This window comes from Triticum urartu, chromosome 7 (assembly GCF_003073215.2).
Source record: "Triticum urartu cultivar G1812 chromosome 7, Tu2.1, whole genome shotgun sequence".
Lineage (NCBI taxonomy): Eukaryota > Viridiplantae > Streptophyta > Magnoliopsida > Poales > Poaceae > Triticum > Triticum urartu.
Window position 1 is genome coordinate 74,915,120 of NC_053028.1, and position 72,089 is coordinate 74,987,208.

Sequence of the window (72,089 nt, forward strand, 5' to 3'; positions counted from 1 at the left end):
ACTAAGGGGCACAGTAGTATCAGGCATAGAAGCAGTTTCATCATAAGTATCATGCATAGCAGAAGTGGCATCATCAATAACATCCGACATATCGGAACAAATAGCAGAAGCAGGTTTAGGTGTCGCTAGCTTACTCATAACAGAAGGTGAATCAAGTGCAGAGCTAGATGGCAGTTCCTTACCTCCCCTCGTAGTTGAGGGATAAATTGTTGTCTTAGCGTCTTTCAAGTTCTTCATAGTGTCCAGCAGATATAAATCCCAAGTGACTCAAAGAATAGAGCTATGCTCCCCGGCAACGGCGCCAGAAAAAGGTGTTGATAACCCACAAGTATAGAGGATCGCAACAGTTTTCGAGGGTAGAGTATTTAACCAAAATTTATTGATTCGACACAAGGGGGGCCAAAGAATATTCTCAAGTATTAGCAGCTGAGTTGTCAGTTCAACCACACCTGGAAACTTAGTATCTGCAGCAAAGTGTTTAGTAGCAAAGTAATATGATAGTGGTGGTAGCGGCAACAAAAGTAAAGACAATAAAAGTAATGTTTTTGGTATTTTGTAGTGATTGTAACAGTAGCAGCGGGAAAGTAAATAAGTGAGAACCAGTATATGGAAAACTCGTAGGCACCAGAACAGTGATGGATAATTATGCCGGATGCGGTTCATCATGTAACAGTCATAACATAGGGTGACACAGAACTAGCTCCAATTCATCAATGTAATGTAGGCATGTATTCCGTATATAGCCATACATGCTTATGGAAAAGAACTTGCATGACATCTTTTGTCCTACCCTCCCGTGGCAGCGGGGTCCTATTGGAAACTAAGGGATATTAAGGCCTCCTTTTAATAGAGAACCGGAATAAAGCATTAGCACATAGTGAATACATGAACTCCTCAGACTATGGTCATCACCGGGAGTGGTCCCGATTATTGTCACTTCGGGGTTGCCGGATCATAACACATGGTAGGTGACTATAGACTTGCAAGATAGGATCAAGAACACACATATATTCATGAAAACATAATAGGTTCAGATCTGAAATCATGGCACTCGGGCCCTCGTGACAAGCATTAAGCATAGCAAAGTCATAGCAACATCAATCTCAGAACATAATGGATACTAGGGATCAAACCCTAACAAAACTAACTCGATTGCATGATAAATCTCATCCAACCCATCACCGTCTAGCAAGCCTACGATGGAATTACTCACGCATGGCGGTGAGCATCATGAAATTGGCGATGGAGGATGGTTGATGATGACGACGGCGACGAATCCCTCTCTCCGGAACCCCGAACGGACTCCAGATCAGCCCTCCCGAGAGGTTTTAGGGCTTGGCGGCGGCTCCGTATCATAAAACGCGATGATTTCTTCTCTCTGATTTTTTTCTCTGTGAAAGCAAATATATAGAGTTGGAGTTGGCGTCGGAGGGTTTCCAGGGGGCCCACGAGGTAGGGGGCGCGCCCTAGAGGGGGGGCGCGCCCCCCACCCTCGTGGACAGGGTGTGGGCCCCCTGGTCTTCATCTTTGGCGAGGATTTTTTATTATTTTTTTAAGGTGTTCCATGGAGTTTCAGTTCATTCCGAGAATATTTGTTTTCTGCACATAAAACAACACCATGGCAATTCTGCTGAGAACAGCGTCAGTCCGGGCTAGTTCCATTCAAATCATACAAGTTAAAGTCCAAAACAAGGGCAAAAGTGTTTGGAAAAGTAGATACGACGGAGACGTATCACATGGGAGAGACGGATCGGTATGAAAATATGCACACATGTGAGAATGCAGGGAAGAAGGCCCGATAATTGAGCATGTGTTTTTGTCTTTAAGATAGTGGCGTGGGCTGGAGCATGCATCTATGGAGAGCAGAGGGAGTGAGGCGCAACGATTGTGCAAAAGAGACCAACCTATAAATGCATATGTATGGAGAGACATATATAGTGTGGGTGATAGGAAGCAAGACTCCGTGCGAGAAAGAAATGTTGACGGAGAAACTACAGATAGATACAGAGATGGAGATGCTAGCTAGAGGGACATCCGCTAGTTTGGGTGTTGGATATGACCGTCGGGTGGTTCAAAGGGTGAAGTTATATCTGTGTGTGAGAGGGCACATGACTGCATGTAGAGAGAAACATATGTAGTGTGCGTGATAGGAATCAAGAGTGAGGGCGAGAAAGAAGGTTGATGGAGAAACAGATAAATAGAAAGATAAAGATGCTAGCTAGTGTGCATTAGAGATAGGAGTCGAGTGGATCAGAAGGCTGGTTTATGTGTGTGGGTGTGAGAGAGATAGAGAGAGGGTGCATGTGAGTCACATACAAACAGATATCAGAGAGAAATGAGATCCAGAGAGACGGAGTTTTGTGTCTGCGAGAGAGAAAGATATTTCATGACGAGAGTGATACCTAGAGAGACATACGAGGGAACGCAAGATATCTCTAGGGACAGAGGGTGTGTGTGAGCGACATACAAGAGAACAATGGAGAAATATGAGACCTTGGGAGACAGAGTTTGTGTTTGTGTGTGAGAAAGAGATATTGAAGAGGAAGAGTCATAGGTTCTCATATCTAAGGAGCGAAAGACATCTATGTATGAGGGGTGTGCGAGTGGCACACATGGGAATAGTAGAGAGAAATGAGACCCCAGGAGACAAAGTTTTGTGTTTGTGTGAGAGAAAGAGATTCCACATGGAGAATCATAGTTAGAGACACATAGCAGGGAGCGATATATACTTAGAGAGAGATAGATTGATGAAGGTCGAGGGAGAGAGTACCGTCAGTGTGTTATGAAGATAAAAGATCATTGTCGACATACAGGTAGCATGAGAGATACCTGAGAGACGATGAACGCGTATAGGTCCAGAGAGATAGTCCTATATAAGCATGAGTGATAGCTATATGAGATGAATATATGGATTAAAGGGGATTCAATTATTTAAACTGGAGATCACGACATCGATAATATCATAACGCAAATTGGTGTATCAAACATGCATATTCATTTGAATTTGGGCACACGTGTAATCTTATATAGTTTATCAATATTGGTGATCCATAGATTCTTCAGTTACAAACAATGCATGGTTTATATGCAATTAATGTCTAAACGGGATTACACTATATGTTGCGTGTGTGAAACACATTATACATGTTTGAGAAGTAAAAAAACCCGCATGAAACACACATTAATTGGAGACAGTTAGCGAGGAATGCATACATTGGATTTCAACATAAAGTGGTTTCAAATATTTGAAAATCCAAATTGATGGATACAACCTTATGAATCTGAGATCATGCCATTTGTAAACCATATTTATGTATAAATGGTGTTGTGCTTTTGAAAGTATATATTAAAAAAATGATGTATATAGAATGTAATTCCAATTGAAAATGGATCCCACCCAAAAAAATAGAATACAAACGGGATTCGAATTGAGTTGGCACGGTAAACGTGCACTCTGCAAAATTTCAACGAAGCGGGCAAAGTCGCAGTAACCGCCCAAAACCAAAATCTGCGAGATGGAAATCACTACTGCCTATCTATGACACGCAAAGCCTCTCTGCTGGATGTCTATAGGTTTCGATAGGGGTAGGTTTGTAATTTCACCCAAACGTGACGTAACCACCTCTCACCCGGATTCATACACGGTGGGCGCCAAAACACAATGTGTCCTCGGCCGAAATTGACTCCCTCCCCGATTCATATTCATACACGGTGGACGCCAAAAACAAACTCTCATCGGCAAATATTCAGGGTATGCGAGATTACCGTCCTATCCCCAACCGACTAATGTTGCTGTAAATTTCCTCGCATTTGAGACAAGCGCACCCTGAATACATGGTTCCCCCTTCCTCTCTACCTCCCTTTTCCCCATTCGTACTCCGTGGGCGCCAAAACACCCTCTCCACCCCACCCTCCTCCGTCCGATGCCATCCTCCACCCCATCCACCGCCGTCCTCCTCCACCACGCCGGAGCTGGTACCCCGACGCCGCCGTCCATTACAAGAGATTGACCTCTCTCATCCACGGCTTCGGACCGGGATCCTTGCATCCCGTCCTCTCGCTTCATCCCCGCCGTCGTCCACCTTGCCGGCGCCGCTCCTATGACCGTCTCGTCCACCGCACCCCACCGCCACCGTCTACCCTCCTAGATCTGCTTCCACGCCGCCGACAGCCATCGCTACCGCAGCACTGTCAAATTCTCAGCAGATGCGTACACGGCGCCGCACCAGAGGCGGTACTCTTTCGTATCTGCTCAACTTATTTATCGCAACAAGAAAATAGATTGCCACTGCTTTACTCTGATTTCTTGTCTTGGTTGCGAAGTTGCCTTTGTCCGGTTTGCACCTTCAGATCCTCCATGGCACGCTCAACACTATACTCCCAATGCTTATGGTTTTCCCCTTTTATATTCCACACTAGTTAAATTACAGTAGACTAAATTGCAAAATTTGGTTAGTCGATTTTTCAAAGCTCGCCGAAGTTCGCCAGTGCAATCGAAGGGGCTCGGGTGGTTGTGGGGCCTCGCCGAACGAACAAAACTCGACGCGGGTGGGGGTTGGGGTGGGGGTGAGGGGTGGGGGTGGCGGAGGAACACAGGCGGTGGGGGCCGGTGGTCCGGCCGGCGGCCTGTGCGGTGTTCTGTATGGGAAGAATCAGAGACGAGGAAGAAGAAGGGTTAGGAGACGTAGGATCTTCATCCAACCGCCTGAAATGGTCGAGAGACAGCTGGGAGTTGCATTCTTAATGCGCTCTGGTTCATCATGTGTGGGCACTGCGCAACCAACATTTTATTATCCAAAATCTGCTTGCTCTTCTTTACCATGTTCCTCTTCCGTTCTTCTTTAATATGTACTCTCTCCGTTCCTAAATACAAGTCTTTGTATAGATTCCACCATGGACTACATATGGAGCAAAATGAGTGAATCTACACTCTAAAATGTATCTAGATACATCTGTATGTGATCCATAGTGGAAATATCTACTAAGACTTATATTTTGGAATGGAGGGAGTATGATAGTAGTACAGTATGTTCCTTGTACTGAAGATGAGCAGGGACATTTGCAGTGTAGAGGTCTATACGGTCGGTTGTGATGGACACTTTGAGCCTCTTTGATTCGTAGGATCTTGTAAACATGGGAATAGGATTTGTAGTGGCCTGCCCACTTGAATCCTATAAGAATAGCAAGGAAATGCGGGGAGCTATGTCGCCTTTGAGAGTTACACTGATATTAATAGTACCGCACCTTCACTTGAAGAGAGCTGGTATCCGAAGCCTTTCTAGCCGTACCAGCAATACTAGCACATATATTCCAACAAGTTCCACTTTGCTGATTTTACTCCGATGCTTAAGGTTTTCCCGTTATATCTACACTATGATCTGTGTAGCTGCTTTGTGTCACATTAGCAGCAGTCCACTCTTGAAGCTAAACACTGCAATGACTTACAAAATTGGCACCAAGGCATTGAGTGCCATTCTGGATGCAATGAAACTCATACGCTCCCCACCTGTTGATTCTTGTTCAGAATATGATCCTAATGACTATTCTAACCTCGAGGAGTCAAAGGTAGATGGCCTGTCCTGTTCACCCATCAAGGTGCCTGTTCTAATTTGGCAATGTTTTATTGATTGCGGGTATCTTGCATATGTTGTCTTGCATTTCTTCTACTTTGTTGCACCGCCATCTGCTTAGTTTACTCATCATATATGTCGAGATGCCATGCCCATCCATTATCAATACATATTCCATCTGTCATCATACCATGTTTTTCCACTCAAATGTTGTTCTTGTGCATCAGACATCAAAAAGGAAGAGGGTGATTGCCGAACCTGAAGGAGCACTAGCAAAGTCCTTGAAAAACGTGGTGGTGCCGGAGAAATCAGACAACACCCCACTTATATTGGTTGTACAACCAGTGACACAAAACGTAGGACCGACTCCAGCAGACTGTACCCATACTTCACTGGCCACACCACTAGCCCCACCACACAGGACCTGCATTCCAGCAAAAGGTATACCGATTTCATTTGCCATAGCACCAGCTGTACCACAGAAAAATCCCACTCCAGTAAAAAGTACAGCAAGTCCACCGGCCGAAGACCTATCCCAACTTCAGAGACGGCCAATTCCAGCAGATTGGAACCCCATTCCATTTATTCCCAGTTTAAAAGACAATGCTTTCAATGTTGTTAGGGACTACGTGCATATATTCCCATCATGGGAAGATTATTGTGAAGACAAACACCATTTTCACATCTTCCTGTCCAACTTACGTGTAAGTGCTATTTATTCATGGTTATTGTTTTCATTTTTTCTGCTGATTGAACACATCAATGATTTACATTACATTGTTGTAACTAGGCGAGGGTCAATCTGGATAGTCATGACGAGCAAAGCTTGCTTGTGCTTTTCAAGGGAGCATTGCAGCAGTATTGGTGTTATCTGAGGAAATCACACTTTGATGGCAAGTCTATAAACGAATTTCCGGTGAAGTCTCATGTGCTAAATTTAGAAGACATTGAATGGAAAACCTTGTTATGCACTGGTCTCATTCCCAGGATGAGGTACTGTCTATGAAATGACATAACAATTTGAACTTATACTTTTCCGCATGTGCCTTACGGATCTTTTTTGCAGGAAATCTGCTCGAAGAAGAATTCCGGTTTGACAGAACGACAGGATATCGCAAATATGCTGCCCGCTGCTTTGCTCTTGTTAGCACCTGTTGTCCTGTATCACTGTACTTGCATACATACCTGGTTCATTATGTGACAGCAGTATGCATGATAGCTTGCTTATCAATTGTTCGCTCCAAATTATCTGATCTGTATGAATGGTTACATTAGTGTAGAATATATCCAATGCCAATGTTTTTTAGCTCTGCATTGTTCTTGTAAGTACATGCTGTCCTTTATCAGTGTACTTATAATGACAGGTAGTTGTTCATGTACCATCACTCTGCAGCTTATTTTCCTTTGCCCTCCATTTTCTACACATCAGATCTATATTTACTCTTACCATAAGGTTGGTAATGAAGAAGTTTAGCTGTGCATTGCTCTTGGCTGTACCTTTTGCCTGTATCGCTGCACTTACATTTATAGCTACTTGGTTATGTAGCATCGCTCTTCATCTTATCTTAAATATTCTCCATTTTTTCGTATATTATCACATCTATATTTACTCTTAACAAAATGTAGAATAAAGGCAATGCTTTTGAAGAAGATTCTGTGGTAAACTTCTTGAATTGCCCCCCCCCCCCCGTCGGCATGGAAAAGGCCTTTATAGAGCCTATCTTCACTAATAATGTAAGTTTGTCCATCTCAAGCCTTCAAACTTTGTTGTATGTATTTGGTTAGGCATGACTGCAACAGCTGTTTATTTTTGGTGTTTGCATCAAATTGCTTGTTAAAAGTTTATTATGTAGTTCATCAACAAAAGTTTGTCCTTTCTCAATTTAAGTTTTTAGTTGTACAACCAAGTTCCTTCTTCATACCATGTAAATTAAACTATACAGAGCAAGTGATCTTCTTTTGCACTGCATGTATGCTTCTGTTCTTCATCCGTAATCCAGTGGTGTGGTGAACCTACCCACTACAGCACAATGTCATATTCTGCAATGTCTTAACTATGAACAATATCATATCATTCTACTATTATTTAAACCGTCTATTTATTTGCCAATCTGAAATGGTATAAATTGACAGCACACTAACCATTGATACTTATGAGTTCTTGATCTGTAATCCAGTGGTGTCGTGAAGCTGCCAACTCCTTCACAATGTCATTTCCTGCCATGTCTTGACCTGAACAATACCATATTGTGTTAATGTAATTTTAAACTGTGTCACTTTATTCGTCGGTAAGAAATGTGATGAATTGTCAGCACTGATACTTTTATGTGCAAAACCTGTCATCTGTCTGCTTGTTTATCTTTCAGAGTGAGGAAGATATAAGTGTTGAACAAGCGCAGTCTCATCATCTTGCTCAGCTGCTTGCGCTGCAGCTCCCCAGCAGGGCTAACCTTTCTTGAACTCTATTGAAGTGCTGTCGGTTTTGTATATTATTTTGTCGGCGTGTTTATTTGCACTGGTGGCGATCTTTGATGCCCAGTGTATGTAATCTGATGTGTGCTTGTGCTTCATTATCATAGTGGCGAACTTTGATGCCCAGTGGATGTAATATGCCGTAATTTCTTTATTGTATAGTCTAGGTTTTTTCTTATTCACGATGCTCCATTTATTTAACTGTATATATATCCTGTCTTCATAGTAAACCGGCCAAACCATAAAATTACGGTACATAATCGGGCCGTCATGCAATCACGATGTAGGTTGGGCCTGAAACGTGCCGAACAGCTCACGGGCCGACAGCAGCCCGAAGGAACCCCGTCCCATGATTGTGCGAATCAAATCACGGGCTTTTAACAGGCCAAAATTGTCTCGGTCCTTGTTGGCCCCAATCAGATATCGGCTGCGAGCAGGCCGGATGCAAACCGGGCCGTAGTTAGGCCCAACTATATGACGGGCTTTTAACAGTCCGAAATTAATATAGGGCCAAAATGTTAAACGGGCCCTTAACAGGCCAAAACTAATATCAGGTCGAATTACTAAGTGGGCCTTTAGCAAGTGGGCCCAAAAGCATAGTGTCCAGTTGACGGGCCGAATCTGATATGGGCCATAATTGAGCCCAAAGCCTCTTAAAGGGCTGGACCTGGTCTGGGCTATAATTTGGCCCAGAACGTGGTAGGCTTTTAACGGGCCGGATCTCATATGGGCCACTATTAGGCCCGGAGCATGGCAGGCCATTAATGGACCGGATCAAATATGGGCCGACATTTGGCCCAAAACATGGCAGCCAGTTAATGGGCCGACCTACTAGGGTCCTCAAAATCTTGTGGGCCTACAGCTGGGCCGACCCATTAATATCGGCGAAATCTCATGGGCCTTTAGCTGGGCCGGCCCATTATGATCCACAAGAATCTTGTGGGCCTTTACCTGGGCCGGCCCATTATGGCACACAAAAATCTTGTGGGCCTTTACTTGGGCCGGCCCATTATGGCCCGCAAAATCTTGTGGGCCTTTAACTGGGCCAGCCCATTATGGTCCGCCAAATCTCATGGGCCTTTAGCTGGGCCGGCCCATTATGGTCCGCAAAATCTTGTGGGCCTTCAGTTCGGCCGGCCCATTTAAACTTGATGGGCCGGTCCATGTGTCAACATATCATAGGCGCGTCTGGCCCATTGGATGAGTGACACATGTGCCAACGCGGACCTGACACGTGTCTCCTCCAGCCAATGATGATTTTACACGTGGAAAATCCCCATTGGTCGGGGCTGTTAACGGGTTATCGGATCCAAAACCTGACCCGATAGCTTAACGGCGTTCCGTTACGGTGGATGCCACGTGTCGGTCACCCTTGACGAAAGCACTTCTGTGACGCGTGATTTATTGTCATGGAAGTGGACACTTCCGTGATGATAATTTTGGTAATGTCATGGAACACTTCTACGACAACACAGGTATGACTATCTTGATTCTGTCATAAATTTATCATGGATGTACATGCATGACAAAAAACGCGACCTACTGTGACAAACACGTATCATCACGGAAGTGTATTTTTTTGTAGTGCTGGTTCCTATGGTGAAGGTGGCTCCTGAAGACCCGTCCTCGTCAACGGCACCTGCTTGGTCTCAGCCTTGTCTTGGGTAAACAACTGCTTCTTCTTGGCGGGCGCGGTCTCCTTGGCTTCGAGCGTACTGGCGCCTGCTGGTCGTGCTGCCGCCGCGGCCTTGAAGGCGAGCCTGAGCGTCGTCACTGCCTCCTTAGTGTCCCCCTCGACGGTGAGGACGCCCTTGCTCCCTGGCATCTTCATGAGGTTGTAGGCCGGGTGAGTCGCCGCCATGAACTGAGCATGAGCCGGGTACCCGAGTATGGCATTGTACGGGAGACCGATGCGGGCAATGTCGAAGTCCACCAGCTCTGTGCGGTAGTTGTCGTGTGTGCCGAAGGTGAAAGGGAGGCGGATCTTCCCTAGAGAATAGGCAGCTCCACCACCCACTCCCCAAAAAGGCTTGCTGAGGCTGAGCCGTTCGGCTGGCACGTGGAGGAGGCTGAAGGCTTCCACGAAGAGCAAGTTGAGGCCGGCACCGCCATCGATGAGGGTCTTGGTGACGGCCACATTGCAGATGGTAGGTGTGCAGAGCATTGGGAGTATGCCAGAGCCGGCAGTGCAGCCGGGGTGGTCTTCTGAGTCGAAGGTGAGGTCGGCCTTCGGCGAAGCCCAAGCCGGCGGAGCCCCCGGGCGCTTGGAGGCTGCTCCAATCTGACGGAAGAAAGGCTTGACGTGGCAATCTGAAGGCGGCGCTTGGGAGCCACCCAGCAGCACCGCGACTGTGTGATGCGCCGGCACCGTGTAGTGTGCAGTGAAGAGGTTGCGGAGTTCCTCCCAGGACGCCACCGTGGATCCTGGGAGGGTGAGCAACCAGACGCGTGTCTCGCCGGCGAGGGCCATGGGGAACCAGTTGGCCATGATCTTGTCGTCGCCTCCGGCTTCGAGGACGGCCTCCTCGTATGCCAGCAGGAACGATGCCGGATCTGCCGCACCGTCATAATGTGGCGGCATCTCTGGCTTGAACTTGGTTGGCCATCGCACCTGCCGTAGGGCGGGGGCCAGGGCCAGTGCCCAGTACCCAGACCCCCTGCTGCTGGTGACGGTCGCAGAAGCGGGTGGTGGCGCTCCTGCCATGGGAGCGATGTGCGGCGGCACCGCGCGCAGGTTGGTGGAGGGGGCTCCGGCGCACCCCTACCTGGCGCGCCAAATGTCGGATGTGGGGTTCCGGCAAACCCTTAAGGTTCGAACACCGGGGTGCGCGCGAAGTCTTTCCCTCCTATCGATCTACGCTCTAGCTCGCTAATATCTTGCGGACGAACTCGACAAACTCACAACACAGAAAGAGACATGGGGTTTATACTGGTTCAGGCCACCGTTGTGGTGTAATACCCTACTCCAGTGTGGTGGTGGTGGATTGCCTCTTGGGCTGATGATGAATAGTACAAGGGAAGAACAGCCTCCCGAGGTAGAGGTGTTCTTGTGTGTATTAACTTGTGGTGTGAGGGTTTGATCTCTTGGCGATCCGATGCCTCAGCTCAGGCTCATTTGCCTCCTACTGCAGTGGCTAGTCCTATTTATAGGGGCCCTGGTCCTCTTCCCAAATATCGAGCGGGAAGGGAGCCAACGATGGCGGGCAAATTTGAAGGGGGACAGCTAGTACAAGCTATCCTGACAAAAGCAGTCTTCGCTTGTGAAAAGCCTTGGGGTGACGCCGTCTTGGGCTCCATGATGACCTCCGCCTTGCTGTCCTCCTGGTCTTGGTCTTGTTCCACCAATATGGCAACCTTTGCCTGATGCCTTGGTACTCTTCGCATGCGCTTGCCTCCTTAGCACCAAAGAGGAAATAAGGACGCTGCACGCACCGGCGCCCGCCTGGCACCGTTCGTCATGGCTCACGTCACGAAAGCCTCATGAGGTTTGCCCTGCCTTGATATCTCCGCTCCTCGTGAGCCTGCCTGGCTAGGCCACTCCAGACGAGGTCTTGCATCGTCTGCCTCGCGAGGCTTGGACCCTCGCGAGGGTCTCGGGTGCCTTGTTGATAAAGATGGGCCGTACGGCCTGCTGCCTAGCCATGTTGTGGGCCGCAGGCAGGCAAGTCTGCGGACCCCTGTTCCCAGAACGCCGACAGCCACAACCCACCAGGGCGCGCCTAGGCCTCTTGGCGCGCCCTGGTGGGTTGTGCCCCCTTCAGGGCACCCCCAGTTGCAACCAGGGCCCATTGCCTTCCTTCTCGCCCATAAAAAATCATCATGGAGTTTCGTGGCATTTGGACATCATCTGATATTGATCTTCTATGATGTAAAAAACATGGAAAAACATCAACTGGCACTTGGCACTATGTCAATAGGTTAGTACCAAAAAATGATATAAAATGACTATGAAATGATTATAAAACATCCAAGATTGATAATAAAACAGCATGGAACAATCAAAAATTATAGATACGTTGGAGACGTATCAGCATCCCCAAGCTTAACTCCTATTCGTCCTCGAGTAGGTAAGTGATAAAAACAGAATTTTTGATGTGGAGTGTTGTTCATCATGCCATATCATATTATTTTCTTTATAGCATGGAAAATTGGACTTTTATGTGATTCAAAGCAATAGTCTAGTTTTGACATAATAATTTAGATACTCAAGCATATCAACAAGCAACCATGTCTTTCAAAATATCAACGCTAAAATAAGTTATCCCAAGCCCATCATGCTCAAACATTGATCCATTCATGAAAAACACTCGAATATTAACTACACCCAACACTTAAGTACGATCATATTGCCTCCTAGTTGGTGCTTTTTATAAGAGAAGATGGAGACTCAAATTAAAAATAAAAATTGCGTAAAGTAAAAGAAAGGCCCTTCGCAGAGGAAAGTAGGGATTTGTAGAGGTGCTAGAGCTCAAAGCGAAAGATTAGAGATAAAAACATTTTGGGAGGTGTATCCATCCCACCGACGAAAATGACTTAGAGATCCCAACACTTTCCATGTTAGAATGCCATAGGCGGTTCCCAAACAGAAAATAAAGTTTCTTCCTTTTTCCACCATTCTTTCACTTTCCATGGCTAATCGTATCCACGGGTGCCCTCCATACCAACACTTTCCAAGGAATTTCTTATTTGACAACATAAAGTAAATTTATTTTTGTATTTCGGGACTAGGCATCCCTAAGACCTTTGCCTTACTCTCTTGCAGTGACAAGTGAATAAACATTCATCTTGAGAATAACACATCCAGCATGGAAAATATTAGCCACCTGTTACCGTTCCGTGAGCGAAACAAACACACAAAAGAGAAGTTTATTTTGAAAAAATTAGAGATGGCACATGCAAATTTGCTTAGAACGGCAAAAGAATACCGCATACAAGTAGATATAGTGGACTCATGTGGCAAAACTGATTTAAAGGATTTTGGATGCACAAGTAGAGATCATACTTAGTGCAAAGTGAAGGCTAGCAAAAGATTGGGAAGTGACCAACCAAGAAATGAATAATCTCATAAGCATGCATTAAGCATAATTAACACCGAATAATGCACCACAGGTAGGATATAATTTTCATTGCATGATTGTTGACTTTCGTGCATGCATAGGGAATCACAAACCTCAACACCGATATTCTTACTAGAGCACAATTACTCATCAACATAACTCACATATCACATCATTATATCTCAAAACTATTGCTAAGAATCAAGTTTATTTTGTCCAATGATCTTCATGACATTTTCTTTTTATTTATCCTTCTTGGATATCTATCACTTTGGGACTAATTTTCATGTGTTGCTTTTCATAAGCTCAAACAAATATAAGTGAAGATCATGAGCATAACAAAATTTCTTTCTCTTAAAATAATTTAAGTGAAGAAAGAGAGAATTTCTTCAAAATTTTACTAACTCTCAAATAAATCTAAGTGAAGTGAGAGAGCATTTCTTCAAAAATAACAACGCACACCGTGCTCAAAAAGATATAAGTGAAGCACTAGAGCAAGTCCTAGCTCATAAAAGATTTAAGTGAAGCATAGAAAGAAATTCTAACAAGTCATGACATGATTTTGGCTCTCTCAAATAGGTGTGTCCAGCAAGGATTGATGACTTAAAACACAAAATAAAACAATCAAAGACACATATCATACAAGACGCTCCAAGCAAAACACATATCATGTGACGAATAAAAATATAGCCTCGAGTAAAATACCGATTGTTGGAAGAAAGCGGGGATGCCACTCGTGGGCATCCCCAAGCTTTGTTGGCTGCTCATTTTTGGATAATAGCTTGTATACCGGGGCATCCCAAAGCTTAGGCACTTACATCCTTCCTTCATCCATCGTAAGATAACCCAAAACTTGAAAACTTCAATCAGACAAAACTCAACAAAACCTTCGTGAGATCCGTTAGTGTAAGTAAAATAAACCACTACTATAAGTGCTGTATCAAACCAATTATTTTTTTTATATCTACTTTATTCCAACTTTTCTATGGAAAAAACTCATCAAAGAAAACCATAGAGCCATCAAAATAAGCACAGAACACAAAGAAAACAGAATTTGTCAAAACAGAACAGTCTGTAGCAATCTGATTTCTTCGAATACTTCTGGAACACCAAAATTTCTGAAAAACTAGGAAAACCTGGATAATTTGTATATTGATCTTCTGCAAAAAGAATTAGCATTTTATCAAGTTCTGGTGAATTTTAACAATTATTTTCGTGAGCACAAAGTTTCTGTCTTTTTCAGCAAGATCAAACAACTATCACCCAAGAAGATCCTATTGGTTCTACTTGGAACAAACACTATTAAAAGATAAAAACACAATCATAACAGTAGAATAATTGTGCTAACACTCAAGAACAGAAAGCAAAAAAGGCAAAAATAAATTTTATTCATTGGGTTGCCTCCCAACAAGCGCTATAGTTTTACGCCCTTAGCTAGGCATAAAAACAAGGATCTAAGTTTTGTCTTCCGAAGTTTTGGCAACTTTTGTAAGAGTTTTCTCAAACCCGGGAGGCTCTTTACGCTTTCTTATATTCTCCGGAAAAGAAACCATCTTAAGATCCAAAATATCCAATCGCTTGTTGCAAAGAGTAATCAGAGTATTCATGTGATTGATACTACCATTGAGGTGTTTGAGGGGTTCATTATATTTATGTATTTCAACCATATGTTTATGAAAATCACCAAGTTTGTCCAGCATTTTAGCTACCTCGGGGGTAAAATGAAACCCCTTCTTTTGAGGTGGAATTCCCAAAATTCCCTCTAAGATTTCATAGGCAGTATTGGCATCAAGTTCAATAAAATTTCCTTTAGCGGCAAAATCGAGAAGTTGTCTATGATGCAAAGCCAACCATATGTAAAAATTACGAAGCAAAACCTTGGCGTCCCCCTTTAAGTTGGAAATACGATACGATTCCATAAGACTATACCAGGCATCTTTCAAATTTTCTCCTTGTCTTTGCTTGAAGTACAAGACTTCAAAGTCTGGTGACAAAGGAGGAGTAGGGACGCTAGCCATCGAGACTAGAAAGCAAGAGAACAGTGAACGGAAAAAGAGAGGCGAATAAAATGGCAATTTTTTGTTAAGTGGGGGATAGGAAAACGAGAGGCAAATGGCGAATAATGTAAATTGCAAGGAGATGAGATTTGTGATTAGGAACCTGGTATGTGTTGAAGATCCTCCCCGGCAATGGCGCCAGAAATTCCTTTTGATGTCGCTTGAAGCTACGTCGGTATTTCCCCAAAGAGGAAGGGATGATGCAGCATAGCGGCGGTAGGTATTTCCCTCATAAATGAAACCAAGGTTATCAAACCAGTAGGAGAACCAAGCAACACAATGTAAACAGCCCCTGCACACAAATAACAACACCTCGCAACCCGACGTTTTAAAGGGGTTGTCAATCCCTTTCGGGGTACGGCATCAGAAATTGCGTGATGACGGGAGAAAGTTGTAATAGATTAAATAAATAGATCACAAATAAAATAAAGTGCAACAAAGTATTTTTGTATTTTTGGTTTAATAGATCTGAATAAAAAGTGCAAATAAAATAGATCGCAAAGCAAATATATGAGAAAGAAGACCCTGGGGTCGTAAGTTTCACTACTGGCTTCTCTCGAGAAAAATAGCAAACGGTGGGTAAACAAATTACTGTTGGGAAATTGATAGAACTTCAAATAATTATGACGATATCCAGGCAATGATCATTACATAGGCATCACGTCCAAGAATTAGTAGACTGACTCCTGCCTGCATCTACTACTATTACTCCACACATCGACCGCTATCCAGCATGCATCTAGTGTATTAAGTTCATGGAAAAACGGAGTAATGCAATAAGAACGATGACATGATGTAGACAAGATCCATTTATCTATATGGTGGTAGATATAGTTCTCGTCTTTTTATCCTTAGTAGCAACGATACATATGTGTCGGTTCCCTTTCTGTCACTGGGATCGAGCACTGTAAGATCGAACCCACTACCGGGCACCTCTTCCCATTGCAAGATAAATATAACAAGTTAGCCAAACAAAACCCAAATATTGGAGAAGAAATACGAGGTTATAAGAGATCATGCATATAAGAGATCAAAGAAATTCAAATAACTTTCATGGATATAAAAAGATATAACTGATCATAAACTTGAAGTTCATCTGATCCGAACAAACACACCGCAAAAGAGTTACATCATATGGATATTCAAGAGACCATTGTATTGAGAATTCAGCGAGAGAGAGAAGCCATCTAGCTACTAACTACGGACCCGAAGGTCTACAAAGAACTACTCACGCATCATTGGAGAGGAACCAATGGAGGTGGTGAACCCCATCCGAGATGGTGTCTAGATTGGATCTGGTGGTTCTGGACTCTGCGGCGGCTGGATGAATATTTCATCACTTGTTCTAGTGTTTCTAGAATATTGTGGTATTTATAGAGCAAAGAGGCAGTCCGAGGGGCAACCGAGGTGGGCACAACCCACCAGGGCGCGCCTAGGCCTCCTGGCGCACCCTGGTGGGATTTGCCCCGCTCGGGGCACCCCCCCAGGTGCAACAGGGCCCATTGCCTTCCTTCTGGCCCATAAAAAATCATCGTGGAGTTTCATGGCATTTGGACTCCATCTGATATTGATTTTCTGCGATGTAAAAAACATGGAAAAATAGCAACTGGCACTTGGCACTATGTCAATAGGTTAGTACCAAAAAATGATATAAAATGATTATAAAACATCCAAGATTGATAATAAAACAGCATGGAACAATCAAAAATTATAGATGCGTTGGAGACGTATCAAAGTTCCGGAGTTGTGTTCAATCTGGTCATGGGCACCCGCACAAAGCATAATGAGATCGTTGAGGAGCTAGACATTCTGCGTGATGAGGTGACAATGCTGGGGCTCAAGGGGAATAAAATCTAAGACCAAATTGATGAAGTCAATACTCGGTTGAGCAAGGTCGAATCGCATGAGGTACAATTTGGCAAGCTGGAGGTAATCATGGAGAAAAATTCCGAGGTTCAGACAAAAATGTTCTGACACTATAAAACATGTCATCTCTTGTGATGAAAATTGTTGTGATGGGAAAAGAACCATCATCTAAGATCATTTTCTATGACGGTGACCATCACAAGCTGGTGGCCACCCGTAGCAGCCTCCCTCGACATGTTTTGTGATGATTCGATCTGATATTATGTGACGCCGGTTAAGTGTCACAAGTCATGTGTATATTCAGTTTGTTATGAGTGTCATACAAAAATGTTGGACGCATTAGTGAAAGAAATACAAATAGAAAAATTACCGATTATTTTTGCAGCTGAATTATTTTGTGGTATGTTCTTTGTTAATAGAAATTGCACTGAATAGAGAGCATCCAGTTCCCTCGTAAACAAAGGAATTGAGAACATCAGTACGATGATGTAAGGTTGTGCTCGACTACCACGTTGCATAGAATAAGGATTGTGCGGTTCCCTCGTAGACAAAGGAATTGGAAACAATGGTACTGCGACACAGGGTTGTGCTCGACTACCACATCACCGACAATGCAAGGTGAGAGGGCATCATGGTGAGGCGACGTGCGTCTGCTGCACATTGAAGTGATGTGTAATTGTGGGACAGTGAAGTAAGGGTGATTTTAAGTGAGATCTAGTTATTATGAGACATTCTAGCGAGATTGATTCGGTTTTCTCAATTAGGTGATGAAAATTATTAGGCAATTTCATGTTTTGCAGGCAATGGGTCAAAAAAGGATAACTGGTTCAATCTAGATGACCCTGGAATACTCAAAAGGTGTTAAGTAGTTTATGCAATTCACGATTGATCACAAGAATGAAGGTGAAAATATGTTGTGCCCATGAAGTATGTGTAATAATTTGCTATGACATGACATGATACAGACCTTGTTGATAGTCACATACACATCAATTTATGTCCATCACCTATATAAGGTGGGTCTATCATGGGGATGTTTTGAGCAATGGTGAAAGTCATAGTACCGATCATGCTGGTTATGTAATTTTTCTTTTCTTTTGAAAACCTATCTAATATTTTTTTCCTTCACGTAGTATGGTGCAACATAATAATTGTGTATTAGTATCTTTTATGAAACAAGTCATCATGGTTACATAGGAAAGCCTTGTTCATATCGAGGCTTTGTTTGGGAATCAAGGAAATCCGTACGAAATTTGAGAGATGATCATATGTAATAATTCATTTTTTAGCAAAAATGAAAATTTGACACAATCATGTGGATTAAATCTTTGAATTTAATGCGAAGACTAGTCTCGTCCCATGAACTAACTTTCTTGAATCATACACCCATGCAATCATTCGCCGGTCAACCATATGTATATCTGAATCGTAATGTTTGTGTTGTGCATTGAATTGATTGCACATAGAAAAAATATCGAGTGGAGAAATATATATGCAATATGTGCCATTTATAGATTATTTAGAACATCCTTTAGAAGATAGACAAGATCAAGACTCTGGTGTCAGTGTTTGACCTTCTACACTATCACATGGCAAGTCAAAATAGTGAGCGTAATATCATGACTTATAGTAAGATACGCTTTGATTATATAGCACTTAATGGATCATATATGTGACGTAGGTATATATATTTTGGGTGAGGCATTATTAGTACAATTTAAATATGCATTCATTGTCCACCGAAACTATATTGACAATAAATTAGATATGAAATTGCTAGTATCGATATGTCATAAATCGGATATAATATTTTATACAGAAGATACATGTCACTAGCATTTATACTCTTTTAATCATGTTTTACCATTAGAACAATATTTGCTATATGGTGATGCTATAAATATCATACCCTCCGCATCACCCTCTCCATACAAACACTCTTTCGGTATCATACCTCTCATAGTTTTATCCAACTCTCATAAGTTTTCCCCGAAAAAAGCCTCAAATTTCCTCCATGAATCAAAGAGTCAACCAGGAGTGGAACCCCTCTGAGGTAGAGGGGGCAAGATCAATCATTGATCGTCTCAACAACTACTACAACAATGATGGCACCAACCATGAGAAGATCAAGAAGCATGATATCATGGCCAATCTCAAAGCATGGTTCCCTAGGAAGACCATGCAACAGGTAACAGACTTGTATGATGATCTTGTTATGGAGATGCATATGTTGCAGTGTCCAGCGAAGGAGTACAATGGTACCAATAGTGACCATGGTGCCATTTACACTGTGGATGGCCTTGTGAATAAAAACTTTGGATTGCAAAAGGAGGTTGCCATGGAAGGAATGGGTATTTCGTTTGGTCGTCCATTGGAGACTATGCAAACCATGGAGATACAAGAAGAGGTGCATATGGTGGAGGAGAACAAGGTGCTGTTGGAGAATAAGATTTGCATCCCTCAACCAGTGCTTGCACCACGTGCCAAGGGGTATTGGACCCCAGAGGAACACAGGTTATTCATCTTTCATCCTTCCTAATTTTCCATGGCATTTAAAAAATTATTTCATTTTGATTATTCGCTTGGAGATGTCGGGTGTATTTTATTTTAATAGAAAGCATACTATTGACCATTATGTGGGTTTTCATTATCATGAATTGGAGGTTTGTTTTTTATTTTTACGTAGAAACAATAGTACCAAGATGTATTATTTTGTTTGTGAACAACCGACTTTATTTCATTATTGTGTTTCCAGTATAAATTAATACCACCCACGCTTGTCCTTGCAACTAAAGATGGAGTAGTTAATTATATATTCATAGTAAAGAATGAAACTACTATTGCAAGTATTATCATGGTCTATTTATATCTATTATCAATATATGACCATGGCAGTTATGAAATTCCTTTTCATTTATAATCATCTATTATCACATATTATGTTATTAACATCGTAAAAGATAACAAAGATGTCCTTTACTAGCACAAGGGTTAATATTTGGTTACAAGTTTTAATACTCCAACTATTGCATTTTTTTCACCAATATATTAATAATCAATATGTCCTTGAAAAAATTAACCTAACTAGTTCATCTTGAACATGGTTATTCTAGGCTCTTTCTCCATGGGTTGAGTGCATGTGGTCGTGGAAAATGGAAGGACATATCAAAGTACTTCGTCACTAGTAGGACTCCAGCCCAGATTTCGAGCCATGCACAGAAGTACTTCATGAGGCTACAGAGCAAACGGTCAGGAAGCCAACGCTATAGCATCAACGACGTGGAGCTCGATGATGCTGACCCATGGAAAATCAAAAATAGCTTTAATTTCTGGGAAGCACTCGCCTTGCAATCTACAATTGGTGCTGATAACCAAAATCCAAGTTTTGGTTTGCAAACTCCTTCGAGTCCATTTGTCACCATGAACAATATATTCTAGTTTGGAGTTGTCTTTCCTGAAGAAAAGGAGTTAGTAGTAGTATGTTGTGAGAATGATATGATGTTGTCATCGTAGTAGGGGCTAGTGAACTTTGTTCCTACTAGTATACAAGTATTACTTAAACTTCCTTCAAAGTATTGTATGGCATACCATGTATAAGATGCTATGATTTAAATTATATTTAAATGTGTGTTTGGAGAGTCAACAAAATGGGTTGTTACTATTTACTATGGTTGTTGTATAAACATTGCAACTGAAATTGATGTGGTATTGATATGAACATACCATTTTTCTCTAGGTGGGTCCTACATGTAAGGAGGTGTGACGTGACAACGCTAATAGGCTTGTCAAGAAGGTGAAAACCAGCCTCATTAGTGAAAACTAGTGTCAACCAAGCTTGGGATTGATTCTTGAATGGATTGACAAGTTGGATGTCTGCATTAACTAGTTTTGTAGTTTATCGTTGAGAGCAAAGTGGTAAGTTGAGTATTGAAAAGTGAACTAATATCAATTGGAAACATTTATCTGAACTACATATACTGAATATACGTGTTCATTTTTTCTAAAGAACATATATAGTTGTTCCAACTCCATGGAGGCTTGAAGAAAAAAATGAAGGCTAAAGAGAAGCTTTATTTTGGAGACGAAGCGGGCATTTTGCATTTACACTTTAGTACATGATTCAATCCCATTGGACCGTAGAGTGTAAACACAATAGAATCTTGGAATGCGGTTACAGAGGCCAACTGTATCCCTAGAGCCAGCGAGAAGTTTGCGCTTGAGAAGCAAGCCTTCGGAAGAAAAAAATAGCCGATCACTTCTTAAGTTCTTATTGGTCTTTAGAGAAATTATAAGATCAATCTAAGGTTGAAAAACAAACTCACCAACACCACAAATGGTTTTTTTATTTGGATCTTCAGATAGAATGTAGGGTGGTAGCCGAATTTTCACTACTTTAGATACAAAATTCCTACACTCCATGATTTATGCATGACTTCTGTAGAAACTAGGAACGGTCAATTTTTTTCCAAGCTCTCACCAAACGTACACCATCAAAGATAGTAGGGTAGTTGGAATAGAAACCCGAAAAACAATGTTTACAATGTATACAAAAGCAACACAATGTGTAGCCTATGCTGTCAGCTTACACACAACTTTGCCAAAAAGCCTTTTTTTCATTTTTAGGCAATAGTCCTATAGTGTCTAAGACATCAAAATGCATGCACACCAGATGCCATGGGTTCTAGCATTACCATCTCGGCCAAGGTCTTAACTTGAACAAACAGAATAAGCCCCTTTGGTGTGTCCAAAATCTCATAGCGAAAACGATACCAACTAAAGATTGAAGAAACATGAAGTCTTGCAAAAAAATGTATAGTAGAAATCTTTGCTTCCTCCACCTTTATCGTTATTGAGAACACAAAGTGGCGGATGAGATAAGCACCTGAAGAATGTATTACGTGCTCTAGAGATCTTGATTTGTCTAAATCTAATTGTACGAGCATCATGGTGGCACTAGAAGCAACATCACACCACACATACACAAATGGAGCCGAGAGAATCTTATTGTGTCACTGCCACAATTACAATGTGTCAGACATTCCAACTAAGCAACAAGTTGAACATGGATGGTGGTTTCAACGCCGAAGCTAGCACAGGAGGTGCACGGACGGAGGCAGGAATCTTACAGAAGGGGGCCAGTGGGAAAGTGAAATATTGAGAGGGAAGCAATGTTTTCGGGAAAAAGTTTGCCATGGGGGGAGGGGGAGCCATGGCCCCAACTCGCCCCCGTAGGCTCCGTCCTTGGGGGAGGAGCCAACATGATCCCCAGGGATGACAGCGGCTCAATTATACTCTCCTCTTGCAAACATCTGCATAATTGCGACAGTCCTTTGGAAGCTGAACTTTTGGCATGCATAGAAGGAATTAGCCTTGCTCGGGAATGGTGTCTGAGCACTCATCATTGAGACCAATTCTGAACTAGCGACCAACTGTCATGAGATGAGAGCTAGATCAATCGGCCAATGCAGCGATTGTTAAGGAGATTAAACACCTACTCTAGAGGGATAATCAACATGTCATCTCCATGATCCGTCGATCAGGAACTGCGTGGCGCATCGCCTCACTCATCTAGGGCTTCTTTTAAAAAAAGAAAAAGAAATGAAAGGTTTGTTCTCTCAAAAAAAGTGAAACACCAAAGAATTGAACCACTAAGAAGTTAAGTAAAAAAATTGAAATGTAAAGTTGAGTAATTAACACTGAAGAAATCAAAGTGAAACACTAAAAAGTGAGACACCACCAGCAGGCGTCGTGTTGTCATTCAGCACAACACATGCAGCATTGCGAGCAGAGAACAACGCATAGCACAACTAAAACGTGGGTGAATCTCATGGTAGACCAACACTTCCTTCCAAGCGCTAGCGAGCAACAGAAAACAGCAAATCCTCGCAGTCTCGCTGATCAGATGGTGGTTCGCTCGCCTCCTCGGCGCTGTCGTGCTGCCTCGGTCCCCTCGCGCCAGCCGGTCATGGAAGCATACGTGTGCTCGCTGGGAAAATGCAACAAGGGAGTAGTGTCATCGGCCGCTTTGTGGCTGCAACGATGTGCTTGAGTTTGGGCTTGAGTTTGTGGCCCTCCCATTTGGGCTTGAGTTTGTCCTTTCTTTTCCAGTAGGCGTAGAACGAGTTCGCCAACATTGTAAGTCTTGGCCCGTACTTCTCTGCTTTGATATCTTCGAGCCTGCTGTTGATAAAATGTTGAACGGGCTTTTGCGACGTCATGCTCCTCCTCCAGGGCATCTAGGCTCTCCTGCCGATCAAGCTCGGCTTCTCTCTCTTCATACATACGCACTCGAGGCAAGTCGTGAATAATATCGCGAGGCAACACAGCCTCCGCGCCATACACCATGAAGAAAGGTATGTATCCGGTAGTACGGTTAGGCGTGGTCTGCAGCCCCTAGAGTACGGAGTCGAGCTCCTCAACTCAGTGCTTGTCTGATTCTTTCAAAGACCGCACTAGTCCAGGCTTGATACCGCTCATAATAAGACCATTGGCTCGTTCGAATTGACCATTTGTTTGAGGGAGGTAGACAGTGGCGTAATCGAGCTTAATGCCAAGATTAGTACACCAGATTTTCACCTCATCGGCTGTGAAAATTGGAGCCATTGTCGGTGATGATGCTGTGTGGAACACCATAACGGTGCACAACACTGGATACGAATTCTATCACTGGCCCGAACTCCGCCGTTTTGACTGGTTTGGCCTCTATCCACTTAGTGAATTTATCCACCATAACCAGCAAATATTTTTTCTTATGGCTTCCCCCTTTAAGGGGTCCAACCATATCCAGTCCCCGACCGCGAAAGGCCAAGTAATGGGGATCGTTGGTAGGGCAGTTGGGGGCATATGGCTTTGGTTGGCGAAGAGTTGGCATCCGATGCAACGTTGGACAAGGTACTGTGCGTCTGCTCGGGCCGTCGGCCAATAAAACCCTGTACGGAAGGCCTTGCTGACAAGGGCCCGAGCTGCGGCGTGGTGTCTGCCGAGACCGGCATGAATTTCCACTAGAAGCTGCCGCCCCTCCTCCTCGGAGATACATCTTTGAAGGACCCCGGTAGTGATACGTCTCCGTCGTATCTATAATTTTTGATTGTTCCATGCCAATATTATACAACTTTCATATACTTTTTGGCAACTTTTTATACTATTTTTGGGACTAACATATTGATCCAGTGCCCAGTGCCAGTTCCTGTTTGTTGCATGTTTTATGTTTGGCAAAAAACCCATATCAAATGGAATCCAAACGGGATAAAAACGGACAGAGAATATTTTTGGAATATTTGGAAAATTCCGGGAGAAGAATCAACGCGAGACAGTGCCCGAGGGGGGCACGAGGCACGGGGGCACGCCTACCCCCCTCGTGGGCCCCCGTAAGGCGGTTGCTGCTCTAATTTGGCCGCAAGAAAGCTAATTTTCGGAGAGAAAAAATCTCGGCGAAGTTTTCAATCCAATCGGAGTTACAGATCTCCATATATATACAAAACGGTGAAAGGGCAGAATACCAGAACGCAGAAACAGACAGAGACAGAGAGACAGATCCAATCTTGGAGGGGCTCTTACCCCTCCCATGCCATGGAGACTAAGGACCAGAGGGGAAACCCTTCTCCCATCTAGGGAGGAGGTCAAGGAAGAAGAAGAAGGGGGGGCTCTCTCTCGCTCGCTTCCAGTGGCGCCGGAGGGCCACCGGGGGCCATCATCATCACCGCAATCTTCACCAACAACTTCACCGCCATCATCACCAACTCTTCCCCCCTCTATGCAGCAGTGTCAGCCCTCTTTTACCCGTTGTACTCTCTACTTAAACATGGTGCTCAATGCTATATATTATTTCCCAATGATGTATGGCTATCCTATGATGTTTGAGTAGATCCGTTTTGTCCTATGGGTTAATTGATGATCGTGATTGGTTTGAGTTGCATGTTTTATTATTGGTGTTGTCCTATGGTGCTCTCCGTGTCGCGCAAGCGTGAGGGATCCCCGCTGTAGGGTGTTGCAATACGATCATGATTTGCTTATAGTGGGTTCCGTGAGTGACTGAAACACAAACCCGAGTAAGGGGGTTGTTGCGTATGGGATAAAGAGGACTTGATGCTTTAATGCTATGGTTGGGTTTTACCTTAATGATCTTTAGTAGTTGTGGATGCTTGCTAGAGTTCCAATCATAAGTGCATATGATCCAAGTAGAGAAAGTATGTTAGCTTATGCCTCTCCCTCAAATAAAATTGCAATAATGATTACCAGTCTAGTTATCGATTGCTTAGGGACAAATAACTTTCTCGTGACAAAAAGCTCTGTACTAAATATAATTTAGTTGTGTCTTTATCTAAACAGCCTCTACTTTTTATTTATGCTGTCTTTATATTCTTGCAAACCTATCCAAAAACACCTACAAAGTACTTCTAGGTTTATACTTGTTCTAGGTAAAGCGAACGTTAAGCGTGCGTAGAGTTGTATCGGTGGTCGATAGAACTTGAGGGAATATTTGTTCTAACTTTATCTCCTCGTTGGGTTTGACACTCTTACTTATTGAAAGAGGCTACAATTGATCCCCTATACTTGTGGGTTACCAAGACCTTTTTCTGGCGCCGTTGCCGGGGAGCAATAGCGTGGGGTGAAAATTCTCGTGTGTGCTTGTTTGCTTGATCACTAAGTAATTTTTATTTGTTGTTCTTAGTTGTTCTTTATATTTAGTTATGGATATGGAACACGAAATACCAAAAAAATTAGGTGTACTTGCTACTCATGGAGATGGGGAACCTCCTAAAATCCTCGATGCTCATTATGTGAAAGATATTATGTATTACTTTGATAATCCTGAGAAAACCCCATTCAATTATGTAATGGGAGACACATTGGACCAACGTGAATACTTTAGGGATTATCGCTTGACTCAAAAAGGGAAACTATTATGGGATCAAATTCATACGTTGAAGTGGTATGCTAGGCAACTATGCTTGAGATATGATTATACTTGTTGCTCTAGGATGAAGGCTCCACACATTCCCATTTCATGCGAATTTAATGATAATGAAACCTTGGCTTCTTATGCTAGAGGTATATATGATTACTATGATGTGGAACAAATAGAAGAATTTGTTGCTTTTATGGGTGCTTATGAAATTCACTACAAGAAACATGTCAACTAGTGACCTTCTGTCAGTGACCCTGGAAGAAATGGTCGTAGATCTATGACCATTTCAGACCAATTGGTCAAAAGCTGTTTGGGGGGCTCCAAACCCTAAACCATTGCGACCATTTTGGTCAGGAAGGTCATAATTTCCTTACATGAAATGGTCATCAAGCAAACAGCGCTAGTCCGCTGCCTTATTTCTAGTTGTTAACGACCAATATAGATGGTCATAGCCTTGTAAATTGTGGTGGGTTGCTATGACTAGGCGCCACCTTGAAAGTGCAACTATCCCTGGGTTGTTTTGGTAATTCCTAACAACATATAGCTCATTGAGCTAACATTATTCTAAGGTTAATATTTCAGGAAAAGCTCAATGGATGGCATGGCATGGATGAGGAAAGTGGATCCCTCAAAATTATAAGGACAAAGAATTGGCTCAAACTTCAAGGTCAAGACTCTACATTTTATATTTTAGTGATCCAAGATCACATTGAGTCTATAGGAAAAGCCAATACTATCAAGGAGGGATGAGGTGTTGCTTAATGAGCCTTTTGCTTCATGTGCTTAGTGATATGCTCCAAAACCCTCAACTATCTTCCCACATCCACATTTGACCTAAACCTAAAGTCAAACTCGGCCCCACCGATTCTTTCCATCCGGCGCCACCGAGTTTCATTTGTCATAGCCACTGCCACAAACCCTAGCAATTCGATTTCACCGATAGGGATCTCGGTCTCACCGAGATGGGATTGCAATTTCTTTGTTTCCCTTCGTAACATTTCGGTCTAAACGAAGTGAGAGATCGGTCCCACCGAGATTGCAATGTAAACTCACTGTTTCCTTTTCATAACATTTCGATCTCACCGAGAAGAGTGAATCGGTCCCACCGAGTTTACCTGACCAACCCTCTGGTTAGCTTATTACCAAAATCGGTCCCACCGAGTTTGTGTAATCGGTCACACCGAGATTATGTTATTCCCAAACCCTAACCATATCGGTCCTACCGAGTTGCATCTCAGTCCCACCGAAAATCCTAACGGTCACTAGGTTTGCTGAATCGGTCCGACCGAGTTTAACGATTCGGTCCCACTGAGTTTGGCAGATTGTGTGTAACGATTAGATTCTGTGTGGAGGCTATATATACCCCTCCACCCACTCTTCATTCGTGGAGAGAGCCATCAGAACACATCTACACTTCCAATACACATGTTCTGAGAGAGAACCACCTACACTTGTGTTGAGCTCAAGATATTCCATTCCAACCATATGAATCTTGATCTCTAGCCTTCCCCAAGTTGCTTTCCACTCAAATCTTCTTTCCACCAAATCCAAATCCTGTGAAAGAGAGTTGAGTGTTGGGGAGACTATCATTTGAAGCACAAGAGCAAGGAGTTCATCATCAACACACCATTTGTTACTTCTTGGAGAGTGGTGTCTCCTAGATTGGCTAGGTGTCACTTGGGAGCCTCCGACAAGATTGTGGAGTTGAACCAAGGAGTTTGTAAGGGCAAGGAGATCTCCTACTTCGTGAAGATCTACCACTAGTGAGGCAACTCCTTCGTGGGCGACGGCCGTGATGGAATAGACAAGGTTGCTTCTTCGTGGACCCTTCGTGGGTGGAGCCCTCCGTGGACTCGCGCAACCGTTACCTCCGTGGGTTGAAGTCTCCATCAACGTGGATGTACGATAGCACCACCTACCGGAACCACGCCAAAAACATCCGTGTCTCCAATTGCGTTTGAATTCTCCAAACCCTTCCCTTTACATTCTTGCAAGTTGCATGCTTTACTTTCCGCTGCTCATATACTCTTTTGCATGCTTGCTTGAATTGTGTTGAGATTGCTTGACTTGTGCTAAGATAGCTAAAATCTGCCAAGAACTAAAATTGGGAAAATGCTAGATTTTTATTTGGTCAAGTAGTCTAATCACCCCCCCCCTCTAGACATACTTCCGATCCTACAAGTGGTATCAGAGCTTTGGTCTCCATTTGCTTTGATTTCCATAGCTTTTGGTGGTCATAGCCTTGGTTTCACAACCTAGAAGAGTATGGCGTCTAGCGAGGGAAATTATCACCATAGAGGTCCTTACTTTGATGGTACTAATTTTGCTAGTTGGAAGCATAAGATGAAAATGCATATTCTTGGACATAACCCCGCCGTTTGGGCTATTGTGTGTGTTGGCTTGCAAGGTGACTTCTTCGATGGGAAAGAACCAAACCGTGAAGCTACCATGGAAGAGTTGAAGATGCTGCAATACAACGCTCAAGCTTGTGATATTCTCTTCAATGGATTGTGCCCCGAAGAATTCAACAAAATCAGCCGTCTTGAGAATGCAAAGGAAATTTGGGATACTTTGATTGATATGCACGAAGGTACCGACTCCGTCAAGGAATCCAAATTGGATGTGCTTCAAAGTCAACTTGACAAGTTCAAAATGAAGGATGGTGAAGGTGTCGCTAAAATGTACTCTAGGCTTGCTCTTATCACAAATGAGATTGCCGGCTTAGGGAGTGAAGAGATGACCGACAGATTCATCATCAAGAAGATCCTAAGAGCCTTGGATGGAAAATATGATACCGTGTGCACATTGATCCAAATGATGCCCAATTACAAAGATCTCAAGCCAACGGAAGTCATTGGAATAATTGTTGCTCATGAGATGTCACTCAAGGATAAAGAGGAACTTCACAACAAATCAAGTGGTGCTTACAAAGCCTCATGTGAAGCTCCCACATCATCAAGTGAGAAGCAAACCTTCAATGAAGAATTGAGCTTAATGGTGAAGAACTTCAACAATTTCTACAAGAGTAGAAGCAAAGATAGAAGCTCCAAGTCAAGGTCCTACAATGACAAAAGATCTTCTAGTCGAGAGCGAAATTGCTACAATTGTGGAAGACCCGGACACTATTCTAATGAGTGTGCGGCTCCCTACAAGAGAAGAGAAGACTCTCCCAAGAGAAGAAGTAGAAGAGAAGAATCACCATCAAGAGAAAGAAGGAGTAGAGATGATCGTTATGAACGAAGACACTCACGGAGAAGCAAGGATTCGGAAAGAAAGGACAAGTCATCAAGGAGCTACACAAAACGAAGACATCAAGCTCATGTTGGTGAATGGGTATCCAGCTCGGACTCCGACAACCACTCCGAGAGAAGCTATCACTCCGATTCCGAATATACTCAAGATGAAGGTGTTGCCGGTCTAGCACTTGTGACAACCAACTCCTACGACATATTTGACTCACCAAATGAAGGAGTTGGAACATGCTTCATGGCTAAAGGCCCAAAGGTATCACATCCCGAGTATGTTGATTTCAATAGTGATGAAGATGACTTGTTAGGTGATGATGATTTACTTGTTGACAACTCTAGTGATGAATACTATGATGAAACGTCAATTAATCATGCTAATCAAGATGAAACGTATGACAATGATAAGGAGAATATTGAGTCTCTAACTAAAGAACTAAACACTCTTAAGTTAGCTCATGAAACTATCTTAGGAGATCATCGAGAACTTTTAAGGACACATGAGAAATTACGCTTTGAAAAGCTCAACCTTGAGCAAGAGCATGAGTTCTTAAAAGCAATCAATGATGATCTTCGTAAGAAAAGTTCTTCTTACATTGCCAAGCGTTTACTCTTATCCACTTACATGCCTCAAGTCAAGTCTAGTAACAAGAACAAGAAAGATTCTTACTCTAGTAGTAACAATGATCATGTTAAATCCAATATTGTTGCTTCTAGTAGTTCTCTTGATTCCACTAATGATTCTCTTAGCCAAGTTACACTTGAGCAAGAAAATAGCCTATTGAAGGGAATAATAGAGAAAGGAGTTTACAAGAGCCTTGCTGGAAGTAAGCAATTCGAGGAAATTGTACGCAAGAAAGGAAGGCACCGGAAGAATCAAGGTGTTGGTTTTGAACGAAAGTTCAATGCCAATGGAGTTGAGTGGGAAGAAGATCAATACCCCAAGACAAAGTTTGTTCCTCAACAAGAGAAGTATGATCCCACTTCTTTCAAAGGGACACAAGCTCAAGATGATCTTCCACCACAAGACTACAAGCAAAAAGGCAAGGACAAGCTTCAAGAGGAAATTGATGCATTTGAAGAAGCTCCTAAGACCTTAGTCAAGTGGATTCCCAAGACTACTTCAAGTTCCACTTCATCAAGTACGACTACAACTCCGAGGATTCCCATCAAGATGGTGTGGATCCAAAAGAAGAAGAACTAGAGAGTTCTTGAGGATGACTCCGCCAACATACTTCACTCTTATCATCTTGGCAAGAACAAGTGCAATCAACTTCCACATCTTGCACTAGTTCAAGGAGTCACAAACCCTCTTGTTGGTAAGACAAGGGACAAGGTAACCTAAAAGCTTTCATAGACATCATCTTGTGTGTGCATCACTCTATGTCTATGGATATCCTTGCTTGTTCCTTGTGGGACTAACCCATGTAGGTATTGAAAGTGCAACTCACTCCAATGGATAGCTCCAATTGATCTACATCAACATTGAGCATCCACATCTTCAGCATCTACATGAAGTCATCATCGACAAAACCCAAGGTTAGTTCATCCCTCTCAGGGGGGATATCACATCTAGGGGGAGCTTTACTCTAAGACTTGAGCTAAAGCAACTCTAATGATGTGAACACAACAATGCTTTATGTAAAAGTGGTAACCCCACTTGTGCTTAAACAATGAGTATGACCTATGATCAAATGTTCTCATTTGACTCCTAAGTCAATATACTCATATATAGATGACCTAGTCATCACCAATTGCTTGATAGATGCTAGAATTGGTTGTGCATGCTTTGCCACATATTTCAATTGCCATTTTATTGTGTGAGCATGTTGATTACATATTTTACTCATTCGAGGACATCCACTTGTTGTTTTGATTGATTGGTTTTCTTTTCTTTTGCCAAGTGGATGGACAAGAATGCCTAAGAACCTTCTGTAGCTATCTATGCTTTTCTCGTCTCAAACTCTATTCATGCTACATCACAAAATTTGATCAAGTCAGATTCAAACCACTCTGTGTGAGGAGCACTCGGAGTCCCCGATTTTTCATAGACTTAAACTTCCAAAACTTCTTTGTGCTTTACGGTCTGACCGATTCCTTCATTTCGGTCATACCGAGATCACTAAGTCGATCTAGGTTTTCACCTCGGTGCAACCGATTTGAACTTTTCGATCACACCGAGTTGCTATAACTATCAACAGTTATGCATCTCGGTGCCACCGAGTTGTTCCACTCGGTCACACCGACTGGGTCGGGCTATATATACTCACGGGCAAAATTTTGGAAATTTCTCCGAAACCTCTTCGCCCGCGCATAGCTCGCTCTGCCTCCTGGGTCTCCGGATCGTCCTCCTCGTCGCCAGCCGCCTCCTGTCGCTAGTCTCCGCCGCCGTCAACGGATTTTGTCTCCGCCGTAGCGAGTTCACCGCCGAACTAGGGTATGGACTCGATCACAGTGCTATCCCCGTCTGATTCCTAGCACATTGTGTTCATTATGATTCTTGCTACAATTGAAACACTCCTATCCAGTCAAATCAATCCGTAGAATAGTTGCGATTCAAAAATTTAGGTTTAGGTTTCCGCCGAAACCATCTCGGACCCACCGGGTTGCGGAACTCGGTTCCACCGATTCGGCCACGGCCATTGCACATGTGGTTCTCGATCTGACCGAGAATTACAAATCGGTGAGACCGAGTTCAGGACTTTGTGAAACCCTAGCAGTCTCAGTGCCACCGAACTGTGACTCGGTCTGACCGAGTTCACTACTTTAGGTTCCAAAAGCTGCTTCGGTATCACCGAGTTTGCAAATCGGTTGATCCGAAATGCTTTCTGTGGAAAACTAAGACTAAGTTTTTGACTCATTCTTTTGCAAAAATCTCTGCATTTTGTGATGCTCATCCACTCTATCTCATCTATAATCTATTCACAGGGTCAGCAGTCAGAGTTTGCAACATGTCTGATCAGAGTGACAGCCAGAACAAATCTGAGGAGCAGGTTCACATGAGTGAGGGCACTAATCCCTCTAGCAGCTCTGATGAGGGTAGCAGGAGCACCCCAAGCAACTTGCCTAAGGCTGCCACTAGAGCTAGCAAGAAGAGAACTTCTGAATCAGAGGATGAGGACTATGTGGCAGAGGAGGAAGCCACATGTAAGAAGAAGGTGCTCAAGAAAGAGTATGGGTCAGCTGCAGTCACAAAACCTGGAATGCACAAAAAGGCACCTGCAAGGAGAGTTCCCACTTCTAAGCCTAGGAAGGCTGCAACTGAAGAAACCATGAAATTTACCATGGAATCTGAAGAGGAAGCAGGTGCCAAGATAAGAAGAAGAAGAAGAGAGCTAGAACTACTACTGCCAGAGTTCTTGGCAAACCCTCCATGAGGAGAGACTCTGAGGGAGAAGAAGAAGAAGAGGTTGCTGCACCAGCACCCAAGGCACAGAAGCTTATGGGTGATGCCATAAGGTCAGGGGCTACTTCATCCAAGCTCAAGGAATCACCCAAAGCTGCCTCCAACCCAAAGAGTGCACCTAAGAGGAACACCAGGAACATATCTGCTGCTGAAAGGACAAGGCCCCAGTGCATGATATTGCTGAAGAAGAAGAAGGACAAGTTCTCAGGAAGCTCAAGCCCAAGATCCTAGACCACAACGATGCTCATCCTATGGCTGAGGACATGAAAATCAGGAGAGATTCAGGGCTAAGGAAATGGAGAGAGGAAGATCCATATGCTTCAAGAAGAAGAACTACTATGGATTACAGGTTTCACACCAAGGAACAGCAGGATTTCTATGAGACAGTGCTGCTGGATATGAAACCCATAGTGTGTGACATGAGATGGGTTGATTGGGAATATATCAAGGAGAACGAAGAACACTATCCTGGAGTGTATGACGGCTTCAGTGCTTGTGGAGTTGCAGACTTTGTTGGGCAAAAGCTCACAAATTGGAATGATGAGCTCATAATGCAATTCTACTCCACAGCACATTTCTATCCAGATGGCAGGATAGTGTGGATGTCAGAAGGAACTAGATATCAGTCTACAGTTGCTGAATGGGCACAGCTGATCAATGCCCCAGAAGAGCAGGAAGATGACTTGGACATCTATGCCAAGAAGAAGATGGATCACAATTCCATGTCAAATATGTACAAGGAGATCCCAAACAAAGCACTTGATACCTTCAAGTTTGGCTCAGTGCACTTCCTTCTGTCAGGGCTGCCCACTATCAACTGGATTCTAAGGCACACTCTCTTGCCCAAGTCAGGTGATCACAAGATGATCTGAGGCCATGCAATAAACTTGCTTCACATATTTGATGTGCCACAGAAATTCAAGGTGATGAGCCTCATGGTAGAGACCATTAAGAGGACAGCAGCTGATCAAAAGAGGAGCTGTGGATATGCCCCACAAATTCAGGAGTTGATTAACTCAAAGATGGTCACAGGCACATACCTGCTGGATAAGGAACACCTGCCCATCCATCCAGACTTTGAAGACAATCAAGTTGTGATGAACGAGAATGAACCATCATCTGCACATGCACAAGCAAAGAAGGAGAAGGCAAAGATGGAGAAAGCTGCCAAGATGCCAACTCAAGAGGAGGCATCTGAGTACTTCTTGAAGAACAAGCAGGAGTAGCTCAGTTACCTGATAGCATCCACTCTGAGAATTGAGAAAGGACTGGCCACCCTGACTCGAAACCAAGAGAGCCTGGAAAGAATCATGGAACAAAAGTTCTATGACCTAGATGTGAAAGTAACTGAGATTCAGTCTGCCGTGGAGCAACTACAGGATGATATGCAGGAGAGGAAGGGCAAGACCACAACTGATGCATTTCCCAGAGTGCCCAGAGCTCAGAGATCGTCTGGAGTGCCAGTTCCTGACACCAGAGCCACCACTTCTGCACCAGCTACAGCCTCAGTTCCACCAGCTCCAGCTCCTACCCCAGTAGCTCCAACCACTTCTACTGAAGCCTTCGTCCTTGGCGTCATCCGGACTCCACCAACTGAAGACCAAGCCTGAGAGTCATTTAGTGCTATGCATTTTCTATGAACTTTTTGGTAACTTGTTGCCAAAGGGGGAGAAAAATGTATAGATCATAGGCTTCGAGAGAGAGAGAGTTTGCATTTGTTCTCTCTTGTTTTCTTGGTTGAACTTTATTTGCTTTTGAGTGCTTGAGATACAATGCCTTAATCCGTGAGACATTGATGATCATGTGTTTGATCATAAGCTACACTTAATGCTTGTTGGATGTTATTATCAGTTTATTCTTATTTTGATCATTCACTTTGCTTGGTGATGAGTGCATGTATTTAATTCTTATCATTTTGAGCGCTCCACCAAGATGTATGTGACATGGAAGAGTAACCCATGATTCTAACTCATTGTGCATTTGCAGTCCAAAGCAAATCTTAAAATTTGCACAAATTTAGGGGGAGCTCTTGCTTATCACATACTTCTCAAAGCGAGGATATCTTTCACTTTTATTATCATTTGTCAAAGCTTTGATCTATATGTTGTCATCAATTACCAAAAAGGGGGAGACTGAAAGTGCAACTATCCCTTGGTGGTTTTGGTAATTCCTAACAACATATAGCTCATTGAGCTAACATTATTCCAAGATTAATATTTCAGGAAAAGCTCAACGGATGGCATGCATGGATGAGGAAAGTGGATCCCTCAAAATTATAAGGACAAAGAATTGGCTCAAACTTCAAGGTCAAGACTCTACATTTTATATTTCAGTGATCCAAGATCACATTGAGTCTATAGGAAAAGCCAATACCATCAAGGAGGGATGAGGTGTTGCTTAATGAGTCTTTTGCTTCATGTGCTTAGTGATATGCTCCAAAACCCTCAACTATCTTCCCACATCCACATTTGACCTAAACCTAAAGTCAAACTCGGCCCCACCGATTCTTTCCATCCGGCGCCACCGAGTTTCATTTGTCATAGCCACTGCCACAAACCCTAGCAATTCGGTTGCACCGATAGGGATCTCGGTCTCACCGAGATGGGATTGCAATTTCTCTGTTTCCCTTCGTAACGTTTCGGTCTAAACGAAGTGAGAGATCGGTCCCACCGAGATTGCAATGTAAACTCACTGTTTCCTTTTCGTAACATTTCGATCTCACCGAGAAGAGCGAATCGGTCCCACCGAGTTTACCTGACCAACCCTCTGGTTAGCTTATTACCAAAATCGGTCCCACCAAGTTTGTGTAATCGGTCACACCGAGATTATGTTATTCCCAAACCCTAACCATATCGGTCCTACCGAGTTGGCAGATTGTGTGTAACGGTTAGATTCTGTGTGGAGGCTATATATACCCCTCCACCCACTCTTCATTCGTGGAGAGAGCCATCAGACTGTAACATCCCAAAATTCTAAATTTTGGAATGTTATAATAAATAGATAGATTTGACTGATTGTTTGATTGATTGTCTGAAAGTGAGTGAATTCGAAACTTTTGAAAGTTAAATGAGAGGGAATAAAAGGACTTTCCCAAAATTTCATATTTGTTTTCTGATCTCCGTGAATTCAAATTCTTTTCACCACGAACCCTAGAGAGAAGATGACATGACTTCTTCCATTTAAAAATGAAAAGGGTGTTTGAAAAACAATTGAATTTCATTTGGAAATATTCCAATTCTGAAACTTTATGCGACTCAATGATTTTCACGAGAGAAGATAAAATGACTTCTTCAAATTATATGAAATATGAGTTGGGAGTTTCAAAGAATTAAATTCAAAGTTCTTTTGAATTTATTTTCAATTTGGAATATTAGATCATCATGCCTATCTTATTTTCTTGCCTTTTTGGTCGATCCTAGAAATTTCACGCAGCTCAAGGACCTTCGGAGAGAGTTGGAGATTTCGTTATTTTCTTATTTGAGAGTTTTCTCGAATTGGAAAAGAGGATCATTTGATTTATTTATTTCATCTTCAATTAATTTTTCCGATCAAAATAGAGAGAGGGAATAATATGACTTTCCCAAATTTAGGAAAAATGAAGATTTAATAAATAGATCAAATTTTGTTTTCCGGTGTTTGTTTGTTTTTATTTGATAGGGAAAAATGCGCGTTTTCAAAAGTTGTGTTTTAGGTCCAGAGAAAAGTTCATTTTGTTCGACTCATTTTTAGGAGTCAGGGAAAATTTACTTTATTAGTTTTGGAGTTCGGTAGATTTTTTTTTTCGCGAGCGCGGAACCATTTTTAAAAAAAAAACCTCAGCGCCTTGGGCCGCCGGCCGACCAGCCAAGGCCAAGGCCATCGCCGCACCGCGCGCGTGCCCAGGCTCCAGGAGCCGCCGCCTTTGTCTTTTGGAAGTCCTAGTAGGACTTTTGTCCTACTTCCGTTTATTCTGTTTCTTTTTCTAGATCTTTCCTACTCTTATTCTTATTTCTTGTTCCCTACCCCAAGTCTCCTCTCCCCTCACCTATATAAATACCCCAACACCCCCCCCTCCAAACACATCAAATCAAAACCCCTCTCTCCACCACCCGCCGCCGCGCCCCTCACCCGCCGCCGTGCCTCTCACCTGCGCGGCGCCCTGTGTCACCCACCACCGCCGCGCCACCCCTCACCCGCCACCGTGCCTCTCACCTGCGCCACGCCCTGCGTCACCTGCCGCCGCCGCGCCACCCCTCACCCGCCGCCGCGCCCCTCAACCGCGCCACGCCGCCTCACCCGCGCCGCCGCCCTTGTGCATCGCCGCCGCGCCCAACGCCGCCATACACCGCCGCCGCCGCCATGCGTCACCGCACCGCCGCCGCCCTGCGTCAACGCTGCCGTCGCCGCCGTTCGCCGGAGGTACCGCGCCGCGTCTCTTCTTTCCCTCGGTTGGTTTTCTTATAAACCGTTCCGATTCTTTTCTTCTCTACCGATTCGTTTTCTCTCCGATTCTTCGCCAAACCGTTCCGGTGTTCTAGATCGGTTTTTCGTTTCGTCTTTTTCCGAAACCCTAGATCGGATTCGTTTTCTTTTCCGATTTAGTTGCCTTTGGACCGTTCGCCGGACCGTTCGTCCTAACGAACGTGATCACCGGATTCTTCTAGGTTAACGACGCCCGTTCGTATAACCGTTCTTTTTTTTTACTCGTCGGATTTATTCCGCGATCGCGATCTCAGATCCGATCTTCGTTCTAGTTTATCTTCTCGCCCGTTTATCGGAATCAGGTGATTCAAGCGCCTGGAGTTTCACCTCAAAACTGCCGTTCTGTCTAATCAACTTGAACAAGTTTTTGCTACAGTAAAATTTGACCTAGTTTCAACTTGCTAGAACCGAGTTGTTTTTCCGCCGTTTGTTTTCCGTTCTTTGTTCGGTTCGTTCTTTCTTTGCAACCGGAGTTCTTAAGTTGAACTATCTGGTTCGTTCTCTTGTTCGAGTTTTACTGTGCATTAGATGAGTACTTATTGTGTGGTTACTATTGTTTGCTTACGATAGATTGACCGGAGTGTGACGAGTAGATCTATCAAGAGTTTTGAGTGCGAATCATCTTCATCTACATTGCAGGCAAGTTCACACTTTGATCATACCTTTTCTACAACCCTGTTTTATTGCATTAGATCAATCCTCACAATTGCATGATTAGGATCTAATTAAATTGTGGGATGGGAAGTAGATGAGGTAGTACCTATCACCTGTATTATTATGAAACCTTTGGGAGTTACTTCTACGTTTGCTTATTATGCCATGCTATGCTAGTAGACGTGGATTGGGTGAGTGATATCCATGACAGATGTGAGTTGATAATTTTAATGGTTTATCTAAGGTGGCAACTTAAACACACATCTGGGTGGATTGAGGCACCTGATGTCTATCAGGACTTGCCTGTTTTTTTTGGACCGCCACCCAGGCTCAAAGGGATCATAAGATCATTCATGCTAGTAACTTCCGTGTGCAGCCACAAGCCATTATGGGCTCTGGCATAGTTGACTAAGTTGTGCGAACTCTTACGGGGTGGACTAGCAGATGTAGGGGATGTAGGTGTACCGGTCTACCCCACATGTAAGGTGCTAGTGCTTCTGAAAGACTATGTCTCGGTCATCCGTTTCTCAAACACCATGTAGTGCGAGAAAACAAACGGAGGCGATCGAGTCATGTGGGGAAAAGTGCGCAAACCTCTGCAGAGTGTACAAACTAATCATGATTAGCCGTGTGCCCGGTTATGGACAACTTGAGTATCTAGTACTTGAATATCATTGTGAATCTCAACATGTTACTTCTAATTAATGTTATTGGGTTTTAATTACTTTTAATTGGGATTGAGAATGCTGTCAACCATTCTCAATGTTTCACAACCACCATGATAGTAAATAAAATTTATTCCTTTGCAGTAGGGAAAAATTGGCTTTATGCAAAACTGTAACCATAGAGCTTTTCCACCAGCAATATGCATGTAGTGATAGCCATTGTTCATTTTCTCTATGGTGTGAATTTGCCAGTACATTCAATGTACTGACCCGTTTCGGGCTGCAACGTCTCATGTTGCAGGTTTTCTTACGACGAGTAAGTGATACGTTAGGGTTACGATTTCTACACTCAACTTTGCCGTTGGTGTTGATGGGAAACCACAACCTTGTTGCTTCCGCTATATTTGGATTGAGGTAATAGTATTTACGTTACTTTATACATGTGATTTACCTCTGTTATAAATCCTTCGAGTACTGTGTGTGTCAGCATACTGATCCAGGGATGACACATAAGCACAGAGACTTGATCCATTTGGGTCGGGTCGCTACAAGATGGTATCAGAGCACATGTTGACTGTAGGACGTGACCCTAGAAATTGGCAAGCCCATAGCAAAGATTTTTCTCTACAACTTTCCCTTTCAAAAAGATCTTTTACCTCTCTTCTCTTCTGAGCTTATTCAAAAATTCTCTTTAGTGAGACCATACCCCTTTCCCCTTTTGACCATTCGAAGATTCGACGGATGAGACCACTCCAAGAAGTACAAGATATCGGACAACCGAGACCACTATGGAATGAAGGAGATTTTACCATACATTATGATAATGGAAACTACAATGGTTGAAGACTCTGAAGACTAGGAGAATTGGAGGCTCTGAAGAATCCCTAGATTTGTATGACCTAGGAAGGCTACCCTTATGGAACTTGGCAGACTGTGGAAGTTGTCAATACCCGAGATCAAGGTGTATCGGAGAAAGACTGAAACAAGGATGTATGAGAACTCGAAGTTTTGTCAAGAAAACCCTAAGGCAGGAGATATCAACTATGGAATGATAGCACATGGAAATGACAAGAGCAGAAACACAGCTATCCAAGAAGTTATCTCGCGCTGATGCTATTGTCACCATGCTGAGTTAAGGATGCATTTCTTCAGAATGGATTTGATGAAAGAAGGCTGATGGAGCACCTAATAGTAAGATGAAGTTTTAACCTTAGCCGGTGTAACACCAGGGTCTGGAGTAGTACATCAAGAAGTTTAAGGTGGAGCTACAAGAAGCCGTATTTTGACAAGGAGCATTTCATGAAGAACTCAGGAACCAAAAGCTGAAAATAGCCAATCTGGAGGAGCTACAACCTCGAGATACCGGAGATTTATCAAGAACGGAAGGACAGTATGACCATGGCTCATGCCAAGGATGTTGAAACCCAGAAGTTTGAAATGCAAACTCCAGAATATTCAAGGATGTCATGAGAGACTTCGCGTCAACAGAGTTGATCTGGCGAAAGGACTTGAGAAAGATCAAGCACGACCGAAAGAAGCCATTGGAGGCATGAACAAGGCTTGAAGAGTTTGGAGACGTTGAAGATTTATTGACCTTTAGAAGACCAAACCCCTGTTATATACCTACGTTAGATGCGACGATTGTGAGCTGTCACTTGTTTGATGTTTTTCGACAGCCACAACAAAAATCTGTCTTTTCAAAACTGTTGTTTGCATTTTTTGTATCCCTCTCTATCTCTCTTATCTCACCCTAAACCCACATGGACGCAATAGAGGATGAATGAAGATGAGCTTATATTTTCTGGACCGATGAGTCAATTGGAGACGGACCGATGGATTCAGAACATGGAGGATCATATGGAGAACAACCCTATAGTCGGAAATGATATGACCCAGCATGCTCTTCAGTGCTTTGAAAGAGGTGCTGCTACTTGGTGGAGGATGTACCAAACCATCTATGGATGGCAAGGAGTAACCACTTGGAAAGAATTTAAGTTGACTTTGCTAAAGTCTCAGTTTGTGTCCCAGAAGTTGAAGCCTTATGGAAAGGATATGAGGAAACCATGTGCATGCAAGATTTGTGGAGAAACTGGACACACCCATAAAGAACACGAGGATGAATGCCCTAATTGTGAAGGAAGTCACCCAGCTGAAGAATGCCCAACTAGGCAGATTACTTGTTTCTTGTGTGAAGATACTATCCACTATCCTGCACAGTGTCACATTTACCCCTTGGTACAAAGAACCATCCAGCAGAAGGAAGAAGCAATGAAAGGAGCCCTCATGGGAAGTTTAGAAGAACCTACGATGAAGGAAGAGGTGGAGGACACATCGAAAGAGGAACCAATTAAACCCTACACCAAGTCTTGCTATTCATGTGGAGAAGAAGGACACGCATCTCAAAATTGTATGAAGGGGGATCTAGTAGAATTCCCGACAGAGGAAGTAGAGTATGACTCACTGGAAATAGAAGATCTGGTTGGAATGGAAAAATCCAGAAAGAGACGTAGATTGGATTCCAGGAAGGACCTGAGTCATATCACATGTTTCAGGTGCAAAAATTCAGGACACCACTTTAATGATTGCCCAAAAGGAAAGATGAGGACCCCAGGAGGCTATACAATCACAAGGAAACCTCGAAACTTGTCAGAAGTAATATGTTTTCGTTGTAATGAAGCAGGGCACTTTGCCAGAGAATGCCCCAAGGAGAAGGAAACTTGTGCTAGATAGTTGAGTTTGCAACAAAAGAAATGGAGTAGTAGAAGTGAGAACATTTTTCTTTTATATAGAGGTATTGAGTTGAGGCATGTAATGGAAAAACAGGAGATTGTAATGATTTGAGAATTTATAAAGTTAGCATCGTTGGTAAAGATATGGATTTTATGAGTTGTTACTCTATGAAGAAGGATTTTGACCATTTTTGAGGATAAGAGAAATATGGTCTATGGAAGATTTGTGCATTTTAAGGGTGAAAGTACCCTGTAAGAACCTTTGACCCCCAGAAAGGATAAAGATACTCCACTGCGTGGATTTTGGACAAAATGAATACGAGTTTTGTCTCGATATGTGTGATGCCACAAGAGTATGTGGGATGAAGTTGGAGACCGACAGTTGTTTGGACCAAATGTGATCAAGGAGTCAGAAGAGAATGTTAAGTTGATTCGAGATAGGCTGAAGGTAGCTCAGTCCAGGCAGAAGAGTTATGTAGACTCACAAACTCAAGGAGGTAGTCTATGAAATTGGAGATAGAGCATGTCTTCATGTGTTCCCTTTGCGAGGAGTTAAACGGATTGGAGTTAAGGGACAGTTAGCCCCGAGATTTGTAGGACCATACCGAGTTTTGGAGCGTATGAGAGAAGTGGCCTACAAGTTGGAATTACCCGAAGGACTATCAGGAGTTCAGGATGTGTTTCACGGTTCTCAGTTGAAGAAGTGCCAAGCAGAGATGGCCAATATTCCCCTGTAAGGACGCTTGACCCTGGAAAGGATAATGATGTGGAATATGGACTCCATAAGTATAAGTTTTTATCTCGGTATGAGGGATATTCCATGAGGATGAAGAGATGAATTACTATTGGATATAAAGGAGGTATGATGTCGGAAATATGGATCAATGGAAACTCCATGATGAGTCAGAGTAATCATGTCCTAATATTGGTGCCAATAGAAGGAAGGAAGATGATACAATTGGATTGATTTAAGAATACTAGGAAGTTGGAAGTTGGAATAATGAACAGTTGCCCGATGATAAGTTCAAGGACTACAAGTGATGAGATGGGCCATAACCCACAGGCCCCAGGACCTGCCAAGAAGCAAGCACATTCTTGCTGAAGGAAGGACCCTGGAGGAGGATATACCTTTGTCGATAGACGATTTTATAGGAGTTTACGCAAAACCTGAGAGTTGTGAAGGAACGATAGATGTTTGTCTGGCTTGCAGAATCCATGGATTATCCGAACTTAGTTCGTCGACAAGAGAAATTCTGCAATGCTTGTGAGGATGACCGAGTGTTAGAATGCGAGATTCGCTAAACTGTATACATGGTAATGATTTGGATGCGGGATGGATTGATCACCATACCGACTTACTCTTATTATTCGCCTTGCTATATGGGATGGTAAATCTGAGTGACTTACCCATAGTAGAGAGATGACGATATTAAACCTTGTTAAACCTTAGAATGGTATAAGAATTTTTTCCTTGTACACGGCAGCTTTTTGCCAACCGTAGGTTATATGGTGAGGATCAACCCAGACCCATTTCCTGCAGGAGAAACCACAAATTGTTGACCACCATGAGATATCGATAGTTGTTTAGCTTTGGCGCTAGACCCGTCAGCTAAGAAGACCCAGTCTCAGAATAACCTTACCGGGATGAAGGTACAGAAAAATTGAGGAAAAGGTTATGCCACTACCGGAAGAGCTCAGAGAAGGAATTTTCTCGAGGATCTGAGAAGGACCCACACTGTTAACAATATGGATGAAGTATACGAGTTTTGATGGAACCATAACAATGTTTCTAAGGGTGGTAGCACCCCAGACACCGTGTGATGATGGATGGATTTTTTTTAGGAGACCCCCAAACCCTAACCTATTTCTTGCTAGCCTCTCCGAATCTCGAGGACGAGATTCATTTAAGGGTGGTAGGTTTGTAACATCCCAAAATTCTAAATTTTGGAATGTTATAATAAATAGATAGATTTGACTGATTGTCTGATTGATTGTCTAAAAGTGAGTGAATTCGAAACTTTTGAAAGTTAAATGAGAGGGAATAAAAGGACTTTCCCAAACTTTCATATTTGTTTTCTGATCTCCGTGAATTCAAATTCTTTTCACCACGAAACCCTGGAGAGAAGATGACATGACTTCTTCCATTTATTTAAATGACAAGGGGTGCTGAAAACATTTGAATTTCATTTGAAAATATTCCATTTCTGAAACTTTATGCGACTCAATGATTTTCACGAGAGAAGATAAAATGACTTCTTCAAATTATATGAAATATGAGTTGGGAGTTTCAAAGAATTAAATTCAAAGTTCTTTGAATTTATTTTATTTTCAATTTGGAATATTAGATCATCATGCATATCTTATTTTCTTGCTTTTTGGTCGATCCTAGAAATTTCACGCAGCTCAAGGACCTTCGGAGAGAGTTGGAGATTTCCTTATTTTCTTATTTGAGAGTTTTCTCGAATTGGAAAAGAGAATCATTTGATTTATTTATTTCATCTTCAATAATTTTCCGATGTCAAAATAAGAGAGCGGGAATAATATGACTTTCCCGAAATTTAGGAAAAATGAAGATTTAATAAATAGATCAAATTTTGTTTTCCGGTGTTTGTTTGTTTTTATTTGGATAGGGAAAAATGCGCGTTTTCAAAAGTTGCTTTTTAGGTCCGGAGAAAAGTTCATTTTGTTCGGCTCATTTTTAGGAGTCAGGGAAAATTTACTTTATTAGTTTTGGAGCCCGTTTAGTTTTCTTTTTCGTTTTTTTTTCTGCGCGCGAAATCTGTTTAAAAAAACTGCAGCGCCTTGGGCCAAAGGCCCAAGCCACCAGCCGGCCGAGGCCAAGGCCATCGCTAGCGGCCCCAGCCTCCCCGTGCGCAGGCGCCAGGCGCCAGGGAGCCGCCGCCTCTTTCTTTTAGGAAATCCTAGTAGGACTTTTGTCCTACTTCCGTTTATTTTTCTAGATCTTTCCTACTCTTATTCTTATTTCTTGTCCCCTACCCCAAGTCTCCTCACCCCTCCCCAATATAAATACCCAACACCCCCTCTCCCCACCAACACACCCCTCTCCCTCGCCGCCCCTCACCCGCGCCGCCTGCTCACCCGCGCCGCCCCTTGCGCGCCGCCGCCTGCCCGCACCGCCGCCGCCGCCGCCGCCGTCCCGCCGCCGCACCTTGCCGCGCCGCCGCCGCCCTGCGTCACCCGCCGCCGCCCGCCCGCCGCCGCACCGCCGTCGCCGCCGTTCGCCGGAGGTACCGCGCCGCGTCTCTTCTTTCCCTCGGTTCGGTTTATCTTATAAACCGTTCCGATTCTTTTCTTCTCTACCGATTCGTTTTCTCTCCGATTCTTCGCCAAACCGTTCCGGTGTTCTAGATCGGTTTTTCCGTTTTCGTTTTTTCCAAACCCTAGATCGATTCGTTTTCTTTTCCGATTTAGTTGCTTTGGACCGTTCGCCGGACCGTTCGTCCTAACGAACGTGATCACCGGATTCTTCTAGGTTAACGACGCCGTTCGTTTAACCGTTCTTCTTTTTCTTTCTCGTCGGATTTATTCCGCGATCGCGATCTCAGATCCGATCTTCGTTCTAGTTTATCTTCTCGCCCGTTTATCGGAATCAGGTGATTCAAGCGCCTGGAGTTTCGTCTCGAAACCGCCGTTCCGTCTAATCAACTTGAACAAGTTTTTGCTACAGTAAAATTTGACCTAGTTTCAACTTGCTAGAACCGAGTTGTTTTCTCCGCCGTTTGTTTTCCGTTTCTTTGTTCGGTTCGTTCTTTCTTTGCAACCGGAGTTCTTAAGTTGAACTATTGGTTCGTTCTTGTTCGAGTTTTTCTGTGCATTAGATGAGTACTTATTGTGTGGTTACTATTGTTTGCTTACGATAGATTGACCGGAGTGTGACGAGTAGATCTATCCAAGAGTTTTAAGTGCGAATCATCTTCATCAACATTGCAGGCAAGTTCACACTTTGATCATACCTTTTCTACAACCCATGTTTTATTGCATTAGATCAATCCTCACACATTGCATGATTAGGATCTAATTAAATTGTGGGATGGGAAGTAGATGAGGTAGTACCTATTACCTGTATTATTATGAAACCTTTGGGAGTTACTTCTACGTTTGCTTATTATGCCATGCTATGCTAGTAGACGTGGATTGGGTGAGTGATATCCATGACAGATGTGAGTTGATTAATTTTAATGGTTTATCTAAGGTGGCAACTTAAACACACATCTGGGTGGATTGAGGCACCTGATGTCTATCAGGACTTGCCTGTTTTTTTTGGACCGCCACCCAGGCTCAAAGGGATCATAAGATCTTTCATGCTAGAAACTTCCGTGTGCAGCCACAAGCCATTATGGGCTCTGGCATAGTTGACTAAGTTGTGCGAACTCTTACAGTGGTGGACTAGCAGATGTAGGGGATGTAGGTGGTACGGTCTACCCGATCGTAAGGTGCTAGTGCTTCTGAAAGACTATGTCTCGGTCATCCGTTTCTCAAACACCATGTAGTGCGAGAAACAAACGGAGGCGATCGAGTCTTGTGGGGAAAAGTGCGCAAACCTCTGCAGAGTGTAAACAAACTAATCATGATTAGCCGTGTCCCCGGTTATGGAAACTTGAGTATCTAGTACTTGGATTATCATGTGAATCTCATCATGTTACTTCTAATTAATGTTGTTGGGTTTTAATTACTTTTAATTGGGATTGAGATGCTGTCAACCATTCTCATGTTTCAACAACCACCATGATAGTTAAATAAATTTTTCCTTTGCAGTAGGGGAAAATTGCTTTACGCAAAAACCTTATAACCATAGAGCTTTTCCACCAGCCAAATATGCATGTAGTGATAGCCATTGTTCATCATTTTCTCTATGGTGTGAATTTGCCAGTACATTCAATGTACTGACCCGTTTCGGGCTGCAACGTCTCATGTTGCAGGATTTTCTTACGACGAGTAAGTGATACGTTAGGGTTACGATTTCTACACTCAACTTTCCCGTTGGTGTTGATGGGAATCCACAACCTTGTTGCTTCCGTTATATGGATTGAGGTAATAGTATTTACGTTACTTTATACATGTGATTTACCTCTGTTATAAATCCTCGAGTACTGTGTGTGTCAGCATACCGATCCAGGGATGACACTTAAGCACAGAGACTTGATCCATTCGGGTCGGGTCGCTACATAGCTATCATATCGTGGAAGAGAGCCAGAAGAACTTACATCATATGCGTGAAGCGCACACTTTCTGTGTTGGCTCAGTAAGACAAATTCCCATTCGCAACCATGGTGATGAATCTTCGATGGCGTCTGCCTTCCCCAAGTTTGCTTTCCACTCAATCTTCTTTCCACAAATCCAATCTGTGAAGAGAGTTGTTAGTGTTGGGGAGACTATCATTTGAAGCACAAGAGCAAGGAGTTCATCTCCACCTTTGTTACTTCTTGGAGAGTGGTGTCTCCTAGATTGGCTAGGTGTCACTTGGGAGCCTCCGACAAGATTGTGGAGTTGAACCAAGGAGTTTGTAAGGGCAAGGAGATCGCCTACTTTGAAGATCTACCGCTAGTGAGGCAAGTCCTTCGTGGGCGACGGCCGTGGGATAGACAAGGTTGCTTCTTCGTGGACCCTTCGTGGGTGGAGCCCTCCGTGGACTCGCGCAACCGTTACCCTCGTGGGTTGAAGTCTCCATCAACGTGGATGTACGATAGCACCACCTATCGGAACCACGCCAAAAACATCCGTGTCTCCAATTGCGTTTGAATTCTCCAAACCCTTCCCTTTACATTCTTGCAAGTTGCATGCTTTACTTTCCGCTGCTCATATACTCTTTTGCATGCTTGCTTGAATTGTGTTGAGATTGCTTGACTTGTGCTAAGATAGCTAAAATCTGCCAAGAACTAAAATTGGCAAAAGGCTAGATTTTTATTTGGTCAAGTAGTCTAATCACCCCCCCCCCTCTAGACATACTTCCGATCCTACACACCTCATCAGTTTTGCCTATGTGTCATGTCCATGTGGAAGTTTTTGCCCTAGGTTGTGAAGAAACCTATATTTCTGTCATTCCCAAAATTTCAAAAAAAAATCTCATAAATTCTTTGGGTCATATCTTCGTCAAGTATGTAAAAACCTTCTTTGCCTAGTTCAAAAATAATTCAAAAATATTCATTTTCCTATTCTGTTCAGAACAACAGTTTGTGAAGGAAGTACCACTTTGGCATATCCAAATAGTATCCATTTTCTACAGTGCTTTCCTATGCCCAAATAACCATCCTCCACCAAATGCCAGCTCAATCCATTCATTATTTTGAGCCGAGCTTCAACATTCGTATTTATGTCCAATGTGGTAGTTTGCAAAGCAAGTACCACCTAGGCTCCTCCTTTTGAGCTGAAAATTTGTGAAGACAGTCTTCTTAGTAACTGATCATCCTCAGCCAAAACTCACGCCCATTAGCCATGTACATTTCCCGTACCACCAATCAAACACTTGGCTGCTAATTCATGTTTGAGCATCGGTCGGTCTCCTCGTGAGAATCTTATGTTGTAATTTTCTTCCTAGCACCTACCTGGGGAGTGCCCAACCCACTAGACATGCCTAGGCCGCCCAGAACACATGGCAACCGCGGCGGGCATGCGAGTTTACGTGCTCTAGAGTTGGGCCCTCGGCCACCACCCAAACCTCGACGTATCGCCACCAAACCATGTATTTATGATGAAATAGGTACTTATGTAACTAGAAATGATTTTTGGAAAAAATAAATAGCAAACTATGAGGCAGCTGTAGTTCAAATTTGACCCGCTTCCAACTGAATCGGCGAAAATTTGTCTTTTTCACGAGAGGTGGATCAAAACTTTTTACACCCAACCATTTGGTCAATTGTGCATTAAATATGGCCTAGTATTTTAGAAAAATGATTTGGTCCAATTTTGCAACAATTATTTGGGAGGTCCTTCACAAAAAAACCTCCTTTTGGGCACTCGAAAAATGGAAAATAGTTTTTTCGTCCAAAGAACATGAAAACTTCCTTAGGCAACATTGTTTGCCATTCCAATATGCACCCTTGTGCACAATATGAGATCATTTAAGCAAACTATGCCATGAATGTGGCCATATTGATCATTTGGCTTGAAAGCCATTTGATCTCCACACGTGATAGCTCGTTTCTGAGAACACTTTTTTAAAATCATTGCTGTATTACAAGTTTATTATTTTTCCTGGGAACTTGGCCACATATAATGACACAATGCGAAGGTTTCCCAAATTTTTGATTTTTTTTGAATTTTTTATGCCCGTTTCAAAATGCGGTCAAAACGGCGGGAATGACCGTTCCTAGCTAGTGGTTGAATCTTGGAATTTTTTTGGTGTTTCTCTGATAAAATAGATACTTATGTACCTAGAAATGATTTTTGGAAAAAATAAAGAGCAAACTAGAAGGCAGCTACAGTTCAAATTTGACCCGCTTCCACCTGAATCGGCGGAAATTTGTCTTTTTCATGAGAGGTGGATCAAAACTTTTTACACCCAACATTTTGGTCAATTGTGCATTAAATATGACCTAGTATTTTAGAAAAATGATTTGGTCCAATTTTGCAACAATTATTTGGGAGGTCCTTCCCAAAAAAACCTCCTTTTGGGCACTCGGAAAATGATTAAAAATAACTAGAAAGATCAGAAATCCATACAAATTGGTCCTTGTCCATAAAATTTAGTATAACTCTAGTAAAAATTTGTGTGGTGCCCTTTTGCAAAATATTTTTGATAGCTACTTTACAAAATCCCTCTATTTTTAGTACTTCAAAACTATTTTAAATCACTGATTTTCGAACCAATGAGAACTCTTCCCACGGATCGATGACATGGCGTCCATCCATCCATCCATCTCTCCATCCCACATCCATCCATCCATCTATCTACAGAAAAAAAAAAGAGATACCCCCCAACCACAGCCCAAACCCTAGCTCAGATCGATCGCACCCATCCCCCCATCTCCTCACTGCCGCCGCCCCCCTCCCGATCCACTCCTCTCCCTGCCCACCGCCCCCTTCCTCCTCACCCACCGCCCCAACCTCGCTGCCCCCACCTGCTCCGCTCCGCTCTGGGATCCATCCACCCAACCAGGCCGTCGTCATCCTAGGGTTCCAACGCCCGCACCTCACCCCCTACCTCTCCACCCACACGGCCACGCCCTACCTCTCCTTCGTCGCAGACCTAGACCTCGACAACTTCGCCGCAGCCCCGCGGCTCCTCGTCATCCTCATCTCCCCGGGATCCCCACCTCCTCCGGCTCCCCTCTCCTGAGAAGGCCGAGATGGACGGCCTCAGCTCCCCCCTCTCTCTCTCTCTCACTGAACCACCTCTCGATCCCCTTTGGGGGAAGAGGGCTGCAAGTGAGCTGGCGGCCATGGCGCGCCCAGATCCGCCCTTCATATGCTCATAGCGCTGGATCCACTACCGCGCAAGGGCAGCCGCGGCCATGGAAGGTTTCCTCTCTCTCCCCCTCATGGTCTCTCTCTGTTGCTTGGTTTCGATTTTGCTCATGCGGTTTCCTCCCTCCCCTCGCAATGCATGCGCGCAGGTCCACCATGACTCCGTCTGCTTCGTCCATTGTTGTGCGGTCGACGACGGCGGCGACGACGCGGCCGTGCGGTCGGTGCCCTCTGACGCTGCTCTCCGGGCCGTGCACTATCGCGCCCTCCACTCACCTTCTCTCCCTCTCCCGCCGGGAGGCCCTAGATCGAGGCGGCGCCAGATTCGCCATGGCGAGACTGGTGCTTCCAGATTCGTGACGGAGGCCGGCTACTACTCCTCCGACCATTCTCCTTCTGCCGATGACCTCAAGGTCATCTCTCTCTGTCTTGTTTGTAACTGTTGTCCATCTTTCTGTATGTTCAGGAGCGGTCATGTCTTCATCCATTCGCTTGACCAAAGTATAACATATGCATACACATGACTATTTCTATACACTGAATATTTAAGCTTCTGCCTAGCTTACCAAAATTATGTATACAGAGCTGCATGTTTTAACACTAGAAATCAGTTTCTCTAGCATATATAATAGAAATACAGAAGTGCTTCTTTCCATATTAGAGCTGTGCTTGGCTAATTTTTCCATGTGATGACTACCACTTTTACAGGTAACGCTGATGGTTTCGGAGATACTCGTAAAGAAGAATTATACAATGCATGTGCTACTCTTAAGGTACTTGGGGTCCTTCACTTCTCCATAGTAGATTGTTTCCAGCCTTTGAACTCCTAGGAGATTTTAACACAAATTGTAACAGATGATGCCCTTAACAGACAATGCATGTGCTACTCTTAAGAATTTAATAAGTGCATGCTATACTGTTGCTTATTAGGCCAGAAGTGTTTTTTATGCTAGAAGTCATTAGTAGATCATGAGCAGAGTGAAGCCTAGTATTGCTGCTGCACAAATAGATTGCTTGCCACTTTGCTACCTGAAACAGAGCCTCGATTCCATTCAGACGCTTTTCTGACTCTTTATTTATTAGCGGCCCGTGTAAGAACAAAAAAAATAAAGCTCTAATTAAGTATGGTATTTTGTTTTTTTTCATGCTCTTTGTAGCTGACGGGTTGGGCTGTGCTTGGATGGGACATGTTGTAGCTTACAGACAGTCTGCGTACTAACTCAGCCTCGGTATTACAAGTTTAAAAGAATTGTTGCGTAGTTCACAAACCTGGGACTAAACATTTCATTATTTTTGCTATTGACGACTTTTACTTGGACTTTCAGTTTCAATAAGCCACATCCTTGTATAAAACATAACACTGTCATGAACCTGTTTGCGCGTATGCCTATGATAGGGTTAGGACCTGCCGCACCTTTAGAATAAATACATCTGAGATGATAATATTTCTGTTAAAGTGTTAACACTGATATTTCTGAGCTATCTTCAACAGCGAGTTGGTCCCCTCCTTGCTCGTCGAGATCGCCCTCATCCTCCGTGTCGCCAACGAGGCTGAGGCCAGCGACCCACGAGTCACCTACCTATGTAAGCGACCACTATTCTCTTCCACTTTGCACATTCATCCTCTGTTAATTACTATTACCAAGGCACCAAAGCAGAGAAGATCCTTTTGCTCTGCTCTGCTCTGCTCTCTTTGTTAATTACTGCTCCTGTATTCTATACCAAGTCTGCCTTGCCTATGTATTATATACTCCCTTCGTTCCGAATTACTCGTCGTGGTTTTAGTGTATTATATACTCCCTTCGTTCCAAATTTGAACTAAAACCACGACGAGTAATTTGGAACGGAGGGAGTACTTTATTCTTCTTGCTGCAGTACTAGAAGAGTAGTGCTATCTTGCTGCTGGTGACACTCCATGGACTACTCACTGTTAATTTATTCCGAGTGGCCATAATTCCCTTCCTAGCAGCACCACAGAGTACCACCTGCTCTCTTGTCTCACCCATAACAACAATTTACTAGTAGTATGTGTCTTGCGTACTATCTAGGTCCCTTCTACTACTACACCTAGTTACTTGTGTGTATCTTATTACTTACTAGTTAGCACACATGTGTAGTAGTATTGTACTATATTCTTCTTCCTCTACTACTACAATAGTACTTGTAGTAGTGGTGTCTTACTGCCAGTGACAGTTTATCGAGTTTATTAACTCCAAATTAAGTGAGCTGGGCATAATTCTCTAGATGCGGTACATAGTGCTATTTGTTTCCTTGCCTCACCAGCAAAATGTACTAATATGTCTCTTGTGACATGCTAGGTCGATTCTACGCCTTCGAGAAACCTGTAGTACTTGTATCTCTACATGTTTGAGCACTCGAGCAGCACTCGAGCAGTACTTAAAAATGGAGTAGCTTAATTCACTGAATTTGGTTGTAGTACTAGTTGATTCATTGAGAAGATTCAGTAGTGAGTTGAAAATGTGATGATTTAGCTTACTTTCTTAACGTGATGTTGCTGCTGTACTCCATAAATTACTGAACATTTGTTAAAACTCCAAAAATACAGTATTTGCTACTGGCCTATTAGTGTTAGCAGTATTTGCAGCTGGAGTATTTAGAGATTTAGTTTCCTACTCCAAATTTTGTATGTTTTTGATGTGAAACGCTTATGCATGACTAAGTGTTAAGTTGATACAATTTTGAGTCTGCACTGCTGTATGTTTTTGATGTGAAACACTTATGCATGACTAAGTGTTAAGTTGATACAATTTCTTTGGTAGACAAGCAAGGAAATATGTATTAACTTTCCTGAAAGTAGACAAGCATGACAATTCTGTTCAATTCTGATTTCTTTTGTAGTCAATTATGTTCAACTGATTTCTGAATATTTCTGATGTGACCTGTGGCCACGTACCAGCGGCGATCGGCATCCTCCTGGTGGCGCTGCTCCTCACAAAATGTTAAAGTTGGATTACCGCCTCATGTTGATGGCATTGTTTCTTTTTGGTGATCTAATGTCGCTTAGGTCGCTGTTGTTGTGATGGAAGCGCACCACAACTTTAGTTGATGTGTATCTGTTTTTGCTTGTTTTAGTTGAGGTTGGACATGCAGACTTGTATGTGCTATTGTGTGTATTCGGATGAATGATTTCTGAATTTAATCATTTAATTGAGAGAATTATTGAGTGTTTGCTGTTCAAATGTGTAAACTGGTAATCAGTGAATAAAAAAAGACCAAATGTTCTACTAGACCAAATAATATATGGGCTCTAAAAATGCTATAGCCCAAATAATATTGGACTGGAACATTGTGCATTTTTGTAAAACCTTACAAAAAGGCCTAATGAAATGGTTTGCAAAAGGGCCATGGCCTAGAAAATTAAAAGGCCGAATTGTAGGGCATGGCCCATGTAGCCGACCAAAAATTCACATGAAAAAAACAATAAAAAGGCCGAATTGTTGGGCTAGGCCCATGTAGAAAATCGAATTGGACCGGGCTGATTCTTGTGCCACATCAGGTTGCCACGTCGGATGCCTACGTGGCCTGGGGAGGCTGCTAGTGACCAAAACAAAACAATAGGCATATTTTGGTCGTAAACGTCCACGACCTTCTCACAGAGAAGGTCGTTAATTTTAGTTTACGACCACCAGCTTTTGACCTTCTGTTTTGGTCAAAAAAAAGGTCGCAAATGAAAAACAATGACCTTTCAGTGACCAATAGTGAAGGTCACAAGTTGACATACTTCTTGTAGTGATTGAATCTATGTTCAAAGAGTTTGAAATTTTTTATGATGCTGTTTATAGACCTGAAAATTTAGCTATCCTAAAATATTGCTATGCCAGTTATGAATTCAATTCCGATATTAGTGCATTTATTGAGAAAGTCTCCGCTGTCCAAGAAGATACTAATATTTTGCAGGAGCCTATGGAAGAAGAAATTAACGACATTGTGAGCTCATTGGATGAAAAAGATGATGAGGAGAGCGAAGAACAAAAGGAGGAAGAGCAGATTAGCTACCTGTGCCCACCTTCTAATGAGAGTGACTCTTCAACTCATACATTGTTTAACTTCCCTTCGTGCTTACCGAAGGATGATTGCTATGATAACTATTATGATCCCGTTGATTCTCTTGAAATATCCCTTTTTTATGATGCTTGATATGCTTGTGGCCAAGATGCCAATACGAATTATGCTTATGGAGATGAACTTGCTATAGTTCCTTATGTTAAACATGAAATTGTTGCTATTGCACCCACGCATGATAGTACTATTATCTTTTTGAATTCTCCCAACTACACTATATCGGAGAAGTTTACCCTTCTTAAGGATTATATTGATGGGTTTCCTTATACCGTTGCACATGATGATTTTGATGAATATAATATACATGTGCTTGCTGCTCCTACTTGCAATTATTATGAGAGAGGAACTATATCTCCACCTCTCTATGTTTCCAACATGATAAAATTGCAAGAAACTGTTTATACTATGCATTGGCCTTTACTTTGTGTGCATGAATTGTTCCTTTATGACATGTCGATGCATAGGAAGAGAGTTAGACTTCGTTATTGCATGATATATGTTACTTTGTGCTCACCACTAAATTATAAATCATTGTTAATTAAAATTGGCTTTGTTATACCTTGTGATCCGGGTGGATTCAATTCTTGAGCACAATATGCCTAGCTTAATGGCTTTAAAGAAAGCGCTGCGTGGGAGACAACCCGGAAGTTTTAGAGAGTCATTAATTTCTGTTGAGTGCTTCCATATAGTTTAAAAACAAAAAAAATAAAGAGGGGAACACAAAACTTTTTCAAAAAGAAAAGCGAAAGTGAGAAAGACAAGCATTGTTGAAGTGGGAGCTAGCCTTGCACTTTGTTCATGCTCACGGAAACTTTGTGAATCTTGATTACAGAAACTTTTCAATAAAAATAATTATAACCTTGTACAATTCCATTGTATTATAAAAATAATGTGCCAAGGTTTGCCTTTAGGATGTTTACAATGCTTGTTGGTTTGTACGGTGCAGGACAGAAACTTTGGCTGTAGTGTGTGATTTTTAAGTTTTTACTGGAACGTCAAACGGTTATGACTCTTTTTGCACTGTCTTTCTATAAAAATTGTTTATTTTTGCTAATTTTTGCAGAATTATTAACGTATCATAAGTATGGTGAATGTTCAGACTATTACAGACTGTTCTCTTTTAGACAGATTTTGTTTTTGATGCATAGTTTGCTTGTTTTGATTAAACTATCGATTTATATCAGTGGATTAAGCCATGAAAAAGTTATATTACAATAGACACAATGCAAAAAAATATGAATTGGTTTGCAACAGTACTTAGAGTAGTGCTTTGCTTTATTATACTAACGGATCTTACCGAGTTTTCTGTTGAAGTTTTGTGTGGATGAAGTGTTCGATGATCGAGAAGGTCTCGATGTGAGGAGAAGAAGGAGAGGCAAGAGCTCAAGCTTGGGGATGCCCAAGGCACCCCAAGTAAATATTCAAGGAGACTCAAGCATCTAAGCTTGGGGATGCCCCGGAAGGCATCCCCTCTTTCTTCAACAAATATCGGTATGTTTTCGGATTCGTTTCATTCATGTGATATGTGCAAATCTTGGAGCGTCTTTTGCATTTAGTTTTCACTTTTCTTTTATGCACCATGCTTGTATGAGATAGTCCTTGGTTTATTTATAGAATGCTCTTCGCACTTCACTTATATCTTGAGTATGGCTTTCTAGAATGCTTCATGTGCTTCACTTATATCATTTGAAGTTTGGATTGCCTGTTTCTCTTTACATAGAAAACCACCATTTGTAGAATGCTCTTTTTCTTCACTTATATTTATTAGAGCATGGTCATATCTTTTGTAGAAATAATTAAACTCTCCTGCTTCACTTATATCCATTTACAGAGATGACAGGAATTGGTCATTCACATGGTTAGTCATAAAATCCTACATAAAACTTGTAGATCACCGAATATGATATGTTTGATTCCTTGCAATAGTTTTGCGATATGAAGATGGTGATATTAGAGTCATTCTAGTGGGTAGTTGTGGATTAGTAGGAATATTTGTGTTGAGGTTTGTGATTCCCATAGCATGCACGTATGGTGAACTGTTATGTAACGAAGTCGGAGCATGAGGTATTTATTGATTGTCTTCCTTATGAGTGGCGGTCGGGGACGAGCGATGGTCTTTTCCTACCAATCTATCCCCTAGGGGAATGCATAGTAGTACTTTGCTTCGAGGGCTAATAAACTTTTGCAATATGTATATGAGTTCTTTATGACTAATGTGAGTCCATGGATTATACGCACTCTCACCCTTCCATCATTGCTAGCCTCTTCGGTACCGTGCATTGCCCTTTCTCACCTCGAGAGTTGGTGCAAACTTCGCCGATGCATCCAAACCCCGTGATATGATACGCTGTATCACACATAAGCCTCATTATGTCTTCCTCAAAATAGCCACCATACCTACCTATCATGGCATTTCCATAGCCATTCCAAGATATATTGCCATGCAACTTCCATCATCATCATATACATGACTTGAGCATTTATTGTCATATTGCTTTGCATGATCGTAAGATAGCTAGCATGATGTTTTCATGGCTTGTCTGTTTTTTGATGTCATTGCTACGCTAGATCATTGCACATCCCGGTACACCGCCGGAGGCATTCATATAGAGTCATATCTTTGTTCTAGTATCGAGTTGTAATATTGAGTTGTAAGTAAATAAAAGTGTGATGATCATCATTATTAGAGTATTGCCCAAAAAAAGAGAGGCCAAAGAAGCCTAAATAAAAAATGGGGCCAAAGAAGCCCGCAAAAAAAGAAAAAGGGGCAATGTTACTATCCTTTTACCACACTTGTGCTTCACAGTAGCACCATGTTCTTCATATAGAGAGTCTCTTGAGTTATCACTTTCATATACTAGTGGGAATTTTCATTATAGAACTTGGCTTGTATATTCCGATGATGGGCTTCCTCAAATGCCTGAGGTCTTCATGAGCAAGCAAGTTGGATGCACACCCACTTAGTTTCCAGTTTGAGCTTTCATACACTTATAGCTCTTAGTGCATCCGTTGCATGGCAATCCCTACTCCTCACATTGACATCAATTGATGGGCATCTCCATAGCCCGTTGATTAGCCGCGTCGATGTGAGACTTTCTCCTTTTCTTGTCTTCTCCACATAACCCACATCATCATATTCTATTCCACCTATAGTGCTATATCCATGGCTTGCGCTCATGTATTGCGTGAGAGTTGAAAAAGCTGAAGCGCGTTAAAAAGTATGAACCAATTGCTCGGCTTGTCATCGGGGTTGTGCATGATGTGAATATTTTGTGTGGTGAAGATGGAGCATAGCCAGACTATATGATTTTGTAGGGATAACTTTCTTTGGCCATGTTATTTTGAAAAGACATGATTGCTTTATTAGTATGCTTGTAGTATTTTTGTCTTAACGTCAAATGATAGACTATTGCTTTGAATCACTCGTGTCTTAATATTCTTGCCATGATTAGATTACATGATCAAGATTATGCTAGGTAGCATTCCACATCAAAAATTATCTTTTTATCATTTACCTACTCGAGGACGAGCAGGAATTAAGCTTGGGGATGCTGATACGTCTCCGTCGTATCTATAATTTTTGATTGTTCCATGCCAATATTATACAACTTTCATATACTTTTTGGCAACTTTTTATACTATTTTTGGGACTGACATATTGATCCAGTGCCTAGTGCCAGTTCCTGTTTGTTGCATGTTTTATGTTTCGCAGAAACACCATATCAAACGGAATCCAAACGGGATAAAAATGGACGGAGAATATTTTTGGAATATTTGGAAAATTCCGGAAGAAGAATCAACGCGAGACGGTGCCCGAGGGCGGTACAAGGCAGGGGGTGCGCCTGTCCCCCTGGGCGCGCCTGCCCCCCTCGTGGGCCCCCCGTAAGGCGGTTGCTACTCTACTTTGGCCGCAAGAAAGATAATTTTCGGAAAAAAAATCTCGGCGAAGGTTTCAATCCAATCTTGGAGGGGCTCTTACCCCTCCCATGCCATGGAGACCAAGGACCAGAGGGGAAACCCTTCTCCCATCTAGGGAGGAGGTTAAGGAAGAAGAAGAAGGAGGGGGCTCTCTCTCCCTCGCTTCCGGTGGCGCTGGAGTGACACCAGGGGCCATCATCATCACCGCAATCTTCACCAACAACTTCACCGCCATCATCACCAACTTTTCCCCCCTCTATGCAGTGGTGTAACCCCTCTTTTACCGCTACTTAAACATGGTGCTCAACGCTATATATTATTTCCCAATGATGTATGGCTATCCTATGATGTTTGAGTAGATCCGTTTTGTCCTATGGGTTAATTGATGATCGTGATTGGTTTGAGTTGCATGTTTTATTATTGGTGCTGTCCTATGGTGCTCTCCGTGTCGCGCAAGCGTGAGGGATCCATGTTGTAGGGTGTTGCAATACGTTCATGATTCGCTTATAGTGGGTTGCGTGAGTGACTGAAACACAAACCCGAGTAAGGGGGTTGTTGCGTATGGGATAAAGAGGACTTGATGCTTTAATGCTATGGTTGGGTTTTACCTTAATGATCTTTAGTAGTTGCGGATGCTTGCTAGAGTTCCAATCATAAGTGCATATGATCCAAGTAGAGAAAGTATGTTAGCTTATGCCTCTCCTTCAAATAAAATTGCAATAATGATTACTGGTCTAGTTATCGATTGCTTAGGGACAAATAACTTTCTCGTGACAAAAAGCTCTGTACTAAATATAATTTAGTTGTGTCTTTATCTAAACAGCCCCTACTTTTTATTTACGCTGTCTTTATATTCTTGCAAACCTATCCAAAAACACCTACAAAGTACTTCTAGTTTTATACTTGTTCTAGGTAAAGCGAACGTTAAGCGTGCGTAGAGTTGTATCGGTGGTCGATAGAACTTGAGGGAATATTTGTTCTACCTTTAGCTCCTCGTTGGGTTCGACACTCTTACTTATCAAAAGAGGCTACAATTGACCCCCTATACTTGTGGGTTATCAGGTAGTACTTTTCTTGTAGAGCTCTCCGTCGTGAACCTTGTAGGCCTTCGAACACCGGACAATGCGGCGAGCCTCATTCTGATCTTCGGGTAGTTCTTTCCTACTATGGTAGGCCAAGAAGGGTTCGGTCCATGGGGCGATGACTGCCATAATGAGATGGGCTGACGGTGTTATTTCTGTGGCTGAGCCCCCGATGATATCGGTGTGTTCGGAATCTGGGGCTGTGTTCGGATCTGGACTGTTGTTGCCGCCCTTCCCTTGCCACACCACGGATGGCTTAAAAAGCCTTTCCAAGAAGATGTTAGGTCGGACGGGGTCGCGCTTGGCGCCAATGCGAGCAAGGACGTCCGCCGCCTGATTACTTTCTCGGGCGACGTGATGAAATTCGAGCCCCTCGAACCAAGCCGACATTTTTAGGACGGCATTATGATAAGCTGCCATCTTTGGATCTTTGGCATTGAAGTCTCCATTTATTTGAGATATTGCAAGGTTTGAGTCCCCGCGCACCTCCAGGCGTTGTATGCCCATGGAGACAGCCATCCGGAGACCATGCAATAAGGCCTCGCATTCGGCTGCGTTATTGGAGTCTGTGTATAATATTTGGAGTATGTACTGGACGACATCTCCAGTGGGGGACGTTAACACGACACCCGCTCCTAGCCCTGCCAACATTTTGGAGCCATCAAAATCATGACCCAATTGGAATATGTGTCGTACTCTTTAGGGAGTTCGGCCTCTGTCCATTCGGCGACGAAGTCAGCCAGTACTTGGGATTTAATGGCTCGACGTGGTTTGTATGTTATGTCAAATGGAAGGATCTCAATGGCCCATTTGGCGATTCGACCTGTAGCATCGTGGTTGTTTATTATGTCATTGAGTGCTACTTGAGAAGCCACCGTGATCGAACACTCCTGGAAGTAGTGCCGTAGCTTTCGGGATGCCATGAAGACCGCGTATCCTATCTTTTGATAGTGGGGGTACCGGGATTTGCATGGTGCGAGAACAGTAGATACGTAGTATACTGGTTTTTGGAGCGGGAATTTGTGTCCGTCCTGTTCTCGTTCAACGACGAGCACGGCGCTCACCACCTGATGTGTTGCCGATATGTATAGTAACATGGGCTCGACGACGTTTGGCGCGGCCAGGATTGGGTTGCTCGCTAGAAGGGCTTTTATTTCTTCCAGTCCGGTCGTCGCCGCGTCAGTTCACTCAAAGTTATCAGTGCGTCGTAGAAGGCGATAGAGTGGCAGTGCCTTTTCTCCCAATTTGGAGATAAAGCGGCTTAAAGATGCCACACAACCAGCGAGTTTTTGGACTTGTTTAAGGCCTATTGGCGTAGCCAATTGTGACAGAGCTCGGATTTTGGCTGGATTTGCTTCAATTCCTCTATTGGAAACAATGAAGCCCAGCAGTTTTCCAGCGGGTACGCTGAAAACACACATTTCCGGATTGAGCTCATTGTCATACGCGCGGAGGTCGTCGAATGTGAGACGTAAATCGTCTATTAGTGTTTCGACGTGCCTAGTTTTGATGACGACATCGTCAACATAAGCTTCAACTGTCTTGCCGATCTGTTTCTCCAGGCATGTTTGAATCATGCATTGGTATGTGGCGCCGGCGTTCTTGAGCCCGAAGGGCATGGTGTTGAAGCATAATGGCCCATATGGGGTAATGAATGTTGTTGCAGCTTGATCGGACTCCTTCATTTTGATTTGATGGTATCCGGAATATGCATCAAGGAAACACAATGAGTCATGTCCTGCGGTAGCATCAATGATTTGATCAATGCGGGGGAGGGGGAAGGGATCCTTAGGGCAAGCCTTATTGAGGTCTTTAAAATCGACGCACAGGCGCCAGGATTTGTCCTTCTTTGGTACCATCACCCGGTTTGCTAGCCAGTCCGGCTGTTTTATTTCTCTAATGAATCCGGCCTCAATTAGCTTGGCTAGCTCCTCCCCCATAGCTTGGCGTTTGGGTTCGGAAAAGCGCTGAAGTGTTTGTTTGACTGGTTTGTATCCCTTTAATATATTGAGGCTATGTTCGGCCAGCTTGCGTGGGATTCCAGGCATATCAGAAGGGTGCCAGGCAAATATATCCCAGTTTTCGCGAAGGAAATCCCATAGCGCGGCGTCGACTGTTGGGTCTAGTAGTGCTCCAATAGATGTTGTCTTCTTGGGGTCCGTTGGGTGGACCTGGAATTTGACTATTTCTTCTGCCGGTTTGAAGGAGGTGGATTTGGGTCGTTTGTCTAAGATCACATCGTCCCTATCCATAGGGGAGCACGGCGTGGTTAATTCTTCGACTGCGAGGCCTTCAGATAATGCCTCAAGGGCCAGGGATGCGGTTTTGTTTTCGGCGCGGAGTGCTATGTCCGGATCACTGACAAGAGTGATTATGCCGTTGGGCCTGGGCATTTTGAGCTTCATGTATCCGTAATGAGGTATAGCTTGGAAGCGTGTAAAAGCATCTCGCCCCAACAGGGCGTGGTATCCACTGTTGAAAGAAGCCACTTGGAAGGTTATTTCTTCGGACCAATAATTCTCCGGCGTGCCGAATACTATGTCAAGTGTGATTTTTCCCGCACACCGCGCCTCCCGACTGGGAATGATTCCTTGGAAGGTCGTGCTGCTTTGCTCGATGCGGCTCCTGCCTATTTCCATTTTGTGGAGTGTATCCTCATAGATGAGGTTTAGTCCACTGCCGCCGTCCATGAGGACCTTGGTGAGTCGAAAGCCGTCCATGATAGGACTGAGGACTAATGTAGCTGGCGCTCCGACTGTCCTGTATTTTGGTTCGTCACCGGCATTAAAGGTTATAGTCGTGTCGTTCCAAGGGTTTATTGCGGCGATTTGACAGACTTCGGCAAGGTCGCGGAGTGCCCTTTTGTGCTTGTTGTTTGAAGCGAATGTCTCAAAGACCGTCAATACTCTGGGGTCGTCGTCTTCTGGAGGGTGTTGCTCTGGGGCGTTTTTGGTAAGGATGTCCTCGCCGCTCTTGGCTACCTGTCGGAGTATCCCACATGCTCTAAGGCTGTGGGTTGATATGGTATCCGGTGTTGTGTGTATTTTGCATGGGCCATCGAGCCATCCCTCCAGCATGGTTCCGTGCCGCGTAATGAGTTTATATTTCTTGGCTATTGGACTAGGCGTGCCACGAGGGTGTGCCCTTTTCGCCTGGACAAGAGGTTGAGTTGGGACCGGCGGCTCCCAGCGAGCTGCCTGAGCTTTCCAGGCGCTTTCCATTGCATTGTACTTCTGTATGATAGTTGCCAAGTCAGTGAAGTGTAGTATGCAGTGGCGATTAATGGCGTTGAGGATTCCTTCGTCCGTGCAATTGTTGCAGAACGCTGATATCGCGTCCTCGTCGCGGCAATCTTTAACCTTGTCCTTGACAAAGAGGAATCTGGCCCAAAAGAGGTGGAACGTTTCCTGAGACTACTGTTGTATGCACATAAGGGCGCTTATGTCTGGGTGGGTGGGTGGAATTGAATCCTGACCCGATCGATAATCCGGAGTCTGAAGATCTTCCCGGCTTAACAGTCCGGGCTCCGGAGTATCTTCTGATTGCTTAGGCCCGCCGTCCGATTCTATGTTCGGAAGGCAGGTCAGATCCTTTCGCTGGTGGGTATCCGGCTCTTCAGGGTCGGCGATCCGAACATAGTCCGTCATGGGTATAGAGGAAGAGTCTCCATCTTGCTCCTCGACTACCGCTATCTGGAGGGTGACCGGTGGAGATTTGATTTCTCTCTAATCGGGTTTAAGCCCGATCCGATCGTAATCTGTGGCGATTCCCAGGGCGGCGATGTGATCAAGGAGCTCGTTTAAAGACGAAAACTCCGTCGGATCCATCTGCTTGGAGTTTTTGGAGTCGATACGAAGGGGATTCTCGATAGCCCGAGAGGTCATCGTCGGCTTAACGGTCGAACGGGCGGTCATGGTAAAGCCGCCTAGCTGGAGGGTTTGGCCTGGGGCCAGTCCTCATCCGGCGGCGATATTGTCTTTAAGGACGAGGCGAGTCATCGATCTTGTCGTCAATGTCACAGTGGGACTCTCAATGAAATCACCAATGTCGGTGTCAAAACCGGCGGATCTCGGGTAGGGGGTCCCGAACTGTGCGTCTAAGGTCGATGGTAACAGGAGACAGGGGACACGATGTTTACCTAGGTTCGGGCCCTGTCTATGGAGGTAATACCCTACTTCCTTCTTGATTGATCTTGATGAATATGAGTATTACAAGAGTTGATCTACGACGAGATCATAATGGCTAACCCCTAGAAGTCTAGCCTGTATGACTATGGTAATGAATCTCCCTCCTTCCGGACTAAGTCCTCCGGTTTATATAGATACCGGAAGGATCTAGGGTTTACACCAGGTCGGTTACAAAGAAAGGAATCTACATATTTGATCGCCAAGCTTGCTTTCCACGCCAAGGAGAGTCCCATCCGGACACGGGTGCAGTCTTCGTATCTTCACAGCCCATCAGTCCGGCCCATGGCTAACAGGCCGGACGCCCGAGGACCCCTTATTCCAGGACTCCCTCGGTAGGTAATTAAGGCAGTTGCTTTCCCTAAGCATAATGTGAGCAAATATAGCGAAATTGACAAAAATATGAGTTACACCTTATATAAAACGAAGGGGTGAGGGGAGGAGTGCTTTCTCTGACTTTGTGACCATTGAGAAAATAAAAATAGGCAGATGGGTAAACCACCTGAACAGTGGCACTTTAATTGAAGAGATCCAGATTTGTCAAACACTAACTCGACTAGCTCCGCAAGGACACTATAGAACACACCACAAATACTTAAATGAAGCCGAGAGGTTCTTATTGGTTGAGTCATTGCCCCACCGCCATAGCCATGTCATACTGAATAGAAAACTTGAAAGTCTACAACTAAAAACACACCAAACATGTTGATCCATGACCTCTTCCTCCTACTGGGGCCAAAACGACCACTGAAGGCGACAAATACCAATCAAAGAATAGCTTCCTGGCAATGCCCTTGATAATCCCATGCGAGCGGTCTTGTTTATCACTAAGCAGAATACATCAAATTAAAGAAACATAAACAAATATCAAAACAATTCAAGAAACTAAAATACACATCGACATTTGTGTAAGACATTGTCCATCTACCCCTGACCTTTCGCATCTCTACTTTCCTAATATTTGGTAAGGCAAAAGGTCAGCATGCATGTCTTGGATATACATGGAATCTACATGAGTCACCGACTCATGAATTCTAAGATTGTTGGCGCTTTTTCCTTTGAATTGTAAGCCACCAAATCGGTTTTGTCGCTGGGGAGTTGTGACGCCCGGATAATTAAGCTACAGTGATCCCTCGCTAAGGATGGCACGTCACCTCGGTTACTGTAGATAAACTCGTGTCAGTTCGAAACCCAGTTCAAATTTCAAATTTAAAACAAAGGCAAACAAATAAAATTTTTCAAATATTAAAACCAAATTGTTCTAGTAGTAACAAATAACGCATAAGTAGTAATGGTGGAGAAACCAACATCTTTAAAAGTGTTTGAATGTTCTAAAATAAATAAAATAGTAGCAAAAGAATTAATTGAATGCCTTTTATAGTTATTAAAATGTTAAACTATTTTAATTAGAGGTTTAAACTTTTTGTAGTAGAGGTATAATTAGTGGTACTAATTTAGGTACAAAATTTATGATTTATAAATCTAAAATAAAATAAAATAGAAAAGGGTAATAATAAATAAAAGGTAAAAGATAAAATAGTAAACGAAAAGAAAAGAAAAGGAGAACCCCTCCCCCCCCCACTAGGCCTCGGCCCAGCTGGCCATCGGGCCAACTAGGCCAGCCCATCCGCGCCTATGAACCTCCCCCACCCCCCGAAACCCTAGCGCACACCACCCCACTTCCCTCACTCCTCCCTCTGCTCCGCCCGATGCAGATCGGATCGGGCGCTCGACCCCGTCGCCCCTGATCCCGCTCGACCCCGCAGCTCCTCCCGCTAGCCACGCCCTGCTCCTCCCCTGAGCTCGCCTCTCCCTCCCCTGCACCCACCTCCGTCGCCATTCCCGCGCCAGAACCCTCCCCCGCCGACGCATCGCCAAGCCCGACGCCGCTCGTCGTCATCGCCGGTGCTAGGCGCCGCCTCGACCACGCCTCCCCATCGGACTACCTCCCCGTCTACAACGCCGTTGTCTCCGTCCTCCTCCCCGCGCCCCGCTGCCCGGTCCCCGACGAACGCCCGTGAGGCCCCCTCCTTCTCCTCTTCCCCGCACCACGCTGGTCGCCGTCGCCGCGGACACCGCGCCCCTCGTTCGCTCCCGAGCACGTGCCCACCCGCTCCCTACCTTGTTCTGCTCACTTCCTAGCCGCCCTGTGCGCGTCCCTAACTGCGCGCCCATGTGCCTGCTAGGCCCCGGCCAAGCCCTGCATCGCGCCCGTGCGCGGACGGCCGTACTCATCCGCCGTCGCCGCTGCCACACCCCCCCCCCCGCACCCCCTGCTTGCCGCGCCATGGCCGGCCCGAACGCGCCGCCCTGGTCCCTGTGTCCAGCTACCCGCGCTGCTCGCCTCCCCTGCTGTAGGCGCCTCGCCACCGCTCGTCGCCGGCCCCGCACTCCATTTCCCCCACGCCGGCCGGCCACCGCGGCCGCCCTGGCCACTGGCCTCGCCCCGCCGCACTCCCTGCGGGCGAGCCCCCGTCCAAGCGCCCGTAGCCCCTTCCCGTGTGGACTCGGGCACACGCCCGCACGCCCGTAACCGCGTGCCCGCTAAGGCCTCCCCAGGCCTATGACAAGTGGGCCCAGCCCCTATGAACGTTTTATTAAAAAAAGAATGAAATTAATAAATTAATAATAATTAAAATAATTAATTAATTAATCTAATTAACTAGTTAGTTTAATTAAACCGTAATTAGATTAGTTAAACCATAATTAGACTAAACAGTCAATGACGAGTGGGACCCACACGTCAGCGACCCAGTCAGCACCTCTGTTGACTGCTGACGTCATGATGATGTCAGCAAACACTGTTCTGGATAATGTTGTTTTAAAATAATTAAATAAATCCTAAAAATGAATTAAATCTTTTAAAATTAATATAAACGAATCCGGATACGCAGCCCGTTCGTCCGCCATACATCCCTAACATATCGAACTCGCAATTTCCCCCTCCGGTTCGTTTGTCCGAAAACGAAAAACACCGGGAATACTTTCCCGGATGTTTCCCTCCTTCACCGGTATCACCTCATATCGTGTTAGAACACGTCTAGCTCTGTGTGTTGTCCTGTTATGCACTTGCTTGCTATGTATTTACTGTTTCTCCCCCCTCTTCTCTTCGGTAGACCCCGTGACGATGCTGATGCCCCTGTCGTCGACTACGTCACCGACGACCCCTCCTTCTTGTCTGAGCAACCAGGCAAGCCCCCCCTGGTCACCAGATATCGCCTATTCTTCTCTATACTGCTTGCATAAGAGTAGTGTAGCATGTTACTGCTTTCGGTTAATCCTATTCTGATGCATAGCCTGTCATTGTTGCTACAGTTGTTACCCTTACCTGCTATCCTACTGCTTAGTATAGGATGCTAGTATTCCATCAGTGGCCCTACACTCTTGTCCATCTGCCATGCTATACTATAGGGTCGTGATCACTTCGGGAGGTGATCACGGGCATATACTATTCACTTTGTACTGTTACATTACTTATGATACTGTTCGGAGATGGGGGTTGAAGGGGCAGGTGGCTCCATCCCGGTAGAGGTGGGCCTGGGTTCCCGACGGCCCCCGACTATTACTTTGTGGAGGGGCGACAGGGCAGGTTGAGACCACCTAGGAGAGAGGTGGGCCTGGCCCTGGTCGGCATTCGCGGATACTTAACACGCTTAACAAGATCTTGGTATTTGATCTGAGTCTGGCCACTGGCCTATACGCACTAACCAACTATGCGGGAACAGTTATGGGCACTCGACGTCGTGGTATCAGGCGAAGCCTTCGTGACGTCAGCGACTGAGTGGCGCGCGCCGGATTGTTCTGGAATGCCTGCTAGGCTAGGTCTGCTTCCGGCCGCGTTCGCAACGTGCAGGTGTGCTAAGGGCGATGGGCCCAGACCCCTGTGCGCTTAGGTTTAGACCGGCTTGCTGACCTCTCTGTTGGCCTAGGTGGGACTGCGACGTGTTGATCTTCCGAGGCCGGGCATGACCCAGGAAAGTGTGTCCGGCCAAATGGGATCGAGCGTGTTGGGTTATGTGGTGCACCCCTGCAGGGAAGTTTATCTATTCGAATAGCCGTGATCTTCGGTAACAGGACGACTTGGAGTTGTACCTTGACCTTATGACAACTAGAACCGGATACTTAATAAAACACACCCTTCCAAGTGCCAGATATAACCCGGTGATCGCTCTCTAACAGGGTGACAAGGAGGGGATCGCCGGGTAGGTTTATGCTATGCGATGCTACTTGGTGAACTTACCATCTACTCTCTTCTACATGCTGCAAGATGGAGGTGGCCTGAAGCGTAGTCTTCGACAGGATTAGCTATCCCCCTCTTATTCTGGCATTCTGCAGTTCAGTCCACCGATATGGCCCTTTACATATACCCATGCATATGTAGTGTAGCTCCTTGCTTGCGAGTACTTTGGATGAGTACTCACGGTTGCTTTTCTCCCTCTTTTCCCCCTTTCCATTCTACCTGGTTGTCGCAACCAGATGCTGGAGCCCAGGAGCTTGACACCACCGTCGACGACGACTCTTGCTACACCGGAGGTGCCTACTACTACGTGCAGGCCGCTAACGACGACCAGGAGTAGTTTAGGAGGATCCCAAGCAGGAGGCATGCGCCTCTTTCGATCTGTATCCCAGTTTTGTGCTAGCCATCTTATGGCATTCTTGTTTAACTTATGTCTGTACTCAGATATTGTTGCTTCCGCTGAATCGTCTATGATCGAGCACTTGTATTCGAGCCCTCGAGGCCCTTGGCTTGTATTATGATGCTTGTATGACTTTTTTTTTAGAGTTGTGTTGTGATATCTTCCCGTGAGTCCCTGATCTGGATCGTACACGTTTGCGTGTATGATTAGTGTACGATTGAATCGGGGGCGTCACAAGTTGGTATCAGAGCCGACTACCTGTAGGAATCCCCCTTCCACACTCCTTAGCCCAAGTCGAGTCTAGACATTGCAAATACTTTTACTAACATGGCTGTGTGTCTTACGGCCCCACGTCGCCATTGGCTGGAGTTAGGATCTTTTACTCCTCGTCTATACTCTGGGACTCTGATCTCTCTTCTATTCGGGTTAAATGAATTTTGCTAAATCTAACATTAGGATCTCATTATCACTTTCACCCGGAGAGCCCCTTATTACTGATGATCGTCTGCTGCACGTGAAGACCCTGAAGATACTCTCCGCTGTTAACCCGAGAACTTGTGTTCATCGCGTTTGCAATTACCCTCCCACCGTCAACCCTTATGGATAACTACATGCACTTGTTATTCTTACATTCATCCCCAGTTGGTCTTGTTATTACGAGATACCCCGAAATACTCGTCGTTGTTTCGATAATCCTTTGAGCTTACTGCCTTGCTGCTCTTTGTCACCTGAATACCCCTACGGATAATTCTCGCACTTATCGAGTATCCACTCATCCCCCAGTACTTCATGTGTTTCACAATGGTCTTCGAAATATTCGATCCTCCAAAAGTCCTTAGCAGCTTATTGCTCTGCAATACTTGTCTGCTTGCATGATGGATGCTTTCCATATGTCTGGAAATATTCGTTAGTATCCTTAGGCACCGTCATTTTGATCCTATTGATTCAACATGAGTGCGAATGCACGCAATCATCAGTTGATCCTTTTAAATTATATTTCCGGCTTAGACGTCATTTTAAAAATGAGCTGGTTCTCAACCAATCCAATTGTCGTCGATTGTACCCCTAAGGCTATTCAATTTATCCATCCCTAATCAGAACATTGCTTCTGATCCCTTGATTTGAAAATCATAATTCCTTTGCATTTGAGCTCTGGATTAGTCAGTTGTTTCTATAGTATGATCTCCTTGCATTGTTTTTTTTCCTCTGGGTGAGTACCCATGCTCACATCAGATCCCTTGAGGCCCACCGGGTCCTTTGTTGGATTTTATCTGATAGTGTCCTTCATATTCAAATAACCTTGTGAGTCTTTCCACGGATATATAAAGCCTTGGGTAAATTGTATCCTTTGTTTTCTCAACCATGCTCTGTTTTCGAGCTGGTGGTATTTACTATTGAAGCTTGTGGTATATGTTTCCACGATACCCTGACGGGTTGAACCTATGCCTTCCTTAATATGTGTGAACTCGGAAGTTCTCACGAGTCATACTCATCTGGTATTTCACCAGGTAAAACTTTTAACACTAATGCTTTTATCAAAGCGAGAAGTGAATGGAAGGTTATACATTGAAGAAGTGGGAGTCAACCTCGAACCTTGCGTTGATGCCCATGGACACGATGTATAACTTATCATGGAAGCTGCTCGTAAAAATAATTACCCCTTGTTATAAGTTCATCTTGTATCCGTGGTTCGATCATTTATGATCGTGGTTTCCGACCATGTTCTCCTTTAAATACCATTTCTCGTGCAAGTTTAAGCACTTGTCTTCTACAGAGTAATACCCCAGTCCAACCTCTACTTTGATTTGGCGTCGAGTATTACCCCCTGGTATCTCAAGATTATCACGGAACTGCATAACTTCTTATGAGTTCTTCATCAAGTGCTACATTCTCATTGATTCCAATTTTTCACGGGCTCTGAGTTATTAAACACTCAAAGACACCGATAACTGACTCGAGTCCGCATCGCGATTAAGCAACTCTTGGTAACCTTCATTACTTACGAGTTTGAACTCAATCACGTCATTCCTAGCCAGTTTGGCTATATCCTTGTCGTGCCGATTTTAACTGTGCTACCTGGTCCTTCCCGGAGCACAATTTTCGATGATGAGCTAAGCTTACGTCGATTTTCCTTGTCATGTCATTTCACCTTGAACGGCAAGCTTGATTTCAAGTTTGTGTCGTACCTGTGCTTCCATTGACCTCCTGCTTCATCATTCCTTTGACTTGATGTCATCGCTGATCGATTACATCCTCATGAAATCTCTCGACAAAAATTGTCGTGGTCATCATCAACATTTTGAATCCTTCTAGGATACCAATGGAATTCTTGATGATAAGAGCCATCCTCGTTCCTTGGTAATTTGAGTTACCATCGACAACATCCTTAGTTCCTTACCTTCCCTTCATCACAACTTGATCATGTTATGGAGCTCCTTGCTAACCAGCTTATGTTATGTTCTACCTTGGAGTATTACCATCTTTTATGTCAAGGATATTGTGAGAATTGCACCACCCTTAAGAATTCTTGATACAAGTGATACTTATTAACATCACCATTCTATTCTTGGTCCCCGTGTTGTTTCTAACCGGAATACCGACAAATGGTTTGTGATCTGTAAATTCTAAACTTCTAGCAACCCTATTTCTTAGAAGTTATTGGTCTATAGTTTCATTCTACGTCTATGGCTTATTGAATCATCATTCGAACATTGATCATGCTACCTAGCCCATATTCCGGGTGCACATTTCAACCAATGTTTAACTGTGTATGGTTTCCTCGAGCATACATCATTAAGTCATTTGATCTAGATAATGTTATCTCCTTGTTCACATAGTTGGGGAAATCCATCTTTTGGAAACCTCAATGGATTGTCGTTGAGTCATTCAGTCACCTCCTCACCTCTCCTTGATTTAATGGTGAACCCTTGTTCAGAACTCGCTCCCATAGTTCATTTCCCGAGAATCGTACAATGTCACCTCGACAATTTGTGTTGCACCTTTCTTCTCAGGCATCCTGAGTCTAAGGTATCTTGATACCAATCAGATCTGAATCTCGGTCAGATATGATGGTTGGAACATATTTCCAAGAGTTATAACAATGGTCTTTATGTGACCCGGTAAGGTGATGTCATGCCTAGCACACCTAGCCGGAGGCCCTATTGTTATAGATTCCTTTTCAGCAAGGTTATCCATTCTTCCATGAGGAAATCGTAAGACTTATTCTACAAGTTATTCCTGATGGATCCTTTGTGTATCCAAGATCTGACCTTTGCTTGAAGACCCTATCAATGCTATCTCGAAGCATGTCCATGGTACTCCATTTTTCAACAAGAACATTTGAAGCCCAATGCTAAAATTTTCTTTATCAATTATCCAAACACCGTTGTATGGGTAATGTCATGAAATTTCTCTCCCCTTTCCTAATTGGGTTTCTACTTTAAATCATGTCATGGATATCATGCCCTACTTGTCCGTGGGAAGGATATACCCCGGGAATATGTGTTTTAATACATTTTCCTTTCCATTGTTCTGTCAATTTCGTAATCATATTTTCCTTTCCATTGTTTGGTTTAAACTTTCTTGTGATATATATGATCTAAGAAGTAACATCCTCCTGCTTATGTAAACACCTCGTCGTACAATTCTGTCGGCAAGACCCTGTTACTATTGTTGATGACATTCCAGTAGCCACCGATGGACGAGAACCTTGCTTATTGGTCCGCCTCGTTTCAACGAGCAGGAAAATGGTTCTCTTCGTTCCTCGCCCTTGGTACCGATGTTGTTGCTGACATAACTGACAGGCTACCCTTTGACATGCCTTGCCACCCTGACCGTGTGAGATGTCAGCGCCCTTCCTACTTTTAACCCACATGGTGGGCCCATAACCCACAGTTCCACAGGATCGAAACCTGACTCTCCTGTACAACCTTGTTTCTAATGGTTATTCTCCATGCTTGGCTTCGTACATAATTCATGGGCCAGCTTCCTAGTGCTCTATTCTGGTATCAGACGCAATACTTACTCTCGCTACTCTGAACCCCTTTCTCACTCTGGTTCAGACTTCGAGCAACTATCTATCCGCTTGGAACCTCTTATTGTACCTTCGTACCTTACTCTCGATGTATTTCATATGTTCAACTCGAGAGATAATCTTACGGTCATTCATGGGTTAACCCTAGATTGTTTCCCTCAAAAGCATTCTGTCGTAGCTGAGCTGCCCCTTATCCTTTCGTAAGTACGATGGAGTTCCCGAAAAAATGATGACAAGTTTATCATGATGCATTGGAATAAAGAATTGAAGACATCAACGAAAGGATTAACTTCTTCGAGAAGATCCGTTAGAATATCGTAACCAGAACTTTCCCCCTTACTCCCCTCTTAAATCTCGGGACGAGATTTCTTATGGTGGTGGAGAATTGTGACGCCCGGATAATTAAGCTACAGTGATCCCTCGCTAAGGATGCCACATCACCTCTACTACTATAGATAAACTCGTGTCAGTTCGAAACCCAGTTCAAATTTCAAATTTAAAACAAAGGAAAAAAAATAAAAGTTTTCAAATATTAAAACCAAATTGTTCTAGTAGTAACAAATAATGCATAAGTAGTAATGGTGGAGAAACCAACATCTTTAAAAGTGTTTGAATGTTCTAAAATAAATAAAACAGTA

General features: G+C 43.7%; 1 protein-coding gene across 1 annotated transcript; it reads left to right on the forward strand.

Annotated features, from left to right (window-relative positions):
- Positions 1–19,036: 19,036 nt before the first annotated feature.
- Positions 19,037–20,460, forward strand: LOC125518401. The gene is made up of 3 exons (XM_048683253.1): positions 19,037–19,210; positions 19,259–19,536; positions 20,136–20,460. The coding sequence occupies exons 1-3, from the start codon at positions 19,037–19,039 to the stop codon at positions 20,458–20,460; spliced, it is 777 nt and encodes a 258-aa protein (XP_048539210.1).
- Positions 20,461–72,089: the final 51,629 nt, after the last annotated feature.

Coding starts and splice junctions, on each gene's coding strand:
- LOC125518401 (XM_048683253.1), top strand. CDS start 19,037: ATGAATCAAAGAGTCAACCAGGAGTGGAACCCCTCTGAGGTAGAGGGG. Junction 19,211..19,258: donor CTAGGAAGACCATGCAACAG/GTAACAGACTTG, acceptor CATATGTTGCAG/TGTCCAGCGAAGGAGTACAA. Junction 19,537..20,135: donor TGGACCCCAGAGGAACACAG/GTTATTCATCTT, acceptor TGGTTATTCTAG/GCTCTTTCTCCATGGGTTGA.